This window comes from Vigna angularis, chromosome 5 (genome assembly GCF_016808095.1).
Source record: "Vigna angularis cultivar LongXiaoDou No.4 chromosome 5, ASM1680809v1, whole genome shotgun sequence".
Classification (NCBI taxonomy): domain Eukaryota; kingdom Viridiplantae; phylum Streptophyta; class Magnoliopsida; order Fabales; family Fabaceae; genus Vigna; species Vigna angularis.
The window spans coordinates 26028278-26100366 of record NC_068974.1 but is presented as its reverse complement, the minus strand read 5'-3'; the positions used below and the strand labels follow the sequence as shown (position 1 = coordinate 26100366).

At 34.3% G+C, this 72089-nt stretch overlaps 3 protein-coding genes across 3 annotated transcripts; 1 reads left to right on the top strand and 2 right to left on the bottom strand.

Moving 5' to 3' along the window:
- Nucleotides 1-22399: 22399 nt before the first annotated feature.
- LOC128196697 (uncharacterized) lies at nucleotides 22400-22885 on the top strand. Its single transcript, XM_052878200.1, has one exon. It carries the CDS (start codon nucleotides 22400-22402, stop codon nucleotides 22883-22885), a length of 486 nt encoding a protein of 161 aa, XP_052734160.1.
- A 7105-nt stretch (nucleotides 22886-29990) lies between these two features.
- LOC108340127 (probable O-methyltransferase 3) lies at nucleotides 29991-31429 on the bottom strand. The gene is made up of 2 exons (XM_017577354.2): nucleotides 30613-31429; nucleotides 29991-30407 (listed from the first exon to the last, which is right to left on the bottom strand). Exons 1-2 carry the CDS (start codon nucleotides 31378-31380, stop codon nucleotides 30108-30110), a joined length of 1068 nt encoding a protein of 355 aa, XP_017432843.1. The 5' UTR covers nucleotides 31381-31429; the 3' UTR covers nucleotides 29991-30107.
- An 18465-nt stretch (nucleotides 31430-49894) lies between these two features.
- On the bottom strand, nucleotides 49895-56823 carry LOC108338959 (protein mak16). Its single transcript, XM_052877645.1, has 9 exons — nucleotides 56527-56823; nucleotides 56300-56409; nucleotides 55612-55730; nucleotides 55421-55518; nucleotides 52826-52913; nucleotides 52587-52724; nucleotides 52369-52462; nucleotides 51350-51498; nucleotides 49895-50266 (listed from the first exon to the last, which is right to left on the bottom strand). Exons 1-9 carry the CDS (start codon nucleotides 56586-56588, stop codon nucleotides 50222-50224), a joined length of 903 nt encoding a protein of 300 aa, XP_052733605.1. The 5' UTR covers nucleotides 56589-56823; the 3' UTR covers nucleotides 49895-50221.
- Between the last annotated feature and the right edge of the window lie 15266 nt (nucleotides 56824-72089).

The window sequence follows — 72089 nt, the reverse complement described above, 5'->3', positions numbered from 1 at the left end:
AGGAGTGTGTACGGTGATGTGCTGAAACGCTGCACGCTGATCCATACTGTGGTGTCATGGCTGCACTCAATACTTTGCTGGAATGGAAAGAGTAACATGTTGATTTTTTTTTAATTGCTTTTAGGGAGGAATAACTCATTAGTTTTGCTAGAATGAAGAGTAGTACGGTGACAGGGAGTAGTCATGTCACATGTTTCAATGAAGAGCACATTTCATTTTATTACAATTAGAAAAAGGGATGTCTTAAAAGAGTGGCACATGCGGTGCGATGATGGATAAAAAAATGAAGATGGTGATTCATTGGACTTTAAGGGGCACACATGGAGAATGAATGGTGAGCACGTTAATTGTTTGAGAATGAAGAAGTGATTAGGTGAGAGTTGGTGGGAAGTCACGTCCAGCTAGGAGTAATGGCTGATTGACTTTTCCTTGAAGAAGATTAATTCATCCTTTATTGTAGAAGAAGGGCACAACATTACGGTCTTGAGCAAAGTTTTCACTTTTATTTCATTTAGAAAGAAAACACTGTCCCATCATGAAAGGAGCTGCCACGTGTAGATACTTTGACTTGTGAACATTTTGAGCTTTGGGGATTTAATTTAGAAGTTCATCACATTTTTGCTGGAGAAAGATGGCGCACACGGAGAGGCTGATTCCGCTTTGCTGCAGCAGCCGCCTCCCTCATATATTGAGTTTTTGTTAAAAACGTAGCAAGCGGTGTTTCATTCATTTAAGGGTGCAATGCTTTTTCATTTGGAGAATTCATTTTATTTTGCTTTGAGAGTGACGTGCTGGAAGAGGATGAATGGTGTCACGGCCTCGGATAAAAAAATGGTTTAGAACGAATTTTATTTTACAGCAGCTTACTGACTTATTTAAATTAATTCTTCAAGCGTTTACTTTTTGTCATTTATGTGATGAATTACTTTTTTTTATGTTTAGCTTACAACATTGTGTATTTAGTGTATTTAATGTTCTAGTTTAAGTGTTGCATTTGAATAGATTGAATTGTGTTTGGATGTTTATATGTTATAGTGTTCAGTTTAATGTTTTCATGCATTTTAATGCCTTCAATTGTATTCAGTTGTGTTTAATTTTTATTTTTAATTTCGTCATTTGCATTAACAAAATCTTTCATTAAATCCCCCCACTTCGTGTTTGACCTAAGTCTCGAACCACATTTGGTCCTTGAGAGACGACCTAGGAGTCACTTCCTAGCACTGTACTGCATTCTTTAATGCACATCAAATTTGATGGACCGCGACAGCCCGCATCAGTTACTCTATGTGCATTGAACTATTCCTCACCAAAGACAGTGTTTCACTCAAACTCAAAGGTGTATAGTGAGGTGACACTCTTACACTCTACCATCACAATGTCACATGAATCAACTTTTCCTTTCATTTAACCACATATCAAACACACTTACAAGCAAATTATCATCACAAGAACTTTTTGAGGTTTGTATTGAGGCCGGGCCAAGAAGAAAGTTAGTTTTTCTAGACAACAAAATCCTTGAGTTAAGAGAGGGCACAATTCATTTATTCACATTAACAATAATCTCTCTTTCTTCTTTTATGTGAGAAACCAATCTTCAATTCATTCCCAACTTTCCTTTCATTGAGCTTAACCTTTTCTTTTCTTTCTTTTCTTCTCTTTTTCTTTTTGCTTTTGCTTTTTTTTTTTGCTTTTGCTCAATGCTCTTTTAATGAATTTCACAAAGTTCTTTCCGGTTTCTCACAACCCCAAACTTGAACCATTCTCCATTACCATATAAACGTACTCTACTCAACTCAAGGTAAGGATTTCAAAAAGGCTATTCAAAATTTCACATTTAGGCTCAAGGTTCAAAGGTTAAAGAAAAACATTATTCTTTGAATTTCACTGGTTTGCCAAGGTAGGGTTCATTATTTTCATGCATAGAGTCTTGATGAACTAGTTTCTCTTCATTGTTTGCCTTCTTCATCTACAATTGGCAATCTTATCTACTTCCAGACCTAAAAAGAAAGATTCTAATTGCACTTGAAGTCTTGCGCTCAACACCCTCAATGGGGCGCCCAGGCGGTGATGTGTGACATCCTGCGCTGAGGGCCCTTACAGGTGCAACCAGGCGCCCTGCGGCCTTCTTTAATTTTCTTCTCTTTTTGATGATCTTGTGCTCCTAGTACAGACTTTCGGATTTAATCCTGCAGAAACTAAAGAACACTACACTAGAGCACCCAATTAGCACAAACAGATAAAAAGATAAAATTAAAAATAAAACAAAAATTAAAGATAAAAAAGATAAAAAATAAAGATAAAATGATATCAAGTAATATAAAATGGTAAGACCAAGTATCGTATCCCAAAGGACTCACGACACTAAACAATTGTGTAATTGCTTAACTAATTAAGACTTAAGAATAATTTTTGGGGTTTTGAATTCAAATGCAATAAAAATAAACATGAACGCAATTTGATCAATTGAGGCTAAACACTAGAATGAATGGATGAAGTTGATAATATGGGATGATAATGTTTTTGGGGTTTAGATTTCACCTAATCACTCTCATGCATATATGAATTCTTCTTCATTAAACTGTTAACGTCACTCTCTAAATTACTTAAAACCCGATCCCTCGGCGAAGAAAACCTATCCGTAATTTCTAGACCACAATCCCTTGCATCCCTAATAAGTAATTCTGCATTAAGATTAGAAGCTTAAGACGACCAAAGCTCCTACCCCCATCCCTGGGGCAATATTGATTTTGGGAGAAATTTCCCAGATCGTGATTTGTAAGATATCTCCCGATACTCAGACAAATCATAAAATATAACAATTTAGCAAAGAAAAAAATCCCTAACAATTAATGAATGAAGCATATAATAATTAAGAACAAATTCAAATACATGAGAGTTTATAAGTTACATCTTCCACATTAACAAATAAGATTAGTTCTCCATCGTTATCAAGAAACTAGATGAACAATGGAATGAAAGAGATAGAAAAACCCTAGAAACTGAAAAGGAGAGCTCCCACATCCCTAAATATGCCTCCAAGGGGCCAAAAGTGTGTTTCTTTACTCAAGCCATCAAGAGATACCATCCCTAGGACGTTCAAGTCCATAAATAGATCAGAAAAATAACAGAAAACGGGTCCAAGCCCAACACGCTGGCACTCGGCGCCCCAACTTAGAGCAAGTGGGCGCCCATGCGAGAGGAGTGGCGCTCAGGGCCCCTCAGAGGGCGCCCAGGCGTGGATTGACAAAGAAAACTGGCACTCAGCGCCCCTAGGAGGGCGCCCAAGCGATGATGCGGTGTAGATTGGTGCTAACAAATGTCATGGACCGTTCGGTTTAACTTTGTCACTCGTTCGGCTTCACTCTGTTAACCGTTCGGCCTATCTTCTACCACACCATTCGGCTTCTCCTTTCTCAAACTGTTTGGTTTGTCTACCCGTTCTCTCAAACCATTCGACCATAATTACACTCTTCGACAATAGTCTTCTTTCTCACACCGTTCGGTTTGCAATCTCCTCAAGCACATCATTTGGTCTATCTTCTTACACCGTTCGGTCTGGATTCTCCTCTTTCAAATCATTCCAATTTCCTACAAAATCAAGCGAATTTAGTGATAAAATCATTAAGTATATCACCTACTCACTTATTCACAAAAGTAAACTAAAAACATCAGTTCATGCAGGCTTCTAAGTCAAAAAGGGTAGATTTAATATCCAAATTGCATCTTAGATAACGGTATATTCAACCGTTATCAACTACAGGGGAGCATTAATATAAAGATTGTCTCAGATATCTCGGAAGGTACAAAGGAGGCAAGGTATATCTGCATAAGGGGTTGAATAAGGAAGAAAAGATGTGTGCATACATCCTTGCATGACAAATGCTACCTTGGCGATATTTGCGTGATAGATTGACAACGAAAGACTTATTCATACTGAATGCATTACAATCAAGAATATCAACTAACTTGGTCGTTGTTTTCAAGAAACATATGATTGACACTGGAATCAATGATGAGCATAATTTACCATATGGTGTGTTCATCAGTAGAGTATTGAAGTTTCATCAAGGTGTTCTTACTAATGAAACCAGACTTGTCTGCAATAAAACCAATGAGATTGGAAAAGCAATACTGACTTGTATTGGGCTGAAGAAAACAATGAATGGCTGATGTTTCAAATATAAGGAAATCATTGTTGTAAGCTTAGCAAGTTCACCTACAATGAATGAAGATCATACCAGCTTCATCCTTGAAACAAATTTTGAGAGGTTTATTGTTGAACAATTCAGGAAAATGTAAAGGAATTTGAAGATTGAAAAGAAATTAGATGAACTCTGTCAGAGCGGCTGCAGCGGAATGGTTAGCGTGGAATAACAAACCAAGAGGGGGGGTGAATTGGTTCTTACTAAAAACGTGTGCCTTAAAAATTTCTACTCAATTAAACTTACTTAGCAGATAATAAAGGCAATAAAATAGAGTAAGGTTGAGAGAAATTTGCACAGATGATTTTATCCTGGTTCGGATCTTACCAATCCTACGTCCAGTCGCTTATCTCAAAACAAGATAAACACTTCACTAATCACAAAACTATTACAAACTACAATCACACAGATACAATTTGTAAAAGTTTAGAAAACACCTCTCTTGAAGCCACAAGAGATGAAACAACACCTCCTTTGAATCTTCACAAAGGATGAAACACTTCCTTCGAATACTTCACGAAGGATGAATTCCTCTTCCAAACACTTCCTTAGATGCACCAAGGATGAACCAGCTATTCCTCTATCACCGTAGCAGTATTTCACCAACTCTACAGACAGAGTTTCCTTAGCTGAGCAAGAGCACACAATTCTTAAGAGTTTCTGAGTATTTGAGCACAAGGGAAGAGTAGTAGGTTCTTCTTGAGAGGAAATGAGAGTCTATTTATAGACTCATCCAAAGACTCTTCCATTCTTTGTTTTCAGCCTTTCACACTGTGTTAATCGATTAGCTACAGTGGTTAATCGATTAACAACCCAACGGATAGTCCAACGGCTCTAAAAACGGCTAGTTTTTCAAACGTTCACTGTGTTAATCGATTAACACCCTTTGTTAATCGATTAACGTTAATCGATTAACATCCTCTGTTAATCGATTAACACTGCATTGCTGGGCTTCTTCATGGCTCACTGGAATAATCGATTAACACCTTCTGTTAATCGATTAACACTGCACAGAATTTTGCTTATGGCTTATTTTTACATCACTTTTGAATGCATACATAAAACTACTAATTTTCCTATGTTCATACAATTATTACAAAAGATTACAAGTCTTCAAAGATCATTCTTCATGAGTCTTGTTTGTTCTTGACTTGATTTGGACATCATCAAAACTTCATCTTCATCATTTTGCTAACAAACTCATTCAGAGTGGGATCAAACATGACTCTGCAACATACGATTCTGATGATGAGTCTATTGATGAAGATTCTATAGAAACTTCTAAATCAAAAAAGGGATTTTGTCTAATTTTAGTATCCATATTAGGTGTCTTGTTTTGCAGCAAGTGGCTCTTAAGCCATTTTGATCTTTTGATTTCATCTTTTAAATGTCAACGAAATTATATTCTGGTAATCAAATTTGTGATCTGTGAATGATTGTGTGAGTTGATTTAATCTGATATTAATTCAATTGTATGTATGCAATTGAACATTTCATTGTTACATCATTACATTGCATATTCATACTTAATATGTGTTATTGAATACTTCTCAGTTACACTGCATATGAACTAACGCTTGATCTAGCTGAGACGAAGAGATTATGCAGGTTTACTATTTGCACACAAAGTTAATGGAAATTCATCAGTACTCTACTTATCTGAATTGATTATAGGAGTAATATAATCGATTAAATTTCGTCAACTAGTTTGAAGCTTCTAAACTGCTTAATCTTTTACTTTAAACCATGACTTATGACTTCATGAGCGTTTATTCATCATAAACTAAATTGTTTGAAATCTGTTATGTATCTGGTATGACTTTATGAATGATAACACTAGGCTACTTTATTTCAATATGTATCTAAAATGCTCTTATATTTGTAATATTTGTGAGATACACTACTCGAAAATGTTTAAATGATGCATACTCTGTTAGATCTCTATCATGCAACTCTGACTGAAATATCATATGCATACTGATTGGTGGAGTTTTGTATACTGTTAAATGATTTGATCACATGTTAAAAGGGGAAGAAATAAAAATTCATGTGAATATTGTTGACAGGGGGAGCATCATGTTTTCTGTTTACATATGCTGATGCATCTCTATATGATTCAATATCTTTGTTTCAATTAAATTGTGCTATAAATCTTTTTTTGGTTAATGCCCAAACATGGAGAAATAATTGAAATTGAAATTGAATGAGATTGTTTGAAACTCTGTGAAACAACTTTTTATTGTGTACTGTACATCATGGTTGTTTTATTAATCATGGTTGTGCATCATCAAAAAAGGGGAAGATTGTTGATAGGGGAACACTGTGATAGCTGAACCAAATCCCTATAATGTTGTTTTTGATGATGACAACACATTAATAGCAACAACACATGAGTGTTGTAATGTCACAACAGAAAAGTGTTTCTGTGTTGTATTATACATATGTGAATTTGTACATGCTTACTATGATAAATGCATATACTATGACAAATGCATATGTTGGACATAATGTTTCAATCATGCATACTCTTGTGATTATGATGTTATTATATTTGTGTATGCACATTGTATGTTTATGTGTATTGAAAACCACAAGCACAAAAGCATATTTGCGTGACATAATGTTGATGGATCGACAAGTGTACCAAATCATACAAGTAATATAAAATGGTAAGACCAAGTATCGTGTCCCAAGAGACTCTCGGCATTAGACAGTCGTGTGATAACTCGATCAATTAAGACTTAAAGAAAACGAGATCATTGGTTTCAAATGCAAAGATAGAAAATTAAATATGAATGTAGTTTGATCAATAGCAGAATAGCACAGTGATGAACGAATTAAATATGAATGTAGTTTTCATACATCACGCTATGAATGAGTTAAAAAAAGCATGTAATAATCACAGATGAATTACTCTAACAATTAATGAAAAAACATATATTATTAAGAATCAATTCAAGTACATGAGAGTTCACAAGGTTACATCATTCCCCAATAACAAATAGAGTTTAGTTCATCATAAACATGATGAAACTAGATGAATAATGGAGAAGAATGAGATAGAAAAACTCTAAAAGTAGGAGATGGAAGCTCCCGCATCCAAATTCGCCTCCAGAGAGTGAAAGAGTGTGTTGATGTGCTCCTCAAGCCAAAGGTACAAAACCCAGGACGTTTGGGTCCTTTAAATAGAGCGAAGACAGAACAGAAACAAAGCCCAGGCTCGTGCCACTAGCGCTCAAGCGCCCCACTTAGGGCGCCCGGGCGGTGAGCGATAATTCCCTGTGCTTAAGCCTCCAAAAATTCGCCCAAGCTTCGTACTTCTGGCGCTCAAGCGCCCCAAAAGGGGCGCCCGGGCAGTGAGCGACACTCTTCTACGCTTAAGCCTCCAAAAAGGGCGCCCAAGCTTCGAGCACTCCTTCCTTCTAGTGCTTTTCCAGGCCTTTCTGAGCTCCATCTCCATGGCACTTCATCTTTGCTTTCCATATCATCTCATTCCCTACCAAAACATGGGAAATTAGTCATAAAACCATCAAATTCAACCTCAACTCTCTTATTCACAAAACTTAACAGAAAAACATGATTCCAAACAAGTTTCTAAGTAGAAAAGGGGGAATTTAGTGTGAAAATTACAACACAGATAACAGTATTTTCAACCGTTATCACATAATCGATTACAGTATTGTAGTAAGCAATTAAGGTCATCGGACAATTTATGTTTTGAACTATGACAAAACAACTAGTTTGAATCGATTACATTAGGTGTTGAATCGATTAAAACTTGTATGTTTGCAACTATCATTTTCAAATGTGTTGTGATGAGTTTTTGGGAAGAAAAAGTTTTCAAAATATGTTAAGTGTTAAGCTTTATCGATTACATGTGTTGTTTATTCAATTAAGTTTGTTAAGCCTTGAAAACTAATTTCATGCTTGTCATAATTGCTATAGTGGTCATATTTTTAAATATGTTTGACTAAGCATTTAACGTAAATCGATTACATTGATTGTACATTCAATTAAGAGTTGTGTTAGTTGTAATATTGTTACAACAGTTTTATGTAACCGATTACACTACTAACCTAATCGATTATTTTGCATTAGAATAGATGAAAACTATATATTGACACATTGTTTGAGTTTCTAAGACTTTTGATTGATCTAAAATTTTCATACTTGATTGTTTTTATATTAGAAAGTTTACAGATTACTCAATACGCTCCAAGAATCAAGAACGCATAGAGTTTGAAGAGTCTTGAAGAATTCTTGTGAAGCATCGTTGTGGATTACATTGTTGATCACATTAGCACGATTGAAGGTGCATCTGTATTGATCAGGAGAGAAGACTTGCAATCTTTGACTTGTATTTTCCCTAAACGTGCGCGTCAGGAAGAAGATTGGTGTGCTCTTAACTTTGAGAGGGGACTCTCAAAGGGTTTCTGCAACAAGACCGTGGGGTGCTGTTTTTGTAGGTGTTGTTGGTTCTGTATTTGATTCTTTGAGTGGGAAAGGTGTTTACTTTGTGAGGGTGTATTCATAGTAAAACCTTTGGCGTAATTGTCCAATCATTATAGTGAAATATCCTTCAATATGTGATTGATTGGAAGGGTGACTGGATGTAGGCGTTGAGGCTGAACTAGGATAAAAACTGTGTTTGCTTTTCTCTCCTTTATCTCTTTACATTTGCATTTATTGTTTCATTGCACACATATTTTCTTACAGCACAAGAAAGATTTCAAGAACATTATCTTTTGCGAAAAAGGTTTAAAAAGTGAAAGTTTTGATAAAACACCAATTCATCCCCCCTCTTGGTGTTGAGAAACAAGCCTCATTATTTCTAACAGATATGATGCCACACCATTGCATTATTTGTATAATGAAATTTTCACTTATGATTTCTAATCCTAAAAGAATGGATGTTTGAATTCATTCTAGTGTTCTGATATGCTGCTATATGGCTTCAATGTTAGAATAATGAAAATAAAAAAGTGCAGGAACTTAATTAAACTATTGTTTCAACTTGAAGCTTCACTAAGTGTCTAACTAAATTATGATTTAGGCCATGGAATGGATGAAGGTTACACCATTCACCAGTAGATTCTGGAAACTTGGTAATTTTGTTTAGTGCTCCAGATTACCCATAGTTTAAGGTTGATTATTAATTATCTTGGCTTAGGATTGCTCCAAAATATTTTCCAGAAATAGCAAAACATTTTAAATTGTATACTTGCCTACAAAGCCTACACATATTTCACTGATTTAAAATCTTTGTTTTATGTATGAGAGGTTGTATGTGTGAAAGGATAACATCATTCATGTATAAAGTGGATGACATATAAAATAGCATACGTCACTTTTATCCAGGATAAACAATAAAAAAAGTGACAACTAAAAGAAGACATGTTAAAGATCGTGATAATTAACAGATTCAAAAACAATGAATATAATTAAGTGTTGTCAAAATGGATTAGAACCCAGCTCAACCGGGTTGAACCCGTAGTGAGCCGGGTTGGCTCACCAACTCACCTAATTTAATTTTATTATATATTATTTTGTATTTCAATATTATTAGCTAGCATTTTGTTTATCATATTGTAGATTGGATAAAGAAAATGTTTCAAGAGAGAAAAATATTATGGATTATCTCTTCAAGACTCTAATATTATAGATGGACAAGTGATACAAAAATTATCAATATTAGAAACTTATTTGTTCCCCTTTTGTGCTTGTTTTTGCAATTGTAAGATATATTTTTTTTATTTTGAATTGTCTTTGAAGTTTAACATCATTTTAGAATGATATTTATTTAGATTTGAATTAAAAAAAATTATAATTTTTTATTTAAAAAAAACTTATAATTAAGTGAGTCAGTGAGTCAACCCGTTTAACCCTCCAACCCGTGGTGGGTCGAGCCGAATTCAAATTTTTTCAGCTCACTAATAAGTAAATCGGGTGGGGTTGGCTCACTAAGTGACCAACCTATGGTAGCCGGGTCGGGTCGGGCCGAGTTACCCGTTTTGACAGCTCTATAATTAACAGGTCTCACGTTCCATATATATATAACTCTCTGCTAATTACATCTCATTATTCAAAATTAACAATTTATCTGTGATAGATATTGATTAGTGCAAAAGAAATATGGAAACCCTTCTGCATTATTGAGTGGTGAAGTTAACACAAATATAGAATGAATATATACATTTTCATCTCTTTATTGTATCTCAAATATTCCACATATGTTTCAAGGATTTAATATCAGAAACTTTATGTCATGATGTCCCTCAAAGCATTAAGGGGTGTAATAATTAACCACTTCTTAAAGTGGTCAATCACAAATGTTTTAGAATTGTTACCACAGCTAGTTAGAAAACAATTTAAAGTAAGAAAACCTATTAGGTAAAATTGTAATTTCAATTTTCAAACAGGTAGCATATACCCGCGAATACAGATAAAGTGATACCCGAACCTGATCTGTTAACGAGTGGGTACTAAATTACTCGCTACCCGCAGGTACCTTTTACTTGCGATATTAAATACCTACAATAGATTTTATCCGCGTGTATTCGTGGGTGCGGGTTTTTTTGTCATCCTTAGGCGTGAAAAAAAATGTGATGGATACAAATGTTTATGGAGAGGGTGAATGACAACAATGATGATGGAAAATGAGGTGTAAGGATGTTGCTGAGAACAGTTAGGGATCTGATTGCACTTACAGCGGCACTAGAGACAGTATAAAACACGTCGGTGGTAGGCCCTCCTTGGGAGCTGGGTGGGTGGCTCGATGAAGGGTATCCAATTAGGTTGCTCAACTGTGAATGGAAAAGGGAGAGAAGCCTCCCACATGAAGAACTTAAGAGAAGTAGGGTTGACACATTTCAAAAAAAGAAGAGGTGTACACCATTAGGCACGTCAGAAAAAAATTAATGTCGTTGGTCATGAAGGACTAAATCCGAGCCTTTTCAAAAAGAGAATGATGAAAATGAATCAAAGTTTTGGAGAGGGACGAAAACCAAAATCATGTGATAGTTTAAGGACTAAAAACATATTTAACCCTTATTATTATATATATATATATATATATATATTATATTTTTCATGGGTTTAAATTTGTCTCTTAGTTTTAATTTCTCAAGATAATAAATATGACTATTTTCCCATGATGTTTAATTATCTAAATTATTTATTTTTACAATTTTTTGCTTTTTAAAGAAAATCAAGTTCTTTTCTTAAAACAAATTTACAATTTCGCGTCCGCATTAGATCCCATTTTCTAAATTTGATTTTCCTCCATCTAAGTACTATAATATGTCAATATAAGAACTTCAACATATAAATATAAGTTATTGTCCTACATCTATGCATTCTAATACGACTTTTTCCAAAATTTTAATTTTCCTAACTTGAAAGGCAAGATATCTAAAATTATTTTTGTATGGTATAGGGCACATACCGAACGGTTAGTATTGGGCCAACGACTAAATTATTGTTATTGGGCAAATAAGTAGTTCATAAATTAATAACACAACAATTAAAGATATCGATATTGATTAAAGATATTATTAACTTATTAAAGTTGTTTATGAGTAACAGACCGAAATTAAAGGTAAGTTTGTTTTGTTAGGCATATTCCAGTTTAGGGTCCATGAAATAACTTATAAATAGAAGGCTAAGCTACAAATGTAAGAGGGTTTTTAACTTATTATGAGTAATCACTCTCACGCCTAACTTCAGCGTCGGAGTGCCTTTTGCATGTATCCTCCCACATTCTGGACTTGAAGCGCTAGCAGCAAGAGGGTTGGAAGTCAGAAGATGGGAAGATTACAACAGGAAGGTTAGTCTCTCAGCCCTACACAAATATACAAAGAAACATTTTGGCGCCTATTGTGGGGCCAAGTGATGGAGAAGAAGCCCAATTGAGACCATAATGGCAGAGCAGCTTCAGTTGGAGATAATCCAAGAGATGCAGAGGGAGATGCAGGAGTTGAGAGTAGAGGTTGCAGCCTTAAGGGCTGAGCATAATGACGGCCAAAGGGAGCAATCAGTTCAACAATCGGTAATACGAACACAACAACACAGGGCCGAGAATGGCCAGACGGTACGGGCGGAGAACAGGGGGCAGGAGGAAACTAGTGCTCAAGCTAGGGCAACTCAAGAGGTGCAGCCCAGCAACCTAGTGAATCGTCCATAGGGGCCAAGGCTACAAGGGGCGGTTGTCCGTACCGATCAGGCAGAGAGACTTCATCCCTTCACAATAGTAGTCGTGGGGACACCAATGCCAAAAAGTATGATGCTTCCCATAGTGGAGAAGTACAACGAAACAATTGACCTTGATGAGCATTTGCGATCTTTTGTAGATGTTATGATAGTCTACTCCTCGAGTGATCTAGTCTGGTGCAGAGTTTTCTCTTTATCTTTGAAAGGAGAGGCCTTGGAGTGGTTCCATTCTTTGGACCCTTGAACTATTGATGGATTTGGTACTCTACGAAATTTGTTCAGTCAGCAATATGCATTCATTTGAGCGCAAAAGCTGACATACCTTGTCTTGGTCAAGATACGTTAGGGAAAGGAAGAAACGTTGAAAGATTTTATGGACCGGTTTAACAGAACCGTTCGTCAAGTAAAGGATGTGGAAAGGAAGTTCATATTGAATAGCTTGACTACTTCATTGAGACCGGGACCCTTTGCCGATAACCTATATGCCGAACATCCACAAACGTTGGGGGAACTACAAGACAGCGCGACAAAATTTATATGCATTGAGGAGATGCATGCATTTTAGAAGGGGCAGAAAGATGAACTTACGCACCCTAATGGTGAGCAGAAAGAAAACAAGATATCAAGGCATCGTGATTTTTGTTGGTGGAGGCCACCACTTCATATAATGTTGGTAGAGCCCAACATTTCATACAATGTTTTACTTTGCAGACCCTGTTTGAACGCCTTTGGAGCAATAGTTCCGACACCTCATTTGACAATGATGTACCCAAAGGAGGATGAAACTATTTTCACGGTTAAGGTTGATCAGAAGGTAGCCAAAGAGTGCTATGTGGCCGGTTTGAAGGTCCAACCTTGGACTCCAAGGCAGAAAATAAGACGTTCGGAAGTAGCCATGGCAAGTTTGGATCTGAAGCCTAACACTGAGGGTTAGATAGAAGCATTGGTTGGAGTGTAGCCGTTCGGTTCATCCCACCATAATCTCACGTAAATTACCTCTTTTAAGGAAAGCGCGTACAGTTGCTCAAAAGAAGAGAAGGTTTGGAGCAACCGGACGGGGAACTCTATGCATTTTAAGTTTTATTTTAGTTAAATAATATACGAAGGAATAATACCAAGTGTTTTCAGTTATTTATTTTCCAATTTTCAACAGAAATTACTACACCAACTGCTCCGTGATTCCATAGTCGATTCACCTCAACCCAAGGCAGAAGGAGTGATAAAAAGCTTCTCAGTCTCAGCACTCGGTGATTCTATAAAACAAATTCACCTCGACCAACCGTTCGGTGATTCCATAGTCGAGTCACCTCAACACAGGGTGAAAGGAGTGATAAAAATCCCATCAGTCTCGGCACCCGGTGATTCTATAAAACGAATCCAGCTCAACCAACTGCTCAGTGATTCCATAGTTGAGTCAGTGTTAGAGCTGCTGCAGCGGAATGGTTAGCATGGAATTACAAACTAAGAAGGGTGGTGAATTGGTTTTTAATAATAATGTGTGCCTTTTAAAATTTCTTCTATATTTAACTTACAGAGCAAATAGTAAAGATAAATAAAAAGAGTAAGGTTAAGAGATTAGAGAATAAACACATATAAATTATAAGCAAAGCTTTAAGTTATTTTCTCCCCCTTTTTTAGCATGATTAAAAAGTTGTGTTAAGATATCTCCCCCTAAAATTATACGCCCCCTTAATAAAAAGCATGTATGCATAAGATGTAAACAAACATAATATATTTTATTGGATATCAATCAACATTTAAACACACAAGAATGTTCAAAGCATACAATTGAAAACATAAAGCATTTTTAAAACAAGAGAACCTAAAATTCATCATTATCCTGAAAATGTTTCTCTAAACTAGAGATCCTCTCATCAATGTTCTTGAGATGAGTACAAATTTCCGCATGGCGAGCATTTTGGAGTCTTGCCATCTCAAAAATTTGCCTAGATAAGCTTGCCATACTAAACTCTTCTTGCACATGGGATGGTCCCGCAACAAGAGTTGGATTAGGCATGTGAATATCTTCATCGTCTTCATCTGCTTGAACACCAACATCATCAGAATGAATATATAAATTTCCTTGCTTTATGAAGCCCATTTCCCTCAAGGAATTATCTCCAATTTTTTGATTTGGAAGCACACTCTCAGCACGTTCATTGGAGACATTGACGCCTTTATATTCGCATATGCGGGAGACCAAGAGTAGAATCCAAACTTTTTGCTTTGTACATGATGCTCTAAATAAGATGAGGTCAATTAGTAGGAATACTTTGAAGTATTCCATACATGATCATAAGATCAACTTCAGAGCATTGGGCATGATTGGACCCTCTGGGACACAAGAGCCACACAAGAAGATAATACAAACGTTCTTCCATCTTCAGTCCACCAACAAGAAATAGTCGATTATTCTAGAGTTGTTGGGGAATCCTCGAAAACGACTGATACACCAAGATTTTGTTAAACTAGGCAAAATCACTCGAAGTAATCTAAGAATTTTCCAAAATAGGAATCTTAGCAACATTTTCCCAAACATCATTGTCAAGGACAATATCAATCCCCTTGACACTTGTGTGAAAAATACCATCATTAACTTTGAGGTTGTAGTAGAAAACCCGAACAAGATCGGGCTAGTAGCTCCCTTGAAGTTCCATCAAGTATTGAACCCCTTGTTCAACAATGAGATGAGGAAAGTTGAATCTATAAGATGTGAACCATTGTAGATCAATAAACTTTTGTTTGAGAACTTCTATCTCCTTCTAAAATTGCAAGCATTCATGTTGTTCTTGCGCATTAGAAATCCACCCTTCAAGATTAGCATCACGTTGCGGAGGGTTTCTTTTAGATGCCATGCTTCTTTTTCTCCTCCTTCTGGATGATTCAGCCATTTGTGAGGGGGATAAAGAATGCAGTAGACTTTTAGATGATGAAAAGGGAAGAAGGCAAGCACAAAAGAGTTTGGAAGGTCAAAGTAAGGTAAGGAAGCCCAAAAGGGATATAAATAAGGTAAGAAGAGCTTCCGAACGGTAAAAAAAATTCACAATATAGTTGTTTATAGCTGTTTAGAGATGTTGCCAACGACTAGAAATTCAAAAACCAGCGTACTAGAGCGCATTTAATTGATTAAAATACCAATTAATCAATTAATTAATCGATTAAAACTTGGATTAATCGATTAATTCGGAAGCAAATCTGCATCTCATCAAGGGTAACACTTTTAATGGATTAACAAGTCGATTAAAAATGCTAAATTTCGAGAAACATGAAAAAATAAAGAAAAACCAATTTTAAGAGATTTCTAATATTCTTAAATCCCTCCTAAGCTCAAAAAATCTATCCTTAGGCAAAGCTTTGGTGAAAATATCAGTTAATTGGTGTTTTGAGTCGATATATTCTATCTCACAAACTCTTTTCTGCACATGATCTCTAAGAAAATGGTGTTTAATCTCTATATGTTTGGTTTCAGAGTACATTATGGGATCCTTTGTAAGATTAATTTCACTTGTATTATTGCACTTAAGCGGTATACGATCTAAGTGAATATCATAATCTTCTAATTTTTGTTTCATCCATAAGATTTGTGCACAACAATTACCAACAACAATATATTTTGCCTCAATGGTTGATAAGGCTACATAGGCTTGTTTCTTAGAGTGCCAGGAAACTAAGGAACTACTTAGAAGATGACATGTTCCACTAGTGCTTTTTCTATCTATCTTACAACCTCCATAATATGCGTCTGAAAAACCTACAAGACTAGGTTCCGCTGTTGATGGATACCAGAAACCAAAGGATGTAGTTTCCTTAAGATATTTCAATATACGCTTAACTGCAGTAAGGTGAGATTCTCTAGGACTAGATTGATACCTAGCATACACAGACACTTTGCATAATATTCGGTCTACTAGCAGTAAAATATAATAAAGAACCAACCATACCTCTGTATTTAGTTTGATTTACCTTTTTACCTGTCTCATCTTTATCTAAATAGCATGAGGTTCCCATGGTAGTAGATGCTTCCTTAGCGTTGTCCATTTCAAACTTGTTAAGAATTTCCCTGCAGTATTTAATTTGGGAAATGAACGTACTTCCCTCTATTTGCTTAATTTGAAGACTAAGGAAGAATGTTAGTTCTCCCATCATCGACATCTCAAATTCACCCTACATAGTCTTAGAGAAATTCTCACAAAGAGATTTATTAGATGAACCAAATATGATATCATCAACGTATACTTGAATAATCAGAAAATGTTGTCCAACTCTTTTAATAAATAACATTGAATCAACTTTTCCTCTATTAAAATCATTTGCTAAAAGAAAATTGCTAAGCCTTTCATACCAAGATCTAGGTACTTGTTTTAAACCATACAGTGTTTTCTTCAATTTATAGATGTGATTAAGATATTTAAAATCTTCAAAACCTGGTGGTTGTTAAACATACACATCTTCTTTGATAAAACCATTTAGAAACGCACTTTTAACATCCATCTGAAATAATTTAAATTTCATTATAGATGCGTAAGCAAGAAGTAAGCGTATTACCTCTAACCTAACAACTGGAGCATATATCTCATCATAATCTATACCTTCTTGATGTGGGCTGTCGTGGCCCATCAAATTTAATTGCATAAAAGAATGCAGTATAGTGCTAGGAAGTGACTCCTAGGTCGTCTCTCAAGGACCAAATGTGGTTCGAGTCTTAGGTCAAACACGTAGTGGGAGGTTTTGAAGGTGTTTTTGTGAATACAATTTAACTAAACTAAAACATGAAATTAAACATAACAGAACTGAAAGTGTTGAAGTAAATGTTAAAATAGTAAGGCCGAACGGTAAAACTCAACCAAATCATATCAGAATTTGAAATTAAAACGCTAGAACAGTAAATGTACAGGAAACGTAACAGCAGCCTAATTGAATTGCACAAACATCAATCATGTTTCCTCTTTTCTCTAAGAAAGAAAGTAAAGGTCCATCACCGTGCAACTGGAAATAATTAAGAGACAAGAACGAAAATGACAATCACCGTGCAGCACTCCAAAATGAACGTAACATTGCTGGAAAAATTAACAATTCAAAATGTGTTGAACCGCTCCCCTAAAAGCCAAAAACTAAATTGCTTTTCTCCAAATAAACAAATGTAACAGTGTTTCATTCTTTCTTAAAACCAAAATGAACATCCTCTTCTAAAATAAAATCAGCGTCACATCTTATCCCATTTTTTTCAGCAGCTTGCTTCCCTCTCCTCCATGACCGAGAGCCTCATTTCCGTGAAACAAATGCCCTCTTTTCATAAGCCAAAAAAAAAATGATAAACGCAATTGTGTGCACCTCCCGAAAATGAATGCTTAGTCTAGCTTTTCTAAAAGAAAGAAAATGAGTTCAAGCACCGCATGTGCTCTTCCAGCTAAATGACTAAATGAATTAAAGGAGCTATTCTAGAAGAAATTGAATTCCCTCTGCAGGACGTGTTAGCGTGCACACTCTTCCAGCTTGAAAAGAAAGAAAATCAAAATGGAGAGCTCCATTGGAATCAAAATCAACAATTCATTGCTATAATCGTATAGCATTGATGCCTCCGTGTCAACACTTCTTGCTGGACGTGCAGCTCCTTCACGCGTGATGCCTCCTGGACGCTGCTGGATGCACCGCTGCTGTGGATGCGTGAAGCCCAACGTGCAAAATTAATTCCCAAGCTATGTAGTGCTTTTCTGCCTTCCTTCCGTGATCTCTCTCTATTGCTCCATGTCACCCCTTGCCTTCAGTCAGCTGGACCTCACGTGCACAAGGGCACCTCTTCAAGTTGGACCGAGAGCTGTGTTGCTGGACCGTGGACGTGCTGCTTCATTTCACTCTGTGCAGTGCTTCCAAGTGTTGCTATGTGCACCCCATTGTTGTGCTGGACGTGGAAGCTCCTTCATGTGGCAGGCCGTGTGCTTTGCTCCAACCAATTGAATAAAAAATGAAAGTGTAATTTGATGCAGCACGTGACTGTCCAGCTTACAACGCTTCTTCCTTCAAGGACGTGGTTGTTGTGTGCTTTCAATGATGAAACACCTTTTATTCTCCAAGGCCATCACCTTTAATTTGCTGGACGTCACCCCCATTTTCAATTGAAGCACCCCTTTCTCAAAGGCCCAAAGAGTAAAATCACCATAGTGTCCTCTTTTTTGTGCACACTTCTTTTATGGAGAGTCTTGAATTATGTGACAGCCATCCAAATGTCCCAAATATTATCCAACAATTTCCTACAATTCATAATGCAAATAATTAGCCTCAGATAATTCAAATTAATTAAAATAAGAATTTCTGATCAAATTAAGCACCATTAGTAAAAATGGGAAAATACTGGACAATTAAGCACACTTCCCGAATTAAATCCGGTACAATAACCTAAGTGAAGTCAAGAAAATATTGACTCATCAAAATAGACCACACTTAGTCTTTTGCACTCCTAGGCAAAATCAAGACGTAGATCAAGGCATAGTTCAAAGGACATCAAGGGTACGACACAAACTCAGCACAGAGAAACAAAGACTAACAAGGACAGAAACAGAATCACATAGTTCTCAAGGAATCTGGACCAAGAAAGGAAGTAGACAATATCCAACACAGAATCAAAGAAAGCAGATAGTCATGAAATCATCCAAGCAATTCAAGACATGGCAAAATGATTAATCAGTTCAAAATGTGAATCAAAAGCAATAGAACCTCACAGATGCACTATCAGTGTTTCTCTCAAGTGTCTAAGGTAAAGAACTTCAACTCAATGCACTCAAGAAAGCAAGCAACAACATATTTGGCAAGCCTCTAATATCAACACTCAAAACATATGCATGTTCAAATCAAAAGGTCTTTTATGGATGTAATGGGGCCAAGGATAAGGGAGGATAAATATGGATGAGAAGCTACAAATCGAAAGAAATAAAGGAGCAATGGGGAACAAGTGTAAACACAGTTAAAACACACCCAAAACCTCTAATTCAATCCTATTCTTGACTCCATTATTCACAAAAATTTTTATTTTTCTCATTTTTCTCTATTTGTTTATTTTTTCTTTTCTCATCCTGTCTCTTTTCTTTTCTCTCTTTGGCACACAATTGTAAGAGACAAGATACACAACATATTTACAAAAACAAAACAAGAAGAGAAGCCAACTAGCCAATTCATAAGAATCCCCAAGGAGACCACACTTGTTCCCAAAACAATTCCAAAGCTCCAAAATTCCCTAAGGTAAAGGTAATCATGGTTTTTCACTTAGGGATAGTGTATGAGCTTCAAAACAAAGAAATGGGAAAGTATAGGCTCAAAAGTGGTTATCAAAGGATTTAGAACAAGGTAGGCTTATTTGGCTAGAGAGGCTCAAGAACATTTGGAGGCCCTCAGCGCTGAAGTCTCGCCTTGGCGCCTGAGTGCCCTTTTTGTGTCGTTGAGTGCCAGTTAATACCGCAACTCACGCCTGGGCACCCTTCCAGGGGCGCTGAGCGCAGATGCGTTCGCAGTCACGCCTGGGCGCCCTAAGTTGGTGCGCTGAGCGCCAGTCTCGTGGGCTTGGAATTTTTCTGTGCTCCATTTAAGGATTTGGACGTCCTACGCTTTGTATCTTTTGACAGAAGATGCGCAAAAACACTCTCTTGGAGGCGGATTGGGAGGCGGAAGCTCCAATCTTCAACTTTTAGGGTTTTTCTATCTCATTCTTTTCCATTATTCATCTAGTTTCACCATGTCTATGGTGAACTAAACTTCAATTGTTGTTGGAGAAACGATGTAATCCTTTGAAACTCTCATGTATTTAATTGTTTCTTATTTTAAATGCTTTGTTCATTAATTGTTAGGGTTTTTCCTCTATACTCTATGATTGCCTTGTTTAACTCATTCATAGCATGATAATTAATTTTGTCGATATGGACACGTACGGGGAAATCTAGGTCTGGGAATCTCTTCCAAAAGTAGTATTGCCTAGACATAGAGATATGAGGGTTGGTTCCCTTTAAGCTTCTATGCGTTTATAATGAAGAATTAATTGCTAGGGAGAAAAGACATTGTGAACTAGTAATTAAGGATAGACTTTCTTCGCCGAGACATCGGGTCTAAAGTAAATTTGAAAGTGGCATTAACATTAATGAAGAACTCGAATTCATAAATACATGAGAGTGGATAGGATAAGTCGAACCCCCAACAACATAATCATTCCATATTTTTCAAATCAATCACCTGTGCATTCTTATTGTCAATTGATCAACACTTGCATTCATGTTTACTTTCTGCATTTTAAACCAAAAGATTTTGTTCTCAAGTCATATTTAATCAAGAAATCACATAATTGTTTAGGTCGTGAGTCTCTTGGGAAAAGATACTTGGTCATATCATATTTATTACTTGATACGATTCGGTACACTTGTCGAAGTCTTAACAAGTTTTTGGCGTCGTTGTCGGGGACTCATGGTTTAACTATTCTATTTGTGTGATTATTGATTTGATTTTTTTTATTTTTTTTGTTTTGTTTTAAGAGTTCTATTTAGAGTTTTTTTTTCTTGTGTATGTAGGATACAATTAGAACTAGAAGCAAGAAAACCTTGGAAACTCTTCTTGAAGGATTGGACGGGAGTAGAAGGAAGAGGAGAATTCGAACATCTAGAGAATTATTCCCATCTCCAGAAACACTTTTACAACCATCACCGCAAAGATCTGACCAGAGAACTGAAGAAATGGCTGGTGAAAATAATGGTAGACACACTCTGGCAGATTACACAACAGTAGTTGGCCCTCATCATTTTAATAGCATTGCAAGGTCGAGGGTCAATGTTGCAAACATGGAAGTAAAGCCTGCGTTGATACAATTGGTGAAGAGCAACCAATTTAATGGATGGTCTCATGAAAATCCATATGAGCATCTGACAACTTTCAATGAGATTTGCAACACTGTAAAGGTCAATGAAGTGTCGGATGATGCTATAAAGCTTAGTTTGTTTCCTTTCTCATTGGGAGGCAATGCTAAGTTATGGTTGAATTCTTTCTTGGAAGATAGCTTTACTGAATGGGAAGATGTGCTTACAAAGTTTTTGACCAAATACTTCCTGCAATCTAAAATCAACAAAGGTAAACAGGAAATTTCTTCTTTCAGGCAGGGCATGGAGGAGACGTTAGGTCAAGCGTGGGATAGATATAAAAGCTTGTTGAGAAAGACGCCCACACATGGCTTTAACAAAGCAACGCTAGTCATTCTTTTCCTTGGAGGTCTTGGCTCACAAACCAAATTGATGCTAGATGCCTTAGTTGGAGGTAATATCAAGTGAAAGACTCTAGAGGAAGCTTATGAATTAATTGATAAAATGGCTACAAATGACAATGAGATGCATAGTGAAAGAGGAGCTCCACCTCAGCAGAAGGGAGTTCTACAGTTACAATCTCATGATGCTCTGCTTACACAGAATAAGATTATCACTCAACAATTGGAGGAAGTGTCACAAAAACTCTCTTTAGTGCCACAAGAGATACAGAATGTTTCACTGGTTCAGTGGTAGTCGCAACAATGGCAGCAACAACTTAATGTATCTGAGATGATCACAAAGCTTGAGGAAACCTTCCAGCGATTTATGAGAATGAGCTTATCTTATTATAAAAATACTGAGGTTGCATTCAAAAGTATGGAGATGCAAATTGAGCGATTGATAAAAAAGATGGAGGTTTTTAGAAGTATGTGAAGGGTAATCTTAGGGAAGAGTGTAAGACCATTGTTACTAGAAGTGGCAGAGTCCTAGAAGAAAGAAAAATAGAGAGAAAAGAGAAAGAAAATATGAGTGAAGAAGAAGAAACTGGGTGGAAAAAAAAGGGAAGAAGAAAGTGAGAGAAAAGAAAAAGAGAGAATTGAGGAAGAAAAAAAGAAAGAAGAGGAAGACGAGAGAAAAAAGAAAAAATATTTTGAAAAACCCCTTCCTTATCCAAAGACTTATTCAAGGAAGGAGAAAGAAAAACAGCTTCAGCGGTTCATGGAAATTTTTAAGAAACTGGAGATCACCATACCTTTTTGTGAAGCATTGCAACAAATGCCTTCGTATGCAAAGTTTTTGAAGGAGCTCCTCACGAAGAAAAGAAAATATATTGAGAAGGAGACCATTGAAGTGCAAGGAGATTGTTGTGAAATCATACCAAAATTATTACCTCCTAAGTTTAAAGATCCAGGAAGCTTCACCATTCCATGTACTATAGGAGAATTAGAAGTGGGAAGAGCATTGATTGATTTGGGAGCTAGCATTAACCTAATGCCGCTTTCTATGTTCAAGAAGATTGAAGGCTTGGAACTTAGGCCTACTAGAATGGCGCTCCAATTAGCAGACCGGTCTCTTAAATACCCTTATGGGGTGGTTGAAGATGTGCTTCAGAAAGTAGACAAATTTTTATTTCCGGTGGATTTTGTCATAATGGAGAGGAGGAGAATGGAGATGTGCCTATCATTTTGGGGAGACCATTCATGAAGACTGCAAGAGTCTTAATTGATGTGGAGAATGGAAAGCTTAAAGTAAGAATGCAAGATGAAGAAGTGAATTTTGATGTGTTTGAAGCCATGTCACACCCTAAGGATGATAAAGCATGTTTCCAATTTGACATACTTGATGAAGTTTGTATGATACAAGAGAAGATGGTGCGTTGTTCTTCTCCATTAGAGAAGACTCTCATTGATGCATGTGAAGATTTGAATGAAGAGTAAGAGAAATTAATTGATGAGTGCTTGACGGATTTGGAGGCGTTAAAAGAAATTTCAATGGATGAGGCGAATTTTGAGAAGATTGATACCAAGGAGGAAGTCAAAGAAAAGAAGTTAGAGTTAAAGATGTTACCATCGCATTTAAAGTATGTTTTCTTAGAAGAAGATGGAAAGAAACCAGTCATCATTAGTAATTCTTTGTCTTCTAAAGAGGAGGAAAAGTTGGTAGAAGTTTTGAAAGCTAATAAAGGAGCTATTGGGTGGTCAATCTCGGATCTCAAAGGTATAAGCTCAACTTATTGCATGCATAAAATATTGATGAAGGATGATTATAGACCAGTTTCTCAATCGCAAAGAAGGTTAAATCATGTGATGAAGGAGGTGGTTAGAAAAGAAGTGTTAAAGCTTTTGGAGGCTGGCATTATATATCTGATCTCTGACAATGCGTGGGTAAGTCCAATACAAGTAGTGCCAAAGAAAGGTGGGATGACAGTAATTTATAATGAGAAAAATGAGCTTATTCCTACTAGAATAGTTATTGGGTGGCGGATGTGCATTGATTATAGGAAGTTGAAGAAGGCTACTAGGAAGGATCATTTTCTCCTTTCTTTTATGAATCAGATGCTGGAAAGATTGGCACGTCAGGCTTTTTATTGCTTTCTGGATACAATCAAATTTTGGTAGATCCAAAAGATCAGGAGAAGATGGCCTTTACATGTCCATTTGGTGTATTTGCTTACAGAAAGATGTCATTCAGGTTATGTAATGCGTCAGCTACATTTCAGAGGTGTATGCAAGAAAACTTTGCGGATCTCATAGAAAAGTGTATCAAAGTCTTCATGGATGATTTTTCAGTATTTGGAGATTTTTTTCATAGGTGTCTAGCGAATCTGGATATTGTGCTTAAGAGATGTGTCCAAACAAATTTGGTGCTCAATTGGGAGAAATGCCATTTTATGGTAACAGAAGGAATTGTTTTGGGTCATAAGATTTCTGCCAAGGGGATTGAAGTAGATAAAGCCAAAGTGGAGGTCATTAAGAAACTTCCACCACCGACGAATGTGAAAGGAATCAGAAGCTTTTTGGGCCATGTTGGGTTTTGTCGAAGATTCATTAAATACTTTTCGAAGATTGCCAAACCGTTAAGCAATTTGCTTGTTAAATATGTGCCTTTTGTGATGAGTGACGAATGTTTAAAAGCTTTTGACGTCTTAAAGAGTAAATTGATTTCAGCTCTAGTGATTGTAGCTCCTGATTGGAATCAAAACTTTGAATTAATGTGTGATGCTAGTAATTTTTCTATAGGTGTTATGCTTGGACAGAGAAGAGAGAAGGTATTTCACACTATTTATTATGCTAGTAAAGTTTTGAATGAAGCACAGTTGAGTTATGCCACTACAGAGAAGGAATTTCTGGCTATAGTTTATGTTCTGGAGAAATTTAGATCTTATCTTATCGGGTCTAAAGTGATCATCTACATGAATCATGCAACTATAAAGTATTCATCTAGTTTCACCATGTCTATGGTGAACTAAACTTCAATTGTTGTTGGGAAAATGATGTAATCCTTTGAAACTCTCATGTATTGAATTGATTCTTATTTTAAATGCTTTGTTCATTAATTGTTAGGGTTTTTCCTCTATACTCTATGTTTGCTTTGTTTAACTCATTCATAGCATGATAATTGATTTTGTCGATATGGATACGTACGGGGAAATCTAGATCTGGGGAATCTCTCCCAAAAGTAGTACTTCCTAGACATAGGGATATAAGAGTTGGTTGTCTTTAAGCTTCTATGCGTTTATAATGCAGAATTAATTGCTAGGGAGAAAAGACATTGTAAACTAGTAATTAAGGATAGGCTTTCTTCGCGGAGACATCCGATCTAAAGTAAATTAGAAAGTGGCATTAAAATTAATGAAGAAGACGAATTCATAAATACATAAGAGTGGATAGCATAAGTCGAACCCCTAACAACATAATCATTCCATATTTTACAAACCAATCACTTGTGCATTCTTATTGTCAATTGATCAACACTTGCATTCATGTTTACTTTCTGCATTTTAAACCAAAAGATTTTGTTCTCAAGTCATATTTAATCAAGAAATCACATAATTGTTTAGGTCGTGAGTCTCTTGGGAAACGATACTTGGTCTTACCATATTTATTACTTGATATGATTCGATACACTTGTCGAGGTCTTAACACTGTAACGGAATGGTTAGTGTGGAATAATAAACCGACACGGGGGGTGAATTGGTTTTTAATAATAATGTGTGCCTTTTAAAATTTCTTCTCGATTTAACTTACTGAGCAAATAATAAAGATAAATAAAAAGAGTAAGGTTGAGAGAAATTTGTAGAGATGATTTTATCCTGGTTCGGATCTTACCAATCCTACATCCAGTCGCTTATCTCAAATCAAGATAAACAGTTCACTACTCACAAAACAATTACAAATTACAATCACAAAGAACCAATTTGCAAAAGTTTAGAAACCACCTTTCTTGATACACAAGAGATGAACCTTCACCTCCTTTGAGTCTTCACAAAGGATGAAACACCACCTTCGAATACTTCACGAAGTATGACTTTATCTTCCGAACAGTTCCGTAGATGCACCAAGGATGAATCAGCTATTCCTCTGTCACCACAGTAGCACTTCACGAGCTCCAAAGAAAAGAGTTTCTTTAGCTGAACAGGATCACACAATTCTCAATGATTTTTGAGTTCTAGAGCACAAGGGAAGAGTTGTTGTTGAAGAAAAATGAGATCCTATTTATAAACTCAAGCAAATACTCTTCCGTTTTTTGTTTCCAACCATTGAACGCTTTTAATCGATTAATATTCTTGTTAATCGATTAAAATAAGTACAGCGGCTAGTTTTAATAGCTAGAAAGATCCAAGGCTCACCTTTAATCGATTAATCCACATTTTAATCGATTATTACAGATGTAGTTAGAGTTTTTCAGCTCCTATCTGGATTAATTGATTATCACTAGGTTTAATCGATTAATACAGTGCGTTTTTTACTATGAACATCATATTTGAAATGTGAAAGTACATGAAAACAAAAACCACTAAGAACCTGAGTCCTAAATACTTAATTACAATTATTACAAAAGCTTTCTATAAAATACAACTCTTCAAAGGATCTTCTTGAATCTTGAAATCTCTTGACTTGATTTGGACATCATTAAAACTTCATCTTCATCATTTTGCTAACAGTCACCTCAACCCAGGGCGGAAGGAGTGATAAAAAGCACCTCAGTCTCGGCACTCTATGATTCCACAAAACGAATCCACCTCGTCCAACTACTCGATGATTCCATAGTCGAGTCACCTCAACCCAGGGCAGAAGGAGTGATGAAAAGCTACTCAGTCTCGGCACTCGGTGATTCTATAAAACGAATCCACCTCAACCAACCGCTCAGTGATTCCATAGTCGAGTCACCTCAACCCAGGGCGGAAGGAATGATAAAAAGCTCCTCAGTCTCGGCACTCGGTGATTCTATATAACGAATCCACCTCGTCCAACCGCTCGGTGATTCCATAGTCGAGTCACCTAACCCAAGGCGGAAGGAGTGATAAAAATCTCTCTTCGTAAATAACCTTCATCTCTCCGATTTTAAGGTCTTGGTTTTGCACTTTGTTGAGCAAAGCATACCTTTCACTCCTGACAAACGGTTGCAGCAATAGTCGTAGTCTTTTTGATATTTACTTCAAGAGTCGCATGGTCCAGGGTTGATTGAGCCCTCATACGTACACCTATTATAAATCCTATAGTTAACCTTGACTTAGGCCGAATGGTTAACTCAGACTTGGGGGGCATATGTATGGTATAGGGCACATACCGAGCGGTTAGTATTGGGTCAGCGACTAAATTATTTTTATTGGGCCAATAGCTTGGGCAAATAAGCAGTTCATAAATTAATAACACAACGATTAAAGATATCGATATTGATTATATTCATTAAAGATATTGATTGAAGATATTGTTAACTGATTAAAGTTGTTTATGAGTAACAGGCCGGAATTAAAGGTAAGTTTGTTTTGTTGGGCCTATTCTAGTTTAGGGTCCATGAAATAACTTATAAATAGAAGACTAAGCCGCAAAGGTATGAGGATTTTTAACTTATTCTGAGTACTCACTCTCTATTCAATGTTATCATTATTATCACGCAAAATTACTCCTAACTTGAGTGTCAGAATGTCTTTTGCAGGTATCCTCCCACATTTTGGACTTGAAGCACTAGAACCAAGAGGATCAGAAGTCAAAAGACGAGAAGATTACAACAGGAAGGTTAGTCTCTCAACCTTACACTGATATACATGGAAACAATTTTTATTATTTATAAAATCTTATAATATAATTAAAGAGTATATTCTTATTAATTAATGACCATACAAATTTTGTCATTAAAATAATGATCAGTAAAATTATAAGAATATTTTTAAATAATAATTAATTTTGGAGATAAAAAATAATTGGTAAGTGACTAATTTAGATACTAATTTATAAACTAAAAATTATTGATATATGAATATAAAATATAAAATTGTAATTAGTGAGTAATTATGCATTGGTTATAATTGGTCATTAACATTAAAAAGTATTTGTGTAATTTTCACTTTTATTTATTTGTTGTTTGGTAACTTTAATTTAAAATTTATATAATTATATTTATTTTGAAATATTTGATAATAAATATATCATTTTGATATTGAATATTTGAAATTTTAATTTTTTTATAAAAATTGATTATTTAATATTAAAATAGTAAAATAAGGATAAATATAAACTTTTACTCCAAAGATAAAAATGGATCATGAAACTTATTCAACAATATCGATTGTCATCTCTAGTCGTTTTAAGTACGTGAACAAAACATTATATTGACAGTTTAAATTTTGTTTGATTATACTTCTATATTTTTAGGATTATTATTAAATAGTAATATATTTAAACAAAACAGCTTCAGTAAATAATTCTAAAATTTATGCAATTAATATCATATGTTATGAAATATCAATTTACAATCTTTAAAATATTATTTTAGTTAAAATCGTTTTTGGCATTCTTAAACTAAATTTTTAAATGTATATTAACGACAGGTAACGAGGGAATTAGGTTCCATCACTAGTAGAAAAAGATTGATTAACACGTAAGACCACAATTATTGTTGAATGGTGATTGGTGGCAATTTTTATAATTAACATAATTATATAATAGATAATGATATTTGACAACATTTTTTAGATAATATTTTAATAACATTTATGTGTCATTTTGTAATTGGTTCATGTTGGTGTTTATGATTATTATTACTGATTGTGGAGTAATTTTGGATCAATCACATAATGACACGTAAATAATATTAAAATGTTGTCCAAAAGATATTGTCAAATTATCGTTATCCTATATAATAATGATGGTTATCCGCTACCACTATTGATTTATTTTCCACCAAGTTTTAAGTTTTCATATGCTCGAATGTTATTTTTATTTTTTATGTTTGGTTATGAATGGTGAGATACTATGCTCTTTTATTATATATTGATGTTAAGCCTCTACAATATTTTGATACTATATATGTTCTATTTCAAGATTACTTGTTTTTATATTCATATGAAAATATCGGTATTGAATTTATCCCATGTGATAAATTGTATTATTTTATCTTTTTATACATTTTAGTTTTTATCTTGTTAAAATTTCAAAAATATTATGAAATTTCCAATATTATAAATTTGTAAGAGGTTACTTATACGAATTTAACTTAAAAGAAAATATTAAAATTAAATATAGTTTATTTCTTTTATATTTTGATTTGATATTACATTATTTTTAGAACTCTTATATTCTTGATAGTCGTGAAGGTTGGAAATCGTGTGAGTTTAAGTTTTTTATTTCATAAAAATAAAAAATTAAAATACTTGAAGATTTATTAACTTATTATTTTAAAGTTTTTGATAAAAATTAGTATCAATCCTTTATATATTTGTTCATATCTCAATCTCAATATATTCATTCACTTTTATTTTGTTACAAATCTTAATAAATATTTCAAATGGAGTTTTTGTATTTTTAAGGATATGATCAAATATTTGAATATGATCTCAGCGTATCCATGCTAGATTGCACATCCTTATTTTATAACAATATATTTCTTTACCTATTAAAATAACGTATCCTAAAAGATTAATTTCACGTTCTCAAATATTTCCTTGCTTTATTAAGAAACATACAAAATGTTCAATGACTACACTATTATTATAATCACGGAGACGTCTCCATTAACCCAAAAATTTAAAAGTAAAAAAGTCTATTTATTGCCAAAAACATCATTATAGTAACTAACCTCCAATTGTCTTTAGCATGAATTAGATAATGCTAATAAACAAATGATCCTAAGATTTGATCTAACGAGGTAATTTGTCGGATCAAACGTAAGTACTGAAGTAATTTAAAAATACTTACTGGTTAACATCTGTTAACACTAAATATAAAAATTAATTTAATTGCATCTTCAACAACTCCTTATAAAATATATATTTAATCCGTACAACAGTTTAATTGGATAATATATTTATCAATTAAAACATTACGGTACATTTCATATAATATCAATATTATCTTAAAATTGATTATTGTATTATTTTTGTCAAGACAATAATTCTTGTAAAAAACACAACAATGAACACCAACGTGAAAACACTTTTATCGTGTGAAACATGTTATTCAATAAGAGTAAGTGTTTCAGAAAAATTTATTTAAAATTTTGATTTTAACTTATTATATATCCTCTTTAACTATTATTCACTTGGCAAGTTGCTACTAAGAAAAAAAAATAGACTAAAAACTCAGAAACATGGACAAAATTATCAAAATGAAACGACTTAAATACAGAAATTATTTCAAAGGTATAGATGATATTACAGAAATATATATCACACCACACGTTTTTTTCACTTTTTGAAGCATTATTGCTATGGATAAACCTCTATGAGAGACTTGAAACCTAGAACTGGAGTTATCTTATAGTGATTAAAGCCTGCAGAAAAAAACAACTTAGCCCAATCTTTCTCATTTCTCTCTTTTCCAGTAACCAACACCATCATCTCCATATCATAGTAGAGCTTTGTTTGATCCAATACACTGTCCCCTTTCAGGTTTCCTATCACCACGTCTATGATAATCACTTTTCCTTTATCTTTCTTTTCGATTGCCTCCTTACATCTCTTCAGGATTTTCAAGCATTCCTCATCGTTCCAGTTATGCATTATAGTCTACATCACAGTCAAATTACAATCACATTAGATATTAATTTTCCATTTAGTAAAAAACATGTTCATTAGATAATATTAATTTGAGTATTTCTTGAATAATAAATATAGTTGAAGAAGTAATTTATCAACGAACTGAAACCCTAGACAGACAGAAGATGGTGTGTGCTAAAGGAATAGTAAGAAGATAGAATAAGATAATATTTACCTTGAGCATGATGGAATCAGCAGAAGGGATTGCTTGAAACATGTCCCCTCCAACATATTCTATGTTATCTGTTCCTTGCAAGCCATGAACAACATGTGGGAGATCAAAAACAGTACACTTCAAGTGTGGAAAAGACTTGGCAATGGCCTTAGCCATGGTTCCTGTCCCTCCCCCAACATCAACCAAAGACTCTAATCCTTCCAACACTCCCTTGCACTTCTCAATCATCACACTGGAAATCAATCGAGTGTCATTTGTCATGGCATCATTGAAAAGGTGGTTGAGTTTGGGCTCACGGCCAGCATAGTCCCAAAAAGTCATCCCATTCTGTGTGTGAAATGGTGTAGGCTCATCATTTGTGAACCAAGTGGAGAACTGAAACCATGGATTCACCAAAATTGGATCAAGTATCACTTGTGGCAAACATGTCATACTAAAAGGGTGCTCCTTAAGGAGAAGTGCTGATGCATCAGTTAGCGCATAGCTCACTTCTTGCTTACTATCATCACTGTGTTGAGAGAAAAAACCAGAATGGACCAAGATTTGCATCAAACGGGAAACAAAGCAAGTCTTGGAAGGGTGAATTGGAAGTGAAGCAATGAGTTTTGAGAGTGGCATAGATTGGCCATAGTTGTGTATGACATCAGGAATGCACAGATCAATTGCACATTTAAGGGACATAGAGTTTATGAAACCAAAAGTTTGGTTAAATATGTGGGTTTGAGCTTCAAGTAGTTTGGAAGAATGATCTTCGTTATCAAAACTCATTTTGGTATCTCAACTAACAACTTAGCAACATCAAACTCTGGGTGGAAGATTATAAACTTCGTCCATAAATTTATAAACTTCATCCATAATTTACTAAAATAAGAATTTAATACCATTACCTTGAAATATTGAAGATTCTACCGACATTTTCATATGGCCGTAATCTTATTGACGTTGAAAAACACTATATAATATTATTCTTCATTTCCCATATTTGTAACATGTTTTAGAAATTAAAAAAAAAAATATATATATATATATATATATATATATATAATTGAATTAGATTTAAAGTTTAATTTTTATATAATATTAAAATCATTTAAAGTTTTTTTATAACAAAATTTATTATTTATTAAATTTATTGAACCATAATTAATGTTTAATCTCATATTTAAAATATATAAATTTTAGAGTAAAGAGTGCATTGGAAATCTAATATCTGTTAGTAATATAAAAAAGTATTTATATAAATTATAAGTGGAAGTAAAAGTCATTTTGTAAATGTTATAAGATCGAATTAGATTTAAATTTTTTTTTTAAAAGAAAATATGCAATGATTAAATTAGTATTTACAAAATCATGAGAGTGACTGGTTCAATGAGAATGGACCCTTATAACTTTGTGATTTCGAATAAACTTTAACCAATACAAATGTCTGTCCGTATGCAAAAGAATATGCAAGATATTATGCTACTAGCATTCCTTTAAATTAATTTTAACTTTTTATGAAAATGGTGATTTATTTTAATTTGTTCCTTCATCAGTGTTATCAATAAGTTTATTAAAATGTAAAACATATATTAAAGCTTTTACATTATTAAAAAAGCAAAAATCAGATAAAAACAAACTAGGTAGTCATTCACTTAAATTTGTTTGTTCAATGAAATCCAGAATATCTTAGTGGCCCATTGCCACTATGATATGTGTCTGCCATTCATTTTGAGAAATGCCTTAAGTTCCCCATCTTGACTCTTTCATTAAACTAAATTATTTCTTCTTTACCCAACCAAATACATCGTACGATTGAAAGACATTGTTCATATGATACTGTTCATTTTTTTTTCAATATCTAAATAAGTTTTTGAAGAAAATATTAGTGTTCGTGATCTACTTAAAAAAATATTTGGTTGGATTGAATTAGATTAGATTCCTATATTTTTTATATTTAATCTAATTCAATCTATTGGATTAAGATTTTGAGAAAAATAATATTAAAAGTAATTGTACTATACTCGGGTAGTCGACCGTTCGAGGGGAGTGTCATCCGCTCCAACCGGTAATTCAGTGATCGCAAGCCAAGACTACCCCTGGTCGGGAGGACAACTTGAACACTGGACGAATGGATTGGCATAGTGAAGGTCATATCTGCAGGCAGAAGAGGCTAGGATTGAAGACGGACAACCTCGGACCCCAATTAAACCGAAACAAAAGGCGCCCACCGTGGGACCGAGCGGCATCCCCATGACTCCACGAGGAACCAGACGTGCGCTCGGTCTCGACATCGCTACTTCAAATCAATACCAGGTTTTGCAACAAGGGTAAAATATTCCGTAATAATTTCTAACCATGTCTTTTGTTTTGAGAACTTTCAGGAAGGTTCAGTCCTACGTTCAACCTTGACAGGTTCCACTTTTTATTATAATTTATAAATTATAATATATTTGTTTAACTCATATTTTTGTGAGTAAAAATATCCTGCACAGGAAGGTTCAGTCCTACGTTCAACCTTGACAAGACTTACGTGTCTACACTTTTGGTATGAAAAAAGCCAGACAATTTCCATCCAATCACAGGTTGCAGGGCAATGGCACAAAACCCAGGGAACGCTTTCCGAGAGCTCTTGGTCCTAAACCGAGCGGTGAAGAGTGTTCGTGAACTCTCACCCTCGTCCACAAAACCCAGGGAACGCTCTCCGAGAGCTCTTGGTCCTAAACCGAGCGATCACAAGTATTCGGCCATTCGGTCTCAAACCACAACACACCGCCCGGTGATTCAAAAGGGTAATCACTCTTTCCTGGCACTTTAAATTCGTCCGGCGTATTTAAACCCCTTCACACCTGCAAACAGCTGCTCGGGGCTTGGGGGGCTTAATGTACTATACCTGGCAACCGACTGGCTATCAGACAAACTAATCAGGAAAGGTAAATATCATTAATGGCCAATTAATACGTTTAATGGCCATACTAAATACGAATATACACTATTTATGAGTGATTGACAAGTCATATTGCACAAGAATATGGTATTAATGGACAATTAGCAGGTATATTAGCAAGTATTATTGGATTTATTGACATATCAAATATGAATTAATGAGCTTGATTTCCATAAGCCCTATAAATATAGGGTTAAGGCCCAGGTAAAAACATCATTTTCTACCCTAATAAAATATAGACCTCTTTCTGAAACATATCTGACTTGAGTGTTGGAGTGTCTTCTGCAGGTCAACAACTCATCAAAGTGGATTGCATTCTCGGAAAGGATTGAAGATCAAAAGAGAGCAGAGCAAGGAAGAACGACCGACCCTCGGACCAATTCAACCGAAACATAAAGCCCCCCAAGCCCCGAGTAGCTGTTTGCAAGTGCGAAGGGGTTTTATAAGTCAGGCAGTTAAGTGGTGGTAGGAATAGTTGGACCGAATGCGATTACGGGTGATTGCCTTCTTCTACCAAGGAGCTTTGTGGTCGAAGTAGATTCGTTTGTAGTGTCACCGAGTAAGTCGTCGTTCTGCTCTAGGTAGAGGTGATTCGTCCGTGGAATCACCGAGCAGGTCGTAGTTCCGCTCTGGGTAGAGGTGATTCGTCTGTGGAATCACCGAGCGGTGCATTTACTTCGCTCTTGGTTGAGATGATTCGTCTGTGGAATCACCGAGCGGTACATTTTCTTCGCTCTTGGTTGAGATGATTCGTCTGTGAAATAACCGAGCGAGTCGTAGTTCCGCTCTGGGTAGAGGTGAGTTTTTGGCTGCAAACAATAAGCTAACAAATATCTAAAACATCTGGTATTATTTCTTGAATATCATATTACAAATTGTACTTAACTGATATGACAACTAAGAGGTCGTTCCCTACTCCTGCTCCTACTGCGCGAATCGTCACGCCGCCGATCGGCCCTGTCAGGTTGCCGATTGTCTTCCCTCTGGCCACCATCACGCTCAGCCCTTAAAGCCGCCACCTCTGCCCTTAGTTCTTGCATCTGCCTTTGCATCTCCTGAAGCACCTGTAACTGGAGCTGCTCTGCCATTGTGGTCTCAAGCTGGGTTTCTTCTGCACGCCTCGGTCCCACGGTGGGCACCATTTGTTTCGGTTTAATTGGGGTCCGAGGTTGTCCGTCTTCAATCCTAGCCTCTTCTGCCTGCAGATATGACTTTCACTATGTCAATCCGTTCGTCCAGTGTTCAAGTTGTCCTCCCGACCAGGGATGATCCTGACTTGCGATCACTGGATTACCGGTTGGTGCGGATGACACTCCCCTCGAACGGTCGGCTACCCAAATATAGTACAATAATATTTTTTAAGTAATGCAATAATAACGTTTAACATATAACAAACGAAAAATTAATGTAAAAAATCATCAATAGTAATTTTGTAAATAAAACATTATTATAAAGTATGGCTACAGGAACCCGACGTCAAATATGTATTGGATATTGATCCCTTCAGACGTCAAATAGTTTGCAGAAAGTCATTATTCTTAACTTTGGATGTTGACTACGGGACCTCTAACGTCTAATATGAATTACATGTCAAATCCCACCAACACATACGTTAAAAAAGTGCACAAATACCCCCATTTTGGAGGTCAATATAAGTTCTTTTTACCAACAAAACTTCAAATAAATTAATAAGTCAAATCATAATAAATTTGTCTAAAAATTAATTTAAAATATAAAAAAAACATAATACAATTTATCTATAACACAGTTTGTACAAAATACAGTTTGTCCAAACTATAACAAATTATAATCAAAACATAAACATCAACATAAAATAAGTATAATCTAAATCTAAACACTAAACCCAAATTGTCAAACGTTACAAAAAAAACAAAAATAATAAGATTAAGTTTATAAATGAAACGTGAACATTTTAAAGACAAAATAAATTGTATATGTAAAAGAAGTAATCCTAAATTTAGATATTTTTCGTCCCATAAGGACTAGTCCTAAGAGTGACAGTATTTAATGTCAAACCCTACAACTCTAATAAACATTTAGAAGAAAAAATATTAACTTTTTATTCATGTTGCGAACAAAAGGAAAAAGAAAAGAGAGAATAACTCAGGACCTCATACCAAATACATTATCCAACTTATACAATAGTGGATTAGTTTGAACAGGGTTAAGTTTTACCTAACCATAAATAAAACACAACCCATTTTTGTTTAATTAAATTTGGTGAGTTGAATGGTCAAATAACCCAACCTAGTAAAATACCCATAGAAAATATTACATCTAGAGAAAGAGTAAATGCAAGAAAGTCACTTACATTTCAATCTTTTATATATATTTTGGAACCTTGTTTAATTAATTTTTACATTTGTACTTACGGAGCCTAACGTACTATGTAAAGATGATTTTCATGGACTTCTTTAATTCTCTATGCATCAAGTGAGTTTTTTTTTCTCTTCTCGGTGTTCACCCTTTATGGATGGATGATGTGTCTGTAAAACACATTCTGACGCTCAAGTTAGTAGGATGCCTCATATAGCAATTGATGTTGTATCAAATGAAGACCAATCATTTACTTTAATAGGTGTACAATTTATACAATAGTTAATTATGGATTTGTGAACCCTTACCTACATTGGTTTTGTGGGTCATGGTCAATTTCTCTCATGAGTCAGTTGTCTGATTCAGAATGTACTAAGTTAAACAACAATACATCATTAGAGTATTTATGACCAATAGAAATAGGTTGGCTTATGAACGAGTAGCATTAAGTCGTATATACAACAATGAAAGAATTGATCTCATAAGAAAATGTAATCATGTGTTATTATGCTATTTATATTTTTGGTGTTCTAAACAATTTTGTTGTTTATTATTTAGAAGTCATACCATTATTATACGCTTCTTCTTTTCTCCTATCTTAAAACCTACCATTTTTTTACTTTTTGTATTTCTTTTTCCTTTTTTCTTTTACAAATTTGTATATAAACATATTTTTTTATTTTGTTTTCTAAGAATTTAATTAATGGATTTTTCTAAAAAATTTACAATTTTTTAAATTTTTATATAATCTTACATTTTACTTTGATGTATTTATTTTAATAGTATAATTTTTTACATTGTATTTTATTTGTAAGGACTTGACCTTAGTGCAACACTCAGTTTTTTCACTTTGTTCTTTTCATTCTGTTAAAATAGAATGTCTTAATTTTCAACACCAAGAGGGGGTGAATTGGTGAAACACAAAAACAATGTTTTCTTTAAATCTTTTTCACAAAGTAGATGTCTTTAAAAGCTTTCTTGAAACACAAGGAAAAAGACTTTGTAGTGCAGCGGAATATAGTCGAATGCGTGAAAATAAAGTCGACTGAATGTAACAGAGTAAGGATAGAAAGATTAAACAACGGGTTTTTATACTGGTTCGGCTAAGCCTACATCTAGTGTCCTTCCACCACAGGAAGCAAATGCACTATAATGATCAAGGTTTTTACAACAAGGCTTTTATAAAGACCTCCACGTCAAAAATATAAAACTCATTTTTAACCCTTTAATCAAAATATAGGCATACAACACACAAAGACCAACAGCAAGATGTCCCCTCTCCTGCCGTCTTCAACCCTTTGAGAAACCCCTCAAAGTCCAGAACGTAGCACGTCCTCTTCCTGTAGTCACAACAGGGCAACTCCAATCTTCACAAGATTGATAGAAACTGATCACGAAATAGACACCTCAAGTGTAGGTTGATCAGACAGTAAGGGCACAAAGATTCTTTCTCGTCAAGCAATCACCAAAGATGAACACCACGGTCTTCTTGATGAATTCTTGGAGCTTTCACACTTTCTACAAGAGATCAATAATCTGAAAGAAATCAATCAAATCGTTAGAATCACAAAAGTCTCTGCAGAAATCAAATTCGCGTCTATATATAGTTTTCCATAAAACTGACGCTCCTAAGTCGACTTTGCTACTAATAGAGTCGAATATCACAATTCAATTAAAGCAGTTAGCAGCAATCAATGCAGTTAATTGAATGTACAATTAATGCAGTCGAATCACAATAAATGTTTGGTCAACATATTTAAAAATATAGTCGATGTAACATTTAATACAAGCATTAACAGAATTTCAAAACTGTAACAGACTTAGTTGAATGGCTTGCGCACATAGTCGACTTTATAATAGTTAAAAACATAGTTTTGAAAAACTTTCTCTTCAAAAATTCTCACAGCACACTTTGAAAAGGTTTGTGCAAAGCCACGAGTTTTAATCGACTTACTTCATAATGAAGTCGACTTAAAACTGTTCTTTTGCTACACAATTTAAGTTCAACTAAAGTGCATATGGTTTTTCTTTTCCAAAACAATTTTCATGTAATCATAGATTAAATCTTACATATAACATAGTGAATTGCAATGATCAACACAACACAAACATGTTCTCATATATTCATAATCATAAAAGTAATGAACATGTAACACATAAACACATGTGTTATTAATTATGTGTTGTCATCATCAAAAACCAGAAACTCTGAGATTGTAGGTTCAGCTAAACCAGTGCTCCCCCTATCAACAATCTCAACACATTCTTCTCTAAATCCAAGCATTAATTCTTCCAACTCTTAAGCTTTTTCTTCAATTCATCTTTCTCATTTTTCTCTGCCTCTCTCTCCTTCTCCAAGGATTCCTTGTCGATAGTGTATTGTTGTTTTAAGCTCGCTAGTTCATTGACCATCTTTACCTTTCCCAAAATCTTGATCTCTTTCTAAGAGCTTCGTGATCTTGTAGTCGTATAGGAGAGAACGATTGTGAAGTTCGAGATAAGTCCTCATTATCATTTCAGGATTGCTTTCGTCCACTAACTTGCGTTCTTCTTCACTAGTGTTGAAGTGGACACATTGTTTTAGGACATATTATTTTAATCTTATGTGAGTATCGAGTAGCCCTACTAGTCGGAACTCCCCTCCAACAGATTGAGCTTAGACCACAGCCTCTTCCTCTCTTTCCTCCTCCCTTAGATTTTTGAAGGTTGGATACTCTTAGGAATGGCTACATGAGGAGGCTGGATATCTATAATTTGTCCCTTCAAAGTAGGAACCGAGGACCCCTCACCCTACTTATCAATCAAAAGTATCTTGTTCCTTAGGTTGTGGAACACATCCTCCTTTCCTACCTTTTATGCATGTTGCACCATCACTCCTACAAGAACCAACATATATTCATATTAGTTGGAATTTAATCCATAACCAACTTGGAATGATATAATCACCAGTCATATCATTCAAGGGTCGGGAAGATAGATGCATCTTAACAATTTTCCTAGTCAACAGTCGACATGGATGTTCGTCCAGGAAACTCAAAATTATCTTGTCCTCATCGGTCATATCTTCCCTTGACCAATTATGATACCTAGTTAGATTGTATGTCCAATAAAAGAGAAACTTAGGATTGTTATTCTCGTCATAATAATGGGAACGCCCCTTGTCGATCACCACAACCCTAAAGAAACCATTCTTAAACTTTTTAAAGGATTGTGAATAAGAGCCTAGTAAATATGTTCTCACCAGACTAACTAGAGAAAGCCAGGTAACTTGATGTTGAGGACATGTATTATAGAAATGCAAAAGGCATTGGGGCATGGGATTCAGATCTAAGGATTTCCAAACAAGCCGAAATGCTTGCAGGAAACCTAGACTATTTGGGTGTAATTGAGTAGGCGTTACATTTAAAATGCGTAGCACACACATTGTAAAGTTACACTTTACACATTATCCTATAAATTTGAAAAACATCATTATAAAGTTTCATCGTAGATCTCCTCTCTTGTCAAATAGCAACTCGAGAAAACAATTGCATTTCTTATCTGAGCTCTTATATGACATACATTATACGATCATTTCATAGGCACACAAACACAAACAAGTAGGGGTGAGCTAATGTTTACAACATATACACAAATAGTATATCAAATACAACAACAAACATAGCTAATAATCAACCTTCATAAATATCAACAACCATAACAACTATACTAACTTCAATTAATTGGTCATGTCTAAATATCAACTCAACTATGTCTTTATTCCTTTTTCACGATCTATTTAAAATACAAGATCATATATTTTAGAATCAGTCTAAGATAAGGCGTGACACTTAGATATGTGAACAAGATGGAAATATATACGTATAAGACAATGTGTTGTCAACTCTAACCTTTACAAGTTGTTTTGTTTATAACTTTCACTACAGAACTCCAAATGAGATGATTCTTGTTTTATTGGAATCTGGACTCAAAAAACTTTCTTTTTACTACTAAATCATAATTTTTGAACTACTATGCTAGATGCTGTTAATTTTCCAAAAATAACATTTTTCTAAGCTTCCTAGATGGGTTTTCTTTGATCTCTCTTTGGTTTAAGATTTTTGATTTATAAGTTTTATATTGTCCATGGTTCAAAGGGTAAGTGAGAGCAGTAGCTCTTTATCTCTCAGTCAAAACAAAAGCTTATACCATCAAGAAAGTAGGTATGCACCAAAATCGACCAAAAGCTTATACCATCCTAGAGAGAAGACACGAGAGAACCCACGAGACAGAACGTCCTCCCACCCACAATCGTCGTCGTTCACCGGAGTTGTCTCCGTCGCCGTTTGGGTCGAACGTTCCGCCATTTCAAAGCATTGTTCCTTTCGCTGTTTCAAACCATCGTTCAATGCCGAAATCACCATTGACGTGAGTTTTGAACCTTTCCACCATTCATTTTGCTGCAAGCGTCGTTGGAAGCACTGTCATAGGCGAATACCACCATTGAAGACGAAAAAGCATCATTTGTAAGTATACGTGCTTCGTTTTGGTTTTCCTTTCTTGTTGTTGTTTGGTGATTTTGGCTTACTTTAAATATTTGATTTTTTTTTATCATTTTGAGTTGTTCTATTTTTAGTACAAATTTACAATTTGTTTACACGCAAAATAATTTTTGGGGGTTTATGATTATTGTTCGATTGTTTTGACATATCTGTTGTATAATGTCTGCTTTGATAATCGTGAATTCCATTGGACAACAAGGAATGATGTTTTTTTGAATAATGTTTTTTAATGTTTGATTTTGTTTTCATTGGACAACACATACTTTTACTGTTAGAAAATAACCATGTTCATGAATGCAGCAAATAACAAGTTTAATTGACTCTTCAATTTGTTGTGGTAGGATAAAGATTCCATACCCTCTTCAGTAGGGTGCTCCTACATTCGATGTCGGTCATCCTTTTGGAATGATGGTTGTTGTGTTAGTCTCATTAGTTGAGGTATTGAGGCTGCGAGTGCAAAATAAATAGTATTATTTACGTTGACAATTTATAAAATAAAATAAAAACAAATACAATTTAGTTTCTATGTACTCAAATAAAAGAGTTTTTTTTATGTAAATCATAATAGAAATTTAATTCAACAAAAAAAATGTCTTTATACCATTATTTTACTTAATAGTTAAACAATATTTTCAATTTATTAAAATATACATTTTTTATTTTAAATAAAAAAATTATTAAATTCATAGTGCAAACTTAAAAAATTGAGTTTCATGTCCATAACTCTTTAATGTTAACAAGGATGGTATATGACAAACAAAACATACACTCTAAGTCACAAAATGAACTTAAAAAATAACAAGTATACCTTGTATACATCTTCGGAACAAAAGTTCGAATAACTAGGGACTTACGTTATGACTTTTGCACAGCAGGGTAGAGTCAGTTATAAATAAAGCTTTCCTACTTAAAAAATTGAGCTTCATGTCCATACAACTTTAATTTCAACAAGGATGATCTATGATCAACAAAACATACATCATAAGTCACAAAATGAACTTAAAAAATAACAAATATACTTGTATACACCTTCAGGACCAAAGTTCAAATAACTGGATGTTACGTTATGACTTTTGTATGCCGAGGTAGACTCAGTTCTAAATAAAGTTTTTTCACTTAAAAAATTGAGTTTTATGTCCAGACAACTTTAATTTCAACAAGGATGGTCCATGATCAAGAAAACATACACCCAAAGTCACAAAGTGAACTTCAAAAACAAGAAATATAGATTCAATACATCATGGGACCAAAGTTCAAGTAAATAGGGACTTGTGTTATGACTTTTGCACATGAGGGTACACTCAGTTGTAAATACATGCTACTTACTGGTAATCGATTATAGCCAGGTGGTAATCGATTACCAGAGAGTTTAATCCATTTTAAACTCTTTGTAATATTTTGTTATTCATAGACCATCCTTGTTGAAATTAAAGTTGTCTGGACATGAAACTCAATTTTTTAAGTGGGAAAGCTTTATTTAGAACTGAGTCTACCCTGGTTTTCAAAAGTCATAAGTAACTCCCTATTTATATGAACTTTGGTTCCGAAGGTGTATTCAAGGTATATTTGTTATTTTTTAAGTTCATCTTTGTTACTTAGGATGTATGTTTTGTTAATCATAGACCATCCTTGTTGAAATTAAAGTTGTCTAGACATGAAACTCAATTTTTTAAGTGAGAAAATTTTATTTATAACTGAGTCTACCCTGGTATGCAAAAGTCCTAATGTAACTCCCCAGTTATTTGAACTTTGGTCCCGAGCCAAGGTGTATTCAAGGTATATTTGTTATTTTTCAAGTTCATTTTGTTACTTAAGGTGTATGTTTTGTTGATCATAGACCATCCTTATTGAAATTAAAGTTGTTTGGACATGAAACTCAATTTTTTAAGTGGGAAAGCTTTATTTAGACCTGAATCTACCCTGATGTGCAAAAGTCATAACGTAACTCCTCAATTACTTGAACTTTAGTCTCGAAGGTGTATATAAGGTATATTTGTTATTTTAAAAGTTTATTTTGTGACTTAGGGTGTATGTTTTGTTGATCATATACCATCTTGTTAAAATTAAAGTTGTCTGGACATGGAACTTAATTTTTTAAGTTTGCACTCTGAATTTAATAAATTTTTATATTTAAAATAAAATATGTATATTTTAATAAATTCAAAATATTTTTTAATTATTAAGTAAAATAATGGTGTAAATATTTTTTTAGTTGAATGAAATTTCTATTATGATTTACATAAAAAAAACTCTTTTTTATTTGAGTACATAGAAACTAAATTTTATTTGCTTTTATTTTATTTTATAAACTGTCAACGTAAATAATACTATTTTTTTGTACTTGCGGCCTCAATACCTCAACTGATGAGACTAACACAGCAACCATCATTCTAAAAGGATGACCAGCATCAAATGTATAGTACCCCACTCAAAGAGGGTATAGAATCTTTATCCTGCCACAACACATTGAAGAGTCAATTAAATTTGTTATCTGTTGGATTCATGAACATGGTTATTTTCTAACCATAGAAGTATATGTTGTCCAATGAAAACTAAATCAAACATTAAAAAACGTTATTCAAATAAACATTATTTTTTGTTGTTGAATGGAATCCATGATCCTCAAAGCATACATTATACAAAAGATATGTCAAAATAATTGAACAATAATCATAAACCCACAAAAAAATATTTTGCATGTAAAAAATTGTAACTTTGTACCTAAAAACAAAATAATCCAAAATGATAAAAAAAATTCAAATATTTAAAATAGGTTTAATGTCTCAGTAAGTCCGTATTTTCGTCTAGAATCTCAAATAAAACATTTTCTTTTTTGGCGTCTCAATTGGGTCCTTATTTTTATAAAATTGAATTAAATAAGGTCTTTCCGTCAAATTGATCAGACGGCGTTAAGTATTGTGTCACTTGACATGCTGACAGTGTTGTTTTAACACACGTGTCATTAAAAACGTGGGTGAATTCTATTATTTTAAATTTTGAATTAAAAAATTAAGTTAAAAGAGTGGATATTCAATTATAGAAAGGGCAAAGTTGGCAAAGTTGGAAACTCAATTACAGAAGCCCCATTCTCTCTGAAATTCAATTACAGAAGCCCCATTCTCTGAAATTCAATTACAGAAGCCCCATTCTCTCTACAATTGCGATATGGAAATGAAATTGGGGAAATTTTGAGTTTTAGGGCTCGTCACTCATCCATGTCAAGCCCTGTTCATTTTTTACACAACAACTGAATCGGCGGCTTCAGAGGAAGAAACAAATCATTTCTCCTTTCTCGACCAAACAATTGAGCATATAAAAGAATTATTATAGTTAAAAAGAGAGGAAGGTAGCTGCAGTGAAGGGTGCTTTATTTTCTCAATTTCTTGCTTGATTTTGATGACTTGGCTATGAACTGCATAACCCATGTAACCCTCTCGTTTCTCGTTGAAGAAGGTGGCGGAGGTGCAGGTGGAGGTGGCGGTGCTCTCCATCGTCTTCGTCGTCTTCTAGTCGAACAACTTTGTGGATGAGTGACGAGCCCTAAAACTCAAAATTTCCCTAATTTCATTTCCATATCGCAATTGTAGAGAGAATGGGGCTTTCTGTAATTGAATTTCCAACTTTGCCCTTTCTATAATTGAATTTTCACTCTTTTAACTTAATTTTTTAATTCAAAATTTAAAATAATAGAATTTACCCACGTTTTTAATGACACGTGTGTTAAAACAACACTGTCAGCATGTCAGGTCACACAATACTTAACGTCGTCTGATCAATTTGACGGAAAGGTCCTATTTGATTCAATTTTATAAAAATAAGGACCCAATTGAGACGCCAAAAAAGAAAGGATCCTATTTGAGATTCTGGACGAAAATAGGGACCTATTGAGACATTAAACCTTTAAAATAAGTCAAAATCACCAAACAACAACAAGAAAAGAAAACCAAAACGAACCATGGGTACTTATATCCGATGCTTTTTCGTCTTCAATGGTGGTTTTCACATACGACGGTGCTTCTAAATGGCGCTGACAGTGAAACAAACGGTGAGAATCTTCAAAACTCATGTCAATGGTGATTTCGACGTTGGACGGTGCTTTGAAATAGTGAAAGGAGTAGTGCTTAAAATGGCAGAACGTTCCGCCCAAACGGCAGCAGAGACAGCTTCAATGAATGACGGCAGACACAACTTCGATGAACGATGGCAGACATAACCCGCGACAGTTGTAGGTTGGAAAACATTCTCTCGTGTGAGAAATTAAATTTTCAATCTTTGAAATCCTGAAAATGAAACCATTAAAACCCTACAACCTCAAATTCCTTGCATTTCTATGTCATTTAATTTTTTTTTCAACTAGATAATCAAAGTGCGACACGTGTGAAAAGTTTATCATGTGTCAAATTATCGTTATCCCAAATAAGGTGAGTAGTTTTCGGTGGTTCATGGACCAGCTGAATTAGCATGACGTCATGTACCAAAAGTTCTGGCCCAAAGAAATAATATAGAAAAGGAAAACTGTCCCACCCATGTGATTAAGCAGATTTATAATATAATATATTAAAGAATAACTCAATGTTAAAAACAATCAGCAGCTCCAAAGGCATTTTAAATCAAAGATTAGCCATGGCGAGAGGACTTGCTAAACTGATTTAGACTATTAAGTTAATCACTAAATAACCATTTAACTAAGTTCAAGACAGCTACAAAATATTAAAGTTATTCATATACTGATGTAGGAAAGGAACTAACTGTAACATTCATGAAAGTTTTAAGTATACATTACATACACGGCCAAAACAAGCTTCTGACAGCAGCAAAAACTAAGGCTGCAACGTTGGGAAAAGAAAGGAAGAAAGCTAACTGGTGCAGTAAAAAACTAATAAAGAAAATATACACCATTTGGAATGATTGGATGAACAACTTAGAGAGGATAGCAAAGTGTTCCAAAAATTTTAGAAATAAACAAGGTGCAGCAATCAACATAAGGAATTTGACTCTGCATGAAATAAAGTCCAGTATCAGTAAAAATTGGTTTTATAACAAAATTATCTCACTTTGTTTAACTTATATGAAATTAAAAAATAAACTAAGTACCCATAATCTTTTCAAGAATGACTGGTTTTCAATAATTAAACAAAAGATGTAGCTTGTTCCGAGGATAACTTAAAGAGACAACAGAATTAATTAAATGTCATTTAAAATGGTTTAAACTCACAAGGATCCTTTGGAATGTTTATTTACATCATATACTCCCGTGATGTCTCCTCATCACGATCAGATATTCTCTGATTTTTGACAGACCAAAAGAAATGACATGCTGCAGTCTTTCTTACTAAAGAATTAATAATGAAACAGCATATGCAATGGTTGAAATATTTTATGACAGCAGAAAACAACAAAGATTTACTACAAGGTAGGGTAAGAGTGAGAGAAGCTACCAGCCCTATGTTTGGACGTTTTCAATCAAAAGAAAGAATCAATTTCCTAAATTCATGTCTAATGTCTCGGTAACCTACATCCAAGTTCTGTGCATATTTGTATCATTTGATTATTTGGAGATAAGTTTGGTTGGAAGTCAAAACATAAAGTTGCTAAGCTGAAAAGAAAGGAACGGCAGATGTAGTGGTGGGTGGAGGTGGGGGAAGACAACTTTCATCATGGAAGAGAGGAAAGAAAGGGATTACGTTTTCATTAGAAAATAATGAGTATTTGCACTGCAGACAAATCATATACTGTATTCTGACTTAATAAAATATCTATACATACTCTGGTAAAATAATAGACTGAATAAAATACTAGAATCATACACTCAATACTTAAACATCGAACTATATTATCTCACTAATAGACTTTTTACTTACTAAACTATATCACTAGTGAAAGATTAAAATATCTGTTTCGGTAGGGTATGGAGGTCCCAGCTAAAACACTACCGGTTGTACTTAAGATTTGATGGACGTTGAAGACCGGACGGATGGACTCTGTTTGAAGCGCTTCAGGTTGAAGATCGGACGGGCTTTGCTCTAAGCGGGCGGACGTCACTCGTTCTCACTAAGACCGGACGGGCTTTTCTCCAAACGGGCGGACGGGCTCCCTAGTTGTCCTCGCACTCCAAGTTGTTCGTTCTCCCACCTCCTTCTCCAAGCCGAATGGGCGGGTACATGTTAAAGACACTCTGACGCTCAAGTCAGTAAAATGACCGAGTGGTCAACACATCAAATAATGCGTGTGTATTATGCATCGTGGTTAAAGTCATACTTGAGACCTTTATTTATACTAGTTGTGATGGGCTTTTACCTTTCGTCGGCCTAATGACAGCCCAATCACACCTTAACCTTTATTAGAGGCTTAATGAGTCATTATCGTTTATAATTTAACCATGTGGTCGGCCTGGTGGTTGGCCAGGATGATCGGCTAGGATGGTCGGCCTGGATGATCGCCCTGGACAGTCGGCCTGGTGGTTGGCCTAGATGGTCGGCCTGGATGATCAGCCTAGTAATTGGCCTGGATGATCGCCCTGGATGGTCGGCCTGGTAGTGCCAAGGAGACCGTACGGTACACCAGCCCCCCAAGCCCGGGCATGGATTTAATTATGCGAAGGGGTTCTGCACATGCTACTCCTGATAAAGACGGGTTCTCTGATTGTTTTTGTTTTTGTCCTCTCTGTTCGTTGATCACGATGGGTGATTGGAAAAATGGGTATTGCCTTTGTCAGTTGAGCTGGATACGCTATTGATCTTTCGATTAGTCACCGACCTACGGTGACGCCGGCCGAAATTTCCTTTGGTGAAGATCCACAGTCGCCAACCTACGGTGAGGCTGGCTGGGATTCCCTTTGGTGAAGATCCGCAGTCGCCGACCTACGGTGAGGCCGGCCGGGATTTCCTTTGGTGAAGATCCGTAGTCGCCGACCTACGGTGAGGCCGAAGGACCGGGTATTTGATGGAAAATTTTGGCTAAGTACCTAGAGGCCGAATGGTCGAGCTGTTGAGGCTGCATGGCCGGATGCTGGATGCCAAATTTGGCACCTGAGGCTGAATGGCCGAATGGTTGAGGTCGAAGACTTGTCTTGGAATGATGTTTATTATTTGCTAATATGCCCTACATGAATCCCAAATATTTAGTCGAAGAATTTGCCTTCATAAAATATTACATTTAGTAACATACAAATCAATGTAGGGCACAAGATGCATCTCTCTTTTTGACTCAAATATCCATGTTTGTAAATAAGTTTGTTTGTGCTCAAATGTGTTTCTAGAATATTGAATGGTTTATGGTTCAATAAATCCATAAATGGAAGCCCGACCTTGGTCCACAATGACTGTGTCTAAGTACCTATAACGAGATAGTTAAGTATAAACTAAAAAATAGCAATTCCAAGATTTAAATATAGAAGACAATGACAAATCTTACATGCACAATAGTTTTATGATTGAAATATTCCACATCTTATCTTCCAAAATGACCTTTAATGTATCATTTAGACTAATGTACCATAGGACATGACATTGGAGGCCAAGTACTCCTAACTCCCTAGTTTTACTGATCCTCTATTTAACCTGTTTAATTTTGTCTTGACCTTTCTAATAGGATCATCATTTGCTTTTGCCATGTCATCATCTTCATGGATAACAGGTTGACGCATGACCTTCTTCTCGGTACGGGAGAACTGAAATAAATATTTTCAAAGGTATGGATCATTTATTTATAAAATGTAAGATAAAAATGCTAAGAATGATCAATGATAAAGGCTAAGCTATAAAAGTGCCTAAGGCCTCCCCATAACTTAGATTTATGAAGTTGGCATAAGAACTTGAGCATAGAGATCTCGAACTTCATCAATTATCACAAGTGCATAATGGGGCAGTTGAGGAGCATCATGAATAGGCTGCCCTCTTTCAAGTTGTCATCATATGCTCACTACTCGTAGAGGATTTCCATCAACCATTTTATTGTTTATTTGAATGGATTTGGAGGTAAGTGAGAGTGGATTTGGAAGTAAAATTTGTGAGAATTAGTGTAGGATTTGATTGATTTGACAGATTTTGGAAGTAAAGCCTTAGAGTATCATAACGATCCATATTTTGAACAATCATTATAACCAGATGTTGAGTAGTGCTTTTATGATGAATGTGACCAAGTTAAACCATTAAACAATGTTATCACTCCTAATTTTGAAGAGCCCTCTTTAGAGGAGTTTTTGAGATTCCAACAAAATATAAAGGCTAGCCTCGTAATACTTAAGAGTCAGATTAGTCAGTGGGCTAGTAATGTGCATAAAATTGTTGATCCTCCAAGCAATGTAATTATCATGTTGTATGGTGTAAATGAAAGAGTTGAAGAGCTTGTATTAGTAGAAGATGACGAAAAAAAGCATGTGTTCCAAGATGTAGTGGAGTTTGTATTAAAAGAAGAGGAGCTTAAAGAAGAGATAGAGCAATCTAAAAATCGCATAGATTTAGATTTTGATTTATCACAATTTTCGGAAACTTATTCAACATGCACTTATGGTTATGGTTCTGACGTGTGTTCTATGTGTTGAGATTAATTGTCATACATCAAGTTCTTATTGCAGGTACAGATTTTTATTCACATGACATAATTCTACTGATTATTAATGATCCTGATAACATTCGTAATGCACCTTTTAATACTCATTGAAACTCCTATTCATATTGATATTTCTGCAATTGCTTACCATTCTAACATTGATGATGATTATGGACAATATTTGTAATGACCATACTGTCATTCATGTCTTAATTTTGTTTTTCTACAGAGAAAGTGAATGAAAGAAGTTTTGTAAATCAAAATAATAAATCAATTATCTTTGGCCGTTCTTGGGTTCTATCTATTATTACTATTTCCTTATATTTTATTTAGACTTGCTCTTCTGAAATGAATGTAGAATTATTAATAAACTTATCAATTATTACATGAAACTTAATTTTGGTGATATGGAGTGTTGAGATTGTTAACCCATTGGTCATCTTTGACCTAAGTTCATGCATTTAACGAAGTACAGCGCTCCCCCCTTCAGTTAGATTGATTTAATTCAAATGTCTTCAGTTAGATTGGTTTATTTGCATTGATTTTACATAAAAAAAATAAAAAATATTAAAAAAATAAACTCACCTATTTACATGAAAATTGTTCGAGAGTTTTATGAATTATTTTCTACCAGCCAACTTGTGGTCCTATTTCTTAGCATCTACACTTTCTTGACATACCGAAATATCTTTAAAAAAACAAAATCATAATAAAAACATAAAATTCCAAAAACCAGCACTGTTTCATACTCAGATGATATCATCCAAGGGATTTTTGTAATCCGTTGCAGCACACATCACATCCCACTGTAACATTTTAACACTTCAAATTTTACACAAGCTAATAATTGTTTGATCCCCCCACAGTCCCAAAGCCTATTTTGTAATGTGAGGTGTCAGTAAAGCAACCAACTGCAAGTGAAAATCAGTTTCAGAAAAAAGTAACAAAATTGCTTAACTTACTCTAAACTTACAAAGGTCTCCAAAACCTTGCTGAGCAGAGTGACACAAGAAAAGGATCAGTCATTGTTAATGCCCGATTAAATGCAGGGATGAGATGCTCCGTCGCTATAAAACTACCCTAGATACACTTTATGGCATTTGCCAGAACTCCTTCAGAACATTAAATAAATTCAAAAGAGAAATGGAAAGTATATATAAGTTTTAAATGGATAAGAACAAAATTAGAAGACTCTAATCAAAATTCCGTTTTTGCTTTAGCAGTTTTCTTCTATCCGTAAAAACAGCAAATGCAACTACTGTACCACCCTCTGTCTTTCATCACCATCCTCTTGCTCAACCTGACAACAAAAATCATGGTTGCAATATCAGATTTTGAACCAAAAACTAAATACGGTTAAATTATAGTATATCGATTTTATAAAATTAATTTAGGGTCATAGTATTTCTAAAGTGAAATAAAAGTCTATCTTAGTAAAGATTATTAGGCCACACACTTGAGATATCCAATTCTCAATGTGAGAAAGTATGTTGAAGATCTTACATTGACTTTAAATATGATCAAATTATAGTCTATAAATAAGTATGTACAAACCTCACGTTACAAGGTTTTGTGAAGTTGTTAAATTTGAGTTGAAGTTCACTTTTTAATAAAACTCAATTAACGTCAACAGAGAAGAAATCCACTATAATATGCAATGGCATTGAATTCGGCACTGTTTAGCACTCATACAGTTCACTTCATCATTCTTTTTGCTTTCTAAACGTTATTTTTAAAATTGAAGATGGAATGAAGTTAATTAGTGCCTTATTCTATAAACACAAATGCATATTAACAACACGTGTCAGAATGTAGCTTTGGCAAACCAAACACAACAAAAACTAGGTAATATCAAGTTCACTTTAGCATTGTTTTTGCTTTCTAAACGTTACTTTTAAAATTGAAGATGGAATGAAGCTAATTGGTGCCTTATTCTATAAACACAAATGCATATTAACAACACGTTTCAGAATGTAGCTTTGGCAAACCAAACACAGCAAAAACTAGGTAATATCAAGCAAGAAGGGAAATTATCTACAAGGATTTTATTCACATTATTGTCAGAAATACTCATCACGTGGATTAGACATGCATGTATAACATTATTGAAGTAAACATTGGATTAGCTTGTTAATAACTAACTTTCAAAAATAAAGTGGCATTGGCTCTATTTTCAGCTTTAGAAGAACAAAAAGGTTTCCACTTTCTAACAATCTATCTTGAAAGTTCTGAGTCAAGAAATTACAGTCTGGCATCGTTTATTTGAAAACAATATTGAAATTATTATACGCAAAAGTTCCTTTAAGTTAAGATGTTCAGATATTACTATCAAATAGCATTTGAGGTGCCGATAATATTTTCAAAGGAAACGTTGTATAATTACCTCAACAAGGACCCTTGTCTTCTTTGATTTAGAATCAAGGCCATTCTTCTCAAGTTTCTTTGAAGCTAAAATCATTTTCCTTTTTGCTCTACTCTGATCAACTGCTTCATCATCTTCCTCTTCATCATCCTCTTCATCAGAGCTTCCAGCTGCATAAGTACACTTTATCATGCTTTTGCTTTTCTAATGTGTATGTTTGGAACTTTTTCCAAATTCACGAACACAGATTTCTTCTCAATATGAGAGGCTCTCATACGCAACAAATAATGAAATAATCAACACACAATATAAGCACCTCACACAAATGAGCATTTCAAGTTCTACCTAAGCAGAAACCAGTTTTATATGTGACTGTTTATTGTATTTCTTCTATTTGAGGGGCTATCATTTGTGAAGACGTGATTGTAATCACTATACAGTTTAAATTACTTTTTCCCTTTTATCATCATCATAATTACAATAAGTTCGTGATTCAAAATGAAAAAGAACTGGAAGATCTTATTACTGCATCAAATCTTGAAGAAATGAAGACATGAAAATTTATTATAGAAATTATGCAGCAAACAAAATTCCAATCTGAAACTTAACCCTGAATTTGGGCTTCAATCAGGCAAAAGCAAATTTCTTGTCGAGAGACCAATTATACAGTTTAAATTACTTTTTCCCTTTTATCATCATCATAATTACAATAAGTTCATGATTCAAAATGAAAAAGAATTGGAAGATCTTATTACTGCATCAAATCTTGAAGAAATGAAGACATGAAAATTTATTATAGAAATTATGCAGCAAACAAAATTCCAATCTGAAACTTAACCCTGAATTTGGGCATCGATCAGGCAAAAGCAAATTTCTTGTCGAGAGACCAATTATTTAAAATAAAAATGGGAACACAATTCACTATTTCGTCACAAATAAAAAAATGACATCCATATACATTTCAACAAATGAAAAATACTCAATGCATGTTCCAAAGCTTCTAAACTAAATTTGACCATTTTAACCAACATCATAATTACCCTGTGACTTGTGAGTAGCAAAACCACCAAAATCCTCCATATCTTCTTCCTCTTCAAGTTCATCATATCCTTCTATATATTCTACCTCTAGCTCCTGTCCATTCCAAAACAAAAAATAAACAGATCGAAAAGATTAAACTCGTTTAAAAAGGTAAATTCCAAATAAGTTTTAAATGAAACATGATAACAGACAAAAAAATGGGTTAGTGGATACATACCTCTTCATCCTCTTCCTCAACAGGTTGAAGATTCTCCATATCAAGAACTTTATTGTACTCTTCAAGAGGATAATTATATATATCACTTTGTTGATAAACACCTTTTTGAAGGCGTTCCAATAGCTCTTTTTCAATAGACTAAATAATATTGAAAAGCACCAATGAGTAAAGTGAAAAGTGAAAAAACATACAATTTAATGTGTATGGGTTGTATGGGTAACATTAGGATTGACAATAACCTTTTCCAACAAAGCTGCTTTTTCAGCCTTCTCTTCTCTTCGAGCCTCTCTCTTTATCTGTTTCCTTGGAGTCGTCATTATTTTCTCCCTGCAAAACAGCAACCACTATAAATAATATGATAAACTGCTCATAACAATTAATTGCAACATCAGTTTAAAAAATAGAATCATAGATAAAAGATAGAACACAAAATGTATGACCTCACCTTAAACATAAAATCATATTCAAAATAATGCATAGATACATAAATGCGTATAAAAACAGACAGGAAGAATACCTATTAAGTCACAGCATTCAGAATTAACTCCAATAAGTTCTGGAAAAAGGAATTTATACTAAAATAATGGGATTAAAATTAATTAACTAATAATGATGTTGTAGAAAACTTAGAGCCTAGGGTTGCAACACAAATATAGAACAAATTATTACTAAATGCTCAAAATGGTTCAATACAAAAAACAAATCCCACGAGACCATCATTTCTACATAAACATGCATTGGTTGGTGCATTACAATATACAAGTAAATGATTTCATAATAGTGTTTGCTAATTAAACAAATATGGTACGGGAAAAAGACAGAGAAGGAAAAACCTGGACAACAGAAATAAATTATTACTAAACACTCAAAATGGTTCAATACAAAAAACAAATCACATGACACCAATTTCTCCCTCTCCCTCTGTATACATACATATACATACATACATACATACATACATATATATATATATATATGTATACACACATATATATGTAGTGTGACCAGGTAAACAATATTTGGTTGATGCATTACAATATACAAGTAAATGATGATGAGGCCCAGAAAATGAGTGGGCTACATGAAACCACTAGCCCATAAAAGTAGTAAGACAAGGTGTGGAAAAGTGTATGTGAGAAAGAAGAATCGGATGGCTGAGGTGGTATGACTTAGGGGCAGAGCAGTTACGGGAGAGAGAAGAACATTTGGGTGAATGGAAGTCCTATTTGTATTCGGTTTTGCTATTAGTTAAGAAAAAGGATGAATTCTGGTAAAAAAAAGGAAGGAACAGCTTGTGTTGCTCCAGAGGAGTGTAGCTCTGGGCAATGGGATTTTTATCCTTCTTGATTATGCTTTCATTAACAAAATAATACAAACATCCGTGTTTCCTTCTTGTAACATGATTTCTTATAGTCTTTCCTAATTAGACAAATATAAAGGAGGTAGAAAGAAAAGGGAAAACCTGGCCAATAGAAATCAATCATAAGCAAATAAGCTGCCCCTCTGGCACAAACTTATCCAAGGAATGCATATTGAAGAAGTTTGGAATGCAACTAGATGCCAAACTACCAAAAACACTGTTAGGGGCGGGCAAGTATATGAGAGAAGGAGGTATAGGAGAGAAAGAGAAGGGGACCAAACGGTAGAGGACAGGGGCCGAACGGTAGAAAGGGGGGAGCAAGATGACCGAACGGTTAACAACAGCAAGCTGGCCAGATGGTAGAAGGTGGAGAGAGATCTGACCAAACAGTGAACAATAGGGAGCAAGCTGGCCGAACAGTTGGAAGCAGCGAGGAAGCATCCTAACTGCTGTGACTGCCACAGCAGTTAGGATGGGCGGGAAACTAATTAAAGTAACAAGAGAGAGATTCAGAGAAGATATTCAACAAAGATATTCAAAGTAATAAAGCCATATATCAGTATATTATTACGTATAAGTTAAATATAGTAAATAAAGCTAAAGATATTCGTATCAGATAATTATAATAAATAGAGTTATTTTCTATTATTCAATATAAGTTAAATATAGTAAATAAGGCTAAAGATATTCGTATCAGATAATTATAATAAATAGGATTATTTTCTATTATTCAATACTTTTTGGGAGGGAATTAATTAGTATAAATAAAGGGGAAGCCTAAGGTTACAGGCATGTCTTTGATTTGTGAGTTTTGTAAGAGAGGTTATGCTCTGATGTAACTGACGGAGATCCTGCTCCCAGTTATTGTTTGTTTTCTTTGATTCAGTTGTTTCCATTTAATAAAAGAGGTTTATTCAGCTATTTTATATTGTTCCTTGTCTGAGAGAGTGTGTGAGTGAGCGTTGTAGTTACGTCCCATACTCGGGTATGTAACAAACACAAAAATTCAAAAAATTGGGTAAAAAATTAAGAGTGAGGAGTAAAATTAAATCTACAAGTGGGGATCCAATTTTTTCCCTAAGCTGAAGCAATATAACGTGTTACTTTACCCAAAATGAATTTTCAGCAACAGAATTAAGCATGATGATAATAGTACTAGTAGCCCAATTTTTACTTTGCTAGTCTGGCTTCTTTTATTTCAACCAAATTTAGCCCAAAACCAATATAATCAGTAACCATTCAATGAAAATCAGATGAAATATGGAAGGGTATTGAGGTTTTACTCCATGTGACAATCTCATTCATTCACAGAAAAATAATTTTCCTTCACACATGCAAAATTGCCTTTATCAGACGGGTTATTCAAATGATACAAAAATTAGAGCATCTAGACTACAAGCTACTTGCATAAGAATTAGGCATTGGTAAACATGATAAGATAAAACAAACTGAATATGAGAATATGATTTCGAACCTCGTCTTCAAGGCAAGTTTCCTCATACGTATCCTCATTTGGGTCATTTTAGTCAGTCGTTGCTTTATCTTGTGTATAAGAAGCTTGGGCCAATACATCTGCCAATGCAGAAACACATTTAACTTGACAATAACTAACCAGTAAAATGTTGAATACTTAAATATGCCAAAGACTGCATATATCAACAGTACCAGTTGTTTGTCTATGACTTCAAGTGCCTTCTCATAATTCCTAGGCAGCTTTACTCTTTCCCACAAATCTTTCGGCATGTGAGCCCGTTCTATAGTTTTCATGTAAAGATAAAACACTCCTGCAACACCCAATGCAAATTTATGATTCTACAAATATTTTGTCTTCAATTACCCATTTATTTTTTGCATTTGTCACTCGTGAAGATAACAATTTAGGGGCGTTCGGAAGAGCATATATGAGCTCATTTAAATTTATCTTCAGAAGTTATGCAGAAAGTTGAAGCTATCTGGTCAAAATTATGAAAGTGGCTGGCATAAACTCTTTCCAACAAATTTCAATAAGTTTTGCAGTGAAGCTTATTAAACTACAGAAATGTTTGGATAAACTTCTCAACGAGTACTTCTATAAACTTAAATAAATAAATAAAAAATCAACATTGAACACACTACAACTTCTATAAAAGCTCTCCTATCTAACTTCCCCATAAGTCGAAGTATACAAGTTAATATTACCTTCTGTAAAATCGAGAAATTTATCCAAATAGGTTATACCAAATTTATAATTCCACCAAAATGATAACATAAGCGTCGTAACCAGCACTACTACATAGTACAAAGCATCAATTCCAGCCAAAACAAAACCTATCTCCAAAAAGGCAAAAAAAAAAGTGTTTGTAAGCAAAAGTACCATTATCTTCTCGAATAGTGGCATATCGACTATTAGCCAAAGGGCACGAACTTCTGTTACAGACCCCAGTTACGTTGTAAGGGTTTCTACAGAAATTCCCCGTCGTAATTCTACCAGGAAAAAAAAGTGAACGATTATCTTGTCAGAGCATTATCAATAAAACAAAATCATAAATCGGAAGAGAGACTAAAGGAAAATCGAAATCAAAAAGTTAGGGAACTGCTTACTTGGCCAAATAACTGCAATGGTTGTGCCTGATAACTTGCCATATGACCTCGTCGTGCTGCATCGTAAGTTTTAGGGTTCAGCTTCGGCGGTGTTGTTTCACGGTGCGACGGTCGTCGTTTTACTGCGGAGTGAGAGTACTGGAGACGCCGCTGTGAACTACGAAGGGAAGGCTTTCTTTACGAGAGATCGGCAGTGGCCTCCGTTGAAACACTGTCGTCTGCGAATGCTTGGATGGGAGTAGGTTTTACTTGAGGGTTTTATTTGAGGTTTTTAATACAAAAAAAAAAAAGGAGATTGACCTATTAATTTTAAATATATATATATATATATATATATATATATAATCATAAAAAAAATTAAAATAATAAATTGATCAAAATATTTAATTATATAATTCATTTTAATTTTAATTGTTATGTTCAAGTTTAGGACATCTTTCACAGTTATTTGTTTTGATATTGACATATTTCAATTTTAAAATTTGATATCATTTTAAAAGGTTTGGTATATAATATTTTTGAGATTTCAACACAAGATTCTAAAGGTTCTTATTGTCAATTTAACATAAGAAATCAAATTTATTTTATTTAAAAAATATTAAAATTTAATTAAGTTCAAAAAATATAGAAAATAATAAATTTGAATATGAAAAAAACATTATTAGTTAAATTTAAAAAACAATAATTGATATAAATATGTGTGATGTTGAATTACCTATTGCCCATAAAAATATTACAACTACGCAATGAACTTTTTCACCGAAAAAAAATGCATTAGGACATTTAGAGTTTGATTTGAAATTATTTTGAAAATATATTAAGTGGAACTTGTCAAATTTATATTATCGAAATTTAACTTCAAATTAAATAATAAATTATGAATATAAATATATTTGCTTTTCAAACTTGATAAATATCCGAGACCGTCGAATGTGTTATGGGTTTAAAATAAAAATAATAAATAAGGTAACATCCAAGAATAAGTAAAAGAGAATAAAATTTGAAAAATAAAAATTAAATTTAGAAAAATACATATATATTTTTGCGAGACATCTTATTATTTGAAAATACATAGCTAACTTTTATTTGGAAATATAAATACTTATTATTATTTGGAAATAGATATGCTTTATTGTATTGATATAAATAACATAGGTTTTGAAACACAGAAAAAAAAAGCTCTAAATAGATATTGAACAGAGTTATTAAAAACATTTTGCAAATATGAATTAAACACTTTAAGTTTTTGAATTCCTCTTATGAAGAAGTATATAAAAGAAAGTAAATAAGACAAGCTTTTTTTTTATATTAGTTTACTCTAACTGAATTAAGTAAAGTTTTTTCAGGGATCTACTAATCTTTTAAAAAATTACAACAAGTTTCACCACTTTTAGTTTACGTCTATCAAATTTGGATATACAAGTTTACCCACCTCTAATTCAACACTAGTTTTTTTACTAAATCTTTAGCTTAACTAAACTAAACAACCAAGTGTTTTGATTATCTTTAGAATTTTGCAAACATAACGAAATTATTTTAGAAAAACAGTATAAGTCAAAGCTCTCAAAGAGAGTATGTTTTCAAAACAATAAAATCTGAAAACTTGTAAAATCGTTTCTTTAACAAAGAAAGTATTAGACGATGGAAGTTCAGAAAGACAATAACAGCATAAGTCAAAGCTCTCAAAGAGAGTATGTTTTCAAAACAATAAAATCTGAAAACTTGTAAAATCGTTTCTTTAACAAAGAAAGTATTAGACGATGGAAGTTCAGAAAGACAATAACAGCATAAGAGTCAAAGATAAATTCATTTTCTCTTCTCTTCATCCAATTATCTTTATATAGCCTTTTTCGAGCAAAAAATGTTACTCAGATAAAGTTGACTTCAAGAAAAGCAAGTAACTTCTAGGTACGAAGTTAGATGCATGGTAGCACCACAACAATAGTGTTTTTCGCAAAGGTGGCGTGTATGACTTCCTCAGAGCCAAAATCATTAAGAAAACATTCTAAAAATGTCTTTTTATCTCTTAAAGTCCTTTTAATCTTGTACAGACTTTTGAATAAAGTTGGTATTGTCATTATCTACACAAAAAAAAGAGGCAAAGCACCACAAACAAGAAATAAAAATTGTACATGTATTTAATGTTATAAACATTGTAGAGCGTTTAGGCATGTTTATTGTACTAAGCGTTAGCGCACAAGTATGCTCTTTTGAGTAACAAAGTGTTAAGAAGATACAACATTTAATAAAAGTTTTGTCTTAAATAGTTTGAAATGTTAAATGCATTTTCGTCACACACTGTTTATGAGTTTAATAAAATATTATTCAAGCTCAACATAGACGATTTGCTCACATTGTTTAGCATTGTTTTTATCAAACGTTCTTTAGACGATTTAAGCTACAAACACTATTTCGTTAAAGTTTATTTGTTAAATTTCAAAACAAGAGTTGTTAGATCATCTTGTTTCTCTATACAACCTTTGTTTTAATAGTTTTTATAGATTTAAAATAATATTCAAAATTCAATTCAATTTTTATGTATTTATTTTATTGATTTTAAAAAAATAGACACTGCAATTATATTTTTGTTTTAAGATAGGTTTTATTTTTTCAGTCCGTTTGGACTTAGATATAAACAGATAGCGTTGTAGTAAATTTTATATGGCTAACACACTTTTGGCTGCAATGCAGAGGAATTTTTTTTAACCGAATTCTGACCTTCATTTTGATGCATGTGGTGAGAATTCGTTTATTGGGAAACCCAATTCTAAGTTGGGCATTTTAATTTTTTATTTTTTTTTTAATTTTATTAAAATAAAAGAGAAGGAAAAAAAATGGTATATAGAGAAAATATTTATTTATATGTTTGAATTTTTTTAAATTATATTTTTTAAATAATTTTTTTTATTTTCAATTATAAATAGGAGATAGGAATAAAAATTAGGAAATGAACAGTATATAAATATATGAAACAAATAAAAACTTCATTATTCTAAATTAAACTATTACAAATCTCTCAAAGAAAAGAATATTACATTGGCTTACTTACAAAATATCTTAAAGACTAACATTAGTAACTTTACCATTATTAGTGATAAACCACAAACATAATCAAATTTCTCAACCTTCATGAAATTCACATAAAACGTCATCGTCTCCATAAGGACCATTACTGGATGTCAACGAATCACATGTTGAACATCTTCATCATTCCTTAAGAGAACGAAATCAAAAGCTCCTTCTCAACAAATTAGGAAGGAATGTGGTATCACAATTGACTTAACACTAGCTTTCATGGTCCCAACATGATCCGTCGCATATGACTAATAGTAACCCCATTTGGAAAAGTATAAAAGGCAAACCTTCCATCTTGAAAATATACACCAACATTAAAGGAATTGAAATCATTCATCTCCTCAAGAAAAACCATCTCTATTTATTCTACTAAACAAGTCCACAACTTTTAAACATACTACAACCATCCTTTTATAGTATTGAACTATCAACCATCACTAGCCTACTAACCCTTGTTTGGAAATTTCACATCAGATAATTCAATTTTGATAAGCTTCATTATGAACTTGATAGGACTTGACTTGTTAGCTTTATTGTTAGTCTCTCTTGGACTAGAGCAGTCCACCAGTACATTGCATACCCTTGAAAACTTAGGGTAGCAAGAGAGACTTTTCTTTCTTCTCCCACTTGATGGTAAGCAAAGATTTGCTCTACCTTCATCTCCCAATCTAGGTAAGCCTCAACATTATCTTTTCCATGAAAATGAGGCAATACCACATTAACTTCCTTAGGAGGAGGAGGATCTTCAAATTCCCTCCTATGTCTTCTTGATGAAGAGGGTTGGTGATAATATTCTCTTACTCTTAAGGGCTTTTGTTCATATTGGGAATCTCAACTGTAACTTCTCTCCCTATTTTGGGCTTATTCCTCTTTTACGAGTTTCAACTCATTTTCAACCATGACACTATGTAGCTCTCTTTGGACTTTTTCTTGACTTATTTTTCTCTCAATCTCACTGAGTTGGTTGACAAGAGTTTGGAACGAAAATTAATCTTTGGGAGGATCACTAATTTTAGGGGATTGTCTTCCAGACATTTTGATGAACTTAAAAGTTTTCTTGAAGTAAAGACTAGAAGGTTTCACTTGAGGACAATATTCTAGGTAAGAGAGGTGAACCGTATAGGTTGCTTAAGTACCAAGTCTTGCCTTGCCAAATATGTCCCTAGTTACTTACTAAAAGTCCTTAAATCAAAATCACCTATAGATTCACTAAATGTTTAAAGACACACTCAAACACAAAGAAAAGAAAGCTAGACTCTAAACTCGGACTCTAATGTAATAAGGCTTAGAGTTTAATCTCTTCTAGCATAAATCACCCTAAAATGTAAAACAAATAGGCAAAAGAAAGAATACTCCTATGGTGAGAGCTCCTAAGTGAGGCTTTGAACTTTGGATCCAAGACACACTCACTGTCTACCAATTTAATAAACAAAATTAAGATCAAAGTTGGCAAGTGACGGAAGAACACTTATGAATTCTTCCAAATCACTTGCTTAATGACCAAGTACAAAGAATTGAAATGATGGAACAATTACAAGGTACACAAAATGAAAGGAAAAAAGTAGTAATGCAGCTTTGGCTTTCCAAAACAAAGAAACTAGGCTAGTGTAAACTAATCTCGCAGCTGACACTGGTGAATTCTGCTGCTGCACAAATTTAGACAATTTCTAGCCGAGAAAACTGTTGCACTAGAGTTGGATTCAACACTTGATTCCACAATCACTCCACTTCCTACCTTGGATGTATAAAATAGAAGTCTGGCTATGCTGCACCACATAAAGCACCTTACACAGATCACAGCAACACAATTTAACAACCAGTACAGCGTTGTAATGTTGCCAGAGTTTCAAGCAAAGTGACATCACCACAAGTCCTTTTATCAAACAGGTTATGTGCAAGATGGCCAAGAATTCAAAAATCAAGCAATTGATCGGGTAGCAAATAAGAAGGCACCTCAAAATGATCCTAGGATTAGTGATAGAGTGGATTAAGAAACCAAGAAAAGAACACGCGTTGCAATTGGACTCAAATCAGATGTGCAATGCAGATATTACAAATTGTTTGTGAAAATGCCATAAAGACAATTCAGTTTTTGCAGAATTTCTGATTTTGGAATTTCATATTTCGAATTTGGTTGCACTGGTCCAGTTAACTTCTTAATTGCATTACAGATGATTTTGAATGTATTTATTTCTTTTAATTGGAATCAAGCTCTTGCTATAACCTTTGCTCAAAGTTCAAATCACAATTCAAGTTATGTAGAAATCTGCTGCAACACTGATTTTGGACCAAAAATTGCTTAAAATTGGATGAGTTGGACAGTGAAAATGCACAAAATAGTATATATTCAAATTAACTTTGCACAAACATGTTTAATTGATGGATATAAACTTGTTTGAATGGTTTTTCTTGGCATATTCAACTTACATCACAATTTGGCATTCCAGTTCTTGTGCATGTCAAAACAAGCAACTCTAGTATCCAAATTTTAAGGCAAATTGTCAAACAAATTTTGGACAATGATTTTGACTTCAAAACAACAATTAAAAGTTGCTCAAAGTAGAAGAACAATGTAATGGATGGCTAGCAAAGATCTAAGTGCTATACTAGATTTAAAACATAAAATGACTTAAACAAGGAAGATGCAGATCGATCAACTGCTTTTATGAGTTTTTGCTGCACTTTACTCAATGCATCCAAGCTATGCCTAAGCATTTCATGGCTCATATGGTATGCAATTGATTTTGGCCAGCAGAAACAACTCACAGTTTTGCTAAAAATCAATGAAACAGTACCATATATTTTTTTCTTCAAACAGATACAATGCAAGTGAATTTAAATTTCAAAATCTGATTGCACACTTGCCATCGAGCTCATTCCAATGAATTTCACAACTCTTTTGATGATGGATAGAATGTTCTTACAATTCCCGATTCACTTGATGCACAAAACAAAGCAATAAACAACTGATTACTCAGAATTAATGACAATCAAAAGTAATGCATAACAATGCACATGACTTGACAAAACTAGACAGATTAAACCAAATAAAATGACTCAATTATGAAATGGTCTGATTGAAAATGATAACATTAATAAAGCAAAGAAAGTTGGACAGAAACACGACTCAACAGAACCTAAAACACAGAATCCAGTGGTGGCAGATTCAATAGAATAACGCACATTCAAAACAAAAAAATAGAGAAAGGAATTAAATGATAGTGAAGGAAGGAAAAGCAACTGGACTTAGCTAGACGGAGGAACACCATGGCTCTGAATACCACTTGATAGCTTCGTCCAGGTGCAAAAACCAGCAAAACCTTCGTGAAATCTGGATTAGCGGAAGTAGTTGGAAACTTGCAGCGGAGAAGGTGTTGTTCGGTGGCTATTTTGAGTGGGTGAAGTGCTTAAGTGAAGTGGATATAGCTCAGACGACCATCCATCAAGGAAGGAAGCTATAGGGGTGAATGGGGAAGCAAGGGAATGACTCTTGGCTGTAGAGAACATGGCTGGAAATTGCATCAGTAGAAATTCTCAAATATTCCAAAAGTGAGTTACAAGAGAGGCAAAGGTGAATTTTTAATGGATCCACCTAGCCTTGTACAGTGCAGATCATTCTCCTATACAGGTGGATCTCTAGCCATGTAGCAGTGCATGTGACGTGTAAAGAAAATCTAGAAGAAGCAATTGGACATGTGCTCTAAAAGTGGTAGCCAAGACACGGACGTTGAGCGATGGAGGGGTGGCGCGCCACCCGGTTACTTCTTTTCAAGTTCTTGATTCCTTTTCATGGCTTGAAGTGTTTCACACTAAACCTTCATGTTAGCTCTGGGTGCCATTTTTAAGTGAATGAACTCAAAAGAAAGACGTTTGTGTTGTTAGATTGTGAAAAGAGTGAGAAGTACAGGAAGTACACACTTGATGTTTAGTTGAATGTATCCAGCAAAAGAAAATGTGAATGTCCCTTTAAGTTGAGGGGTAAACCCTATTATAATGGAGAGGGTAAAATGTTAAAGGTAATCTGCAAATATCAATACCATGAATTGGCTGAGACTTTAGGTGGCACTAGTGAAGTCAGAGGCAATGGCACCGGTTACTTTTGCCTATAGGCACCGGTTCTTGACCCGAGGCATAAGAAGACGAGGTAAAAAGTCTCCACTTTTATGCCTCGACTGTGAACCGAGTTAAAACGATGTAGGATTTAACCTTCGTTTAAAAGGAACCGAGGAAGTATGGTCACGCTGTTGACCACCACCACAAGATCGTCATATTTGCACCTTCGTTCAGTTTGAATTATCTTTCACTCCACACGCTGCCAACACGACCATGCGCCACCATGATCTATCATTGCAGGTTCGTCTTTCTCGCATCGGACCACCCAAAACACCACCGTAGACCACCTTCGTCCTTCGCGAGAATCGCCCTGCCACGAAATTTGCAAACCACCATCTTCTTCAACCATCATAAAAAATTTCCAGACCTGCTTCACCACGCTTTGTACAATCCATATTCGCATAGCCAATTCGCATAGCCATAGCAATCGAAAGCCATATACAAAACCCACATCTCAGCCATCAATCTTAACCAAAATTACCAGATTAAAACACCATAACAGGAAAAACCCCGAATTAGATCTCAAATCGTAGATTAAAACACCAAATTTACCAGATTAAAACACCAAAATTACCAGATTGAAACCCTACATCTCAAATCGTAAAAGAAATTAGATCATCAGTTCATCAAAATAGAAACCCCAAAAATTTAAGAACAACCCAAACCCAAAATCGCAGAATCAGCACCACCAAAATCACAGTTTCGTTTTTGACGCTGCCTTCACCGGATACCTAGCCCCTCACCCTCGTCGTCGTCGTTGGAGGCCACTCGCGACATGTCTTCGTCGGCTTCTCTCACCGTGCGATGAAGCAGCAAAGGAAAAGAGAAAGGGAGCCTCCCCTTTGCGCCGCGAATCAGGACGACCAACGTCCTCGCACATTCACTGTGACCTCGCCGCACCATCTCTCTGTGATCGTCGCGCCTCCACGAGCCACCACGAGCGCCGTTGCGAGTCACTACGAACGCCGCATGTCACACCTTCTCTCACTTTGCGGCGAAGTAGCAAAGGAAAAGAGAAAGGGAGCTTCCCCTTTGCGTCGCGAACCAGGACGACCAACGTCCTCGCACAGTTACCGCGACCTCGCCGCATTAGATCGTCGCGCCTCCACGAGCCACCACGAGCGCCACTACGAGCCACCAAGAACGCCTCCTATCACCTTCTCTCACTGTGCGGCGAAGCAGCAAAGGAAAAGAGAAAGGGAGCCTTCCCTTTGCGGTGAAGAGAAATGGCAGAAGCTTGGCTTGTGCGAGACGAGGGATAAAGAGAGAAAGAGAAAAGTATTCAAAAAGCTTTTTGAGGTATATCCCTCGGGTGCCCATTTAACTGAGGTCATATTGTGCACATGCCTTGGGTCCCCCACTAAACCGAGGCAGTATATCAGGGTTCAAAAAGTTGTTAGGCCAAAAGTCAAATCTGCAGGAAATTTTCAGAGTATTAAGCACCGGTTGGTACTTTAACCGAGGTCATATGGTGTATATGCCTCGGTTCCCCTATAATCGAGGCATAAAAGTTCGATTAAACTACGAAAATGCCACCGCGTTCTGATAGGCTTCGGTTGCTCCTAAACCGAAATCTATTATGCGAGTTTAAATCCTCTTGTTTTACTAGTGTGGTCACTCTTTTTTCTTGCAGTTTAAATCCTACTGAACAGTCATTATTTGTTGACATAATTGATTCTACTAATTTTCAAAGAACATATGATTCTAATGTGACAACAATAAAGCAAATATAAACGTAAGGTATACATATAAATGATATTTGAAAGGGTCGAGAACTGAAATGCAATAGTTGATGATGTTGGATCGTGATAAATACATCCAATGGAGTAGATGTGTCCACGAATCTGAGGTGGTAAGTGACCTCTTAGGGACACATCTTGATGTAATGCACTTGTTGAATGCATTTAATATTATTTTCTTGATGAATATCACATACAAGACAAACAAATATCGACTTCCCTTGCTTGATATTGTTGGCGTCACATCTACAGGATTGACCTTCTCATCTGCCTTTATTATCAAGTGAATGTCAAAATAATTTCACTTGGGCATTGGAAAGGTTCAAAGGTTTATTTATGACATTTGAGGACGATTCACATGTGATTGTTATTGACAGAGAGACCTTGTTTTGTTGAATGTCATTGGCAATGTATTTCCCGAGTCTTTATCAGATGTTATGTGGACTCCACATTATGAAAAATGTAAAAGCCAAATGCAAAATATTAGTAGATTTTGTTGAGGCATGAAATGTGTTTATGGAAGCATGGGAAAATGTGATAGACTATGAGTAGGAGTTCATGTTTAGTGATTACGTTGATCGTCTTTGGTATGGTTCTACTTCATGGCCTTTCTTCTTGGAATATCTCAATCACACTTGGATTATTTCATGTAAGACATACTTTGTTAATGTGTCGACTAACAGAGTTATGCATTTAGGCAACACAACAACAAAGAAGGTAATTATTATTGTTATTTTTTTATACTTATTTATGTTATATGTGTTATGATATTATTAATGTTGTTTGTATCAAAGTTGAGTCTACACACTAGAGTCTAAAGAGAGTATTGGGGACCAATATAGGAGACCTTTGTTCATGTTAGGATGTTATTCATAACATCATCATTCTCCAACATAATAAGATAAAGACATCATTTGAAAAAAGTCTTAACCTCATGAGTAAAGCTTATAAATGAAGCAGTTATAAAAGACTTGTTGGACGCGTTTCGAGATATGCTTTGAGACTCATTACTAATATATTTGAACCAGGGAAGCATATAGGATTGGATAGTGGAAGTTGTCAATACGTTATGAGATCAACGTACGGTCTATCATGTGCTTGTGAATTAGCACGATATGAGCCTAAGATAATTCCTTTGGTTGAAATTCATGTCATATGGACCAGATTGGGATTTTCAACTATTGTGTCAAATGAATCACAATCAATGTTATGCATTCAACGTGAACTTGATATGGTTCACAAACGCTTCAAGAAGGTTAACATTGGACAAAAGGTTAACATCAAGCAGAAGTTAGTTAAAATTGTTTATCCTGCAATGACATCTATGATACCTCATTCACATAAAGTCAAAACCAAAGGTGCATAGAAAAAGCAAACTTTAGTGAAATGAAAGGTCTACAAAGAGTGACCCATCATATTTTGAATACTTAGATTCCTTGCATTCTACGACTGAGATTTTATCACGAAAAACACAAGTGAAATCCCATGATAAACTAGTTCAACGAAGGAGAGTATCGATGTTAGATCAATTCCATCCCATTTGTCATCTTTACATTATTGATGTTGTAGTTGATGGTTATTGTGGTTATCGATGTGTTGCTACTTTGTTGGGCCTAGGTGAAAAGGCATGACCCATTATCTGCCATGACCTATATGAAAAACTTACTTTATGACGTTATGAATACGCAAGACTAGTGGAAAGTTATGATCGATTGGAACAACTATGACAGTCTTTGGAGGTCCACGATTGATCACAAGTTCGTGTTGCTTTAGTTGAGACATTACTTATTATTTGATACATTTTTCTTTTAGTAATAATTGGTTTCATTGTTTACATGATAATGTGGAGAAATGGAGGACCATACCAATATTGGGTATGCTATTGCGAATAAATATAATGTCATCTTAGTCTGTCTCTCATATGGTCAGAGTTATATGATATTCCCACTATGTAGTTCATCGCCTTTTGATATTAGACAACATCAATTGATATGCATTGGACACGTTAATGAAGGTCATTTCATACAGGTAAAGTTATATTCCTTTTGTCCCACTATAAATTAAGATTCATTTATTAATTTTAACTTTGCAAGTTCACCTACAAGAAGATTGTCCATTACCTATGGTGAACATCATATCCTCAACCCATTATTATCCCGAGGTGTAGGCGTGGTCCTCTTTTTACATAAGTAGGATCCAAACATATGTGGAGTTAATGGGCGTTACTACAACTTATATAGACTTGGTTCAACCTGACATTTTTGTAATGTGATCACATGTACATATGACCATTGAATGAAATTATTTTTAATTCATCGCATACCGTTAAATTGTCATACATGTATATATTGACATCGTCTCCATGAATATATTAAATATGTAAATATCATTAAATTGATTAATTCTATAAATAATAAAGGTCTTTTCAATAAAAATATTGCATAAGTAGTCCAAATAAACAAATACATAGTAGAATAATGTGATATCCGAATGAAGATGATCATCTGTCACCTACATTACGATGACCTCTACTAATGAATGTTCGTTAATCTACATACAAACTATCTCTAGGGCCTTGTTAGTATGATCTCATGCCACAGTACCCTCAGTCACATCTTGACATGATATCAAGGTACGTAAGATCTTTACAACACGCCTAATAAAACCCTTCATTGACGGTAACAAACAAAGTAAATAAACAATCATAAATGTCATGTAACACATAAACAAAGTTTCATTATGTAACAACAAACTAGAATTTGAGGGTGATCTACGACGAACTAGGACATCATCTAGAATGTGTCGACAAAGTCGTGGTGCGAGACTCGGTTGGTCGTCGTTGGGGGTAGGAATAATATGCGAAGGAGATACCCTCCTAAACCACTATAGGTATCCCACATCACAAGCAGATGGAGACGAGGTTGGTAAAACATAGGTTATAAAGTGGTTTACATAGCACAATTAAGTACCATCAATGGTTATTGTGTATACCTCTATAATATGGCGATCGTGGAATCAACTGCTCAAAACCAAACTGCCTCAACACGCGTTCAAGTAAATATCGGTGAAACATCTCACAAACTCTAATCCACCCAAAATACATACAAATATTCATAAATGGACGAGTACCCCTATGTAACTTATATGGGCACTAGATGACCCCATCGTACGTTAATCCATCTAAATATGACCTGTTCTCAAGTAAACTCCAAGCCTGCCTTCTTGTCACCCATTGTGTCACATGAGGATTGTTTTCATCGTAAGTGAATAACACATGCCTCCTTCCCATCCTAGGGAAGTAGTCATAAATCCAACTCTACAAATTAGTTAAGTGTGGTATAAATTTTAAAAGTATATGAAATAAAAATGCAAGAGAAATTTGTACTTGTAAAAGAGTAGAATATCTAGCCATTTGCTTCATTTTAGCAAACCCGGCATCCCCTAGTTGTTGCTCATACATATGGGCAAGTGCAGAAATGCCTCAAGCATATTCGTTAAGCCTTAACCTTAAGGCTTCATTTTGATTTTCAATCAACCACAAACATACAAATATCCTATTTTCTAGGCATTTACAATATTGAATTGAAATCAATATCAAACATCTAAATCGCAAAACGAAATTCAAAACTAGTGCTTACCTTTTGGTATAGTAAGGACAAAGAAGGGTGGACGTGCAATGAGAAAGAAGAAGGGTGGAGGTCCAAACCTTCCTAAATTCGGCAATGCACCAAACTATGGAAGGAGCAGAGGAGAAAATGAGAGAAAACAATGCAAAGAGAGAAAGGCAAACCAATGGAATGCAGCAACAAAAGGAATAGTAGAGGAAAGGGCAAGGAACAACGGTGGAAGGAATGAGTACAACGACTAAGGCAACAAAATCAAATTTAAAAGCGTACACAGAAAAAAGACAATTAAAAAAAATTACTTTGGTCCAAAAAATATCTACTTGGTCAAAAGAGTTTTTACTTTTGTATGAAGGTTATATTTAGAATTTTATCAAAATTGGAGGTGTAGAAAATTTTGTGTAGAATTTATACTTAAAATTAATTTATAAATCTCTTACAACTTTTGGTATTTTCAAATAAATGTGTTAGAGCGGCGCAGCGGAATGGTTAACGCGTTCAACAAACCAAAAGGGGGTGAATTGATTTCTTATCGCAAATTGTTCTTTTAATTATTTTCTCACATAAATATAAATTCCTTAAAACAATTTAAACAAATTAAAAGAGTAAGGATGAGAGAAAACTGCACAGGTAATTTTTATCCTGGTTCGGATCACAGAGATTTTACATCTAGTTGTTAATCTCAACTGAAAATTAACGCTTCACTAGCACAAACCAACAAACTGTTATAATCACAAAGAAAATAAACAAGTTGAAGGTTAGATCACCTCTCTTTTTACCCTAATAGATGAAACTCACTTCCCTTGTAACCCACAAGGGGTGAACACCTCCTCCGAATACTTCACAAAGGATTACCACCTCCCTTGAATCTTCACAAAGAATGAACATCTCCTTTGAATCTTCCCAAAGGATGACAACCTTTCAACTCAGCAATAACAACAACACTCAATCACACTCCTAGTGAAAGTTCTCGCTCTATGCCAACACGCCAAGTTCTCAAAGCCATAACATAAGGGTTATACAAACCCTAGAACACTTATCACCACACACTACAGATAATAATTTTGAAATTCACTTATTTCATATGTTGTATTTTAGAATGAGAGTCTCAATCTAATTTATAGAAATCTCACTCAAGGGTATCTCCAAAAATCCGTTGTCAGCTAATTAACGTGTGATAATTCATTATCCACTTATGGTAATTGATTATGCATTTAATGAATTCACAACAGTAAAAAACTTGCTTAAAAATTCTCATAATTGCTTGTGATAATCGATTATGACAAGTCATAATGGATTATTGATAATCGATTATCTATAATAATACATAGAATCAAAGATAAACCATATTTTATTCATAAATCTACTAAATTAAAAAAGCTTTAATATAAAAACAAGTCTTCATGAAGATCTTCAAGCAATAAAAACACTTGATACTTGACTTTGAGACATCATCGAAATTTCTGCTCTTTAACTTTATGCTAACAATCTCCCTTTTTTTTATGATGATAAAAAATATTTTAATTTAAAGCTTTTTGTAACTTGTATTGATATGTAACTCATACATAACTTAAAAAAAGAGTTATTAGTAGACAAAAGATGAATATAATTAAGCCTTTAAACATATTTCTTCCCTTTTTATCATTTTTAAAAAGGTGTTATGTATGATTAAATAATTTCTCCCCTTAATATAAAACTCCTTCTTTAATATAAGACAAAAAAAAGGTAAAACAAACAAATAAGAGTTATCATAATTTTTATTAAAGGGAAACATGAGGCATAATTCAAAACATAGTAAATACAATAAATTTAGAAATCATAACAAATAAATAAAAACAAAAGTACTCCTCCTTATTGAGTAACTTAAATAAAATTAAAATACCTCTAAATTTGATACCTTAAGGCAGAAAGAGAAGTAGTTTTAAAAAAAATATCAAATTTTTTCTTTTCATGTTAAAAACTCCTCCTTAATTTGACAAACCATACTTTACCAAGTTTTGGTGCATACCCAAAAGTTTCTTCCTTAATTTTGAAATAACCTACAAAATAGAAAAATAATATTTTGGTCCCCAAAAATACTTATTTGGGTCCTTTAAAGTTAGAGAAAATTTATTTTATAATAGAAATCCATGCATTTATTCCATTTGGAAAATCATAATGTTTTATTCTACATTTATTTGGTGGATGACCCTTTTTCATGCAATAAAAACATGTAGAAATATTTGGTTTTCTATAATTAATTTCTTGCTCTATCCAAATTTTACGGGTTCTTTTATATTTAATTTTATAATCATAATAATAATTTTGATTATAATTAGGAACATACTTGATTTTGTTTTTATAATTACAATCATGATAATTATAATTATATTTAGAAACATTTTTTATTTTATTACCATAGTTATAATTATTTGTACGAACATGTTCAACAAACTTTTTAATTTTTGAATTATTACTACATTCAACGTTGATTGTTTTATTTAAAGACTTCTTTTATTTGAACATAAAATACATTCTTCACTTTTTGTATATTTACCTTTCTCATAATATAAAAATTTATTTTTCAAATCCTTATTTTCTTTAAGAATATTTTGGTAATTTGATTTTAATTCTTTAAATTTCTTTTTTAATTTCTTATGAGCATTATCTAATTTTTCTGATTCAAATAATAATTATTTATATGTGTCAAACAATTCACTCTCACTATAATTTGAATCTTCAGAATTGCTAAAGGAACTTGATTTTTAGAGATGTCATCAGCTATCAAGCATATGTTGACTTGCTCATCAGAGTTACTTGAGCTTGTTGTAGATTCATTATCTTCCTCCCAAGCAATATATGCCTTCTTTTTTTTGCAGACTTTCTTTTGGCCTCTTTCTTCACCCTTATTTGGGTTTGGACAATCTGCCTTCATGTGTCCTTTTTCTCCGCAACCATAACAACAATAGTTTGATGATGATTCCTTGGTTTCCTTCTTCCCATTTTTAAATCTTCTTTAGCCCTTGGACTTCAT

Bases quoted from the DNA above. Each gene is read 5' to 3' on its own strand.
- LOC128196697 (XM_052878200.1), top strand. From the start codon at position 22,400: ATGGAAATTTTTAAGAAACTGGAGATCACCATACCTTTTTGTGAAGCA.
- LOC108340127 (XM_017577354.2), bottom strand. From the start codon at position 31,380: ATGAGTTTTGATAACGAAGATCATTCTTCCAAACTACTTGAAGCTCAA. The intron at 30,408-30,612 runs GTAAATATTATC...ACTGTGATGTAG, and splicing joins CTGATTCCATCATGCTCAAG to ACTATAATGCATAACTGGAA.
- LOC108338959 (XM_052877645.1), bottom strand. From the start codon at position 56,588: ATGCAGCACGACGAGGTCATATGGCAAGTTATCAGGCACAACCATTGC. The intron at 55,519-55,611 runs GTACTGTTGATA...CTGCATTGGCAG, and splicing joins AAGTCATAGACAAACAACTG to ATGTATTGGCCCAAGCTTCT. The intron at 52,914-55,420 runs GTTCGAAATCAT...GCTGTTTTGCAG, and splicing joins AAACTTGCCTTGAAGACGAG to GGAGAAAATAATGACGACTC.